Raw genomic sequence first — 72,089 nt, 5'->3', positions numbered from 1 at the left:
ACACATCTTGAAAATATCAAGCTGGCTGACCCAGCGTTTAACGTATCTGGACCCATTGATTTACTGTTGGGGGCAGATATTTATTCTAACGTCATTCTAGAGGGAATACTGAAGCCTAGCAACGGGTCACCGATAGCCCAGCAGACGAAGTTGGGCTGGATTCTTTGTGGAGTTACAAAACAATTTAACTGCCTTGTTACTCTAACGGAGCTAGACAGTATAACGAAATTTTGGGAGACAGAAGAAGTTACATCTGCACCCGAATCAACACAGGAAGACGAGTACTGTGAACAATATTACACCGAAACAACGACCCGATTGAGTAATGGAAGATATGTGGTAAAGATGCCAATGAAAGCTCATTATGAAGAAAAGCTTGGTAACTCGAAACCGGCTGCCGTAGCGCAATTTTTACAGTTGGAGAAGAAAATGTCACGCCAAGAACACTTCGCTAAATTGTATAAACAATTTATACAAGAGTACATCGATTTAGGTCACATGAAACCTGTAACAACATCCATGACTCACGTACAAGCCTATTTGCCACACCATGGAGTATTAAGAGCAAGTTCGACTACAACAAAACTACGAGCTGTTTTTAATGCATCTATGAAAACAGATTCCGGTTATAGCCTAAACGACTTAATGGAAAAAGGTCCTAATCTCCAGAAGGACATACTATCCTTGATAGTCAAATGGCGTAGTTACAAATATGTTATGACGGCGGATATTGAAAAAATGTACCGTCAAATTCTTATCCACCAAGATCAGCAAGGCCTTCAAAAAATAATTTGGAGAAACTCTACAAAAGAGTCCATGAGAGAGATGCAGTTGTGCACATTAACTTACGGTACCAAGGCTGCACCGTTCATAGCCATGCGAACCCTCCAACAACTGGCTATTGACGAAGGCAACGCTTTCCCATTGGCCCAAAAAGCACTACAAAATGAATTTTACATGGATGACCTCGTAACGGGACACCATTCAATAGAATCCGCACGTAAATTACAAAAGGAACTTTTAGGGCTACTACATAAGGGTGGCTTTATATTACGAAAATGGGCCACGAACGAGCCGACCATTCTTAGCGAATTAGAAAGGAAAGACAAAAGTCATACCAACGACTTCAGCTTCAAGCAAGAAGAATTTAGTAAGACACTAGGTCTCGTATGGAATGACACAAACGACACGTTCCATTTTACTAATGAAGCGCCGTGCAACGACGAAAGTAGTACCTACACAAAACGCAGATTATTATCTGAAATAAGCAAGATATACGATCCCCTCGGTTGGTTGGCTCCACTGACGATCCAAGCAAAACTAATTTTCCAAAAATTATGGAGTGACGCCTATAATCACATAGGCTGGGATAACAAGGTACCAGAGGCCATAGAAAGGGAATGGGTAAAGATTAGAAATGATTTACAAAGCATAAATAAAATCACTCTACCAAGATGGATAAGAAACGAATACAACAACGCTATCGAATTGCATGCCTTCTGTGACGCAAGCGAACACGCCTACGCATGCGTCATATACAGCCGTACTACGTCATCAAGTGGCGCATATAATATAACATTACTCGCCGCGAAAACCAAAGTAGCACCTCTTAAAACGAGAAACACTATTCCTAGACTGGAATTATGCGCCGCAGTTCTACTAGTGAACCTCCTAAAGAAGATTGTGTATGTCCTTACGGGTCACACTCTAAGGATATCATGCTGGACCGATTCCAAAGTAGTCTTAGCATGGATTCAAGGCGATAAAATAAAATACGACAAATATATAACAAACCGAACAAAGCAAATAACAAATATCGTACCTGCGACAAACTGGGGTTACGTAAGAAGTAAGGAAAATCCCGCGGACTGTGCGACAAGAGGACTTCTGCCATCAAAATTAGTAAACTTTTTTTTGTGGTGGGAAGGCCCTCAATGGCTTAAAGACAAGGGAATACAAGAACTTATCTCGAACGAGACCTATACAACTAATGAGAATATACAAACCAATTGTTACAATACAAAAAGTACGGAACCCGGGTCAATTTCAAATGAATTAATTCATTCATTACTCGAGCGACATAGCAACATCGATCGTATTACAAGAATACTTGCCTGGGTGATGCGTTTTGCTGATGTTTCACAAAAGAAGAGGTCAAGCGAGCGCAATGAACTGCACTTGTTAGAAGTAAACAAGGCATTTTATGTAATTACTAGCTGACCCGCGCAACTTCGCTTGCGTCACATAAGAGAGAATGGGTCAAAATTGTCCCCGTTTTTGTAACATTTTTCATCCGTACTCTGCTCCTATTGGTAGTAGCGTGATGATATATAGCCTATAACCTTCCTCGATAAATGGACTATCTAACACTGAAAGAATTTTTCAAATCGGACCAGTAGTTCCTGAGATTAGCGCGTTCAAACAAACAAACAAACAAACAAACAAACAAACTCTTCAGCTTTATAATATTAGTATAGATACGATCAGTACAAGAAAGTTATTTCGAAGATGAAATTAATTCAATAAAGAAAAATGAGAATCTTTGCAATAAGAGCTCAATATTGAAACTCAACCCATTTTTGGACAAGGACGGGATTCTACGCGTTGGTGGACGATTAAGCTATTCGAACTTGCCAGAAGAAACCAAGCATCCAATACTACTTCCAGGTGAAGGAAAGCTAACCCAGTTAATCATTGAAAGGGCGCATCAACATACATTACATGGTGGAGCTAGATTAACGCTAGCTTACACTAGAAATCAGTACTGGATCATAAGCGGAAATCGAACCGTCAAGAAAATACTACGTCAGTGCATACGGTGCCGTCGTTACACTACCACTCGAAATAACCAACTAATGGGTAATCTTCCCGAAGCAAGGATCACTCCGTCAAGATCATTCTCACACTGCGGGATTGATTTCACCGGTCATGTGAACATAAAACTTAATAAAGGCCGTGGAGTCAAAACGTGTAAAGGTTACATAGCCATATTTGTGTGTATGTGTACAAAAGCCGTACACATCGAACTTGTGTCGGATTTATCGACGCAAACTTTTCTCGCAGCATTAAAAAGAATGTGTGCGAGACGAGGTACTCCCGGTCACATATATTCGGACAATGGAACAAACTTCGTTGGAGCTGCAAGGGTACTAAGGGAAGAGTTCCAAACATATAAAACGATGCTGTCTTCAGAGTTCTTCAATGAGATTAACAAAATGCAAATAAAATGGCATTTTAACGCACCTTCCTGGCCATCTGCAGGAGGGTTATGGGAAGCCGCTGTACGCTCCATGAAGGCTCACCTGAAACGGGTAATTGGAGAACAGAATCTGACCTATGAACAGTTTGTAACGCTGCTCTCTCAAATTGAAGCGTGCATGAATAGTAGACCACTAAGTCCATTATCTGAGGATGTAGAAGATTTGGACTACCTCACACCCGGGCATTTTCTCACGGGGAGCCCGACACTCTCCTTACCAGTTGTTGAACCTGAGGAAATGAAGTCTATCGACATAAGAAACAACTGGAAACTCATCGAACTCATGCGTCGACATTACTGGGATCGATGGTCGAAGGAATACCTGCATTTATTGCAAACTAGAAATAAATGGCAACAAACAAAACAAAACATGGAAAAAGGACAACTTGTACTCGTAAAAGAAGATAATTTACCACCCGGAAGATGGGCTATGGGTCGCGTAGCCGAATTGCACCCCGGCAGCGACAACTTAGTACGAGTGGTCACACTAAAGACACAAAATGGATTGCTAAAAAGACCCATTACCAAACTCGTCCCGTTAACTGAACCCAACCAACAAACCCAAACAAGTGTACAAGAAAAGGAACCGAGAAAACCCCGGAAAAAAGGTTATAGCGTGAATAGCTTACTTTTCGTGTTGTTAGTAATGTTTACGACATTCACAACCGCACTAGCTACACCGCGAGAACATTTTAAAATAACACCACTGTCGGACGAGCAGCTAGTTTACTTTGATCCCATCGGAAATATTCAACTTATTCACGACGAATGGAAACTTCTAGTCTACTATAACCTGACTACTTTCTGGCAGAGTACCAATAAGGTGGAACGATTCGTTAACAGTTTAGCTCAACTATGTGAGACGATGCCTAACGAGCCTTGTTACTCTACGATACAGCAACTTAAATTCGAAATGAATCAGGTGAACGAGTACAACACATTGTTATTGTCCGAACATAAACAAAGAGAGCGACGCGGCTACATTGACGGCGTAGGAAACCTAGCGAAAACCCTCTTTGGTGTCCTGGACAGCGAATTCGCTGAAAAATACGCTCAAGACATTAACCGCGTCAGAACTAACGAACAGTATCTATTACAGCTTATCAAAAATCAAACGCTGATTATAGAGACCGAGAACAATATTATTAAGAAAAATGAACACTTTGTTAAGTCGCAATTAGAGGTACTTCAAGAATTCATAAACGAAACCGAATACAAAACAACAGCATTAGAAAACAGGTTTCAAATTATGAAGACAATGAACGATTTTAACGCCGGAGCGTTAACCGCCAGCTCCCTTATTTCTATATTGCGAAGAAATCAACAAATTCTCTTAGATGCATTGGCTGACATCTATAGAGGACATTTGGACAGGCAATTGTTCACCCCGAGACAATTAGCAGAACAGCTCAACAATATTGCCAGTTTGATTTCAAAGAGATTAACGCTACCTATTGAAAACTGTAACGAAGAAAACATACAGAGCATTTACAAACTTATATATGTGAAAGCGCGGCTCACTGAACAATACTTATTGTTTGAACTACATATCCCATTACTCAGTGATGATGAATATTCGTTATTCCGCAATATACCTATACTTAGAAAGCACACCGCCGATCAATGTCAAGCCATATCGATAACAACCAAGTTTATAGGAGTGAACTTTGCAAAGAACACATACATACAATTGGAAGAGGCCGATATACAGCAATGCACAACTATGACCATGGATAACTATATCTGCCACGCCTTCACGCTGATAAGAAACTTGCACGGAGCCACAGCCTCGTGCGAAGCAAAAATGCTTAGTCAAGCAGAAAAAAGTATCACATGCGATTGGATAGTACAACCATGCTCTGACCAATGGATAAAATTGCAGAGACCAAATATATGGTTATATAATTGTGTCAACGAATGTGCGTCCCGTATAGTATGCGAGAATCGTATTACAACAACGGTCATAACAAAGGCGGGGCTTCTTGCCCTAGGTCAGGATTGTATTTTGCAACACAAAGACAATTCGATATACTCATACAACGTATTCAGTAGCAAGACAAATATCGCGATGACCGTGGATGTACCAACTATTGATACCCCTAATGATGTGTGGCATACACACAGGAATACAAAGATTGTTCTAGCTGATCTATCGGCTGATCATAGCTTGCTGGAAAGGCAGATAACTACGCAAAAGGAACGAGAGAGTCTGCCTACTGACATAAAGTATCCATGACGTCACCAACTACTCGATAAGCGCCTTCCTGGTGGGAGGAAGCGTCATCGCTATTGTGATATGGAGATTAAAGACATGCTATGTAACCCGTAAACACACAAATACTACGAGGGGAAAGGTCTCAAAGCCCCAAGAAAGAACCGAAAACATAGAAATGAAAGAGATACCTACGTACGCTGAGATAGAAGATAGACATGCCAAGCAGAATCCTCGGCAACAGGCTGCGATGGAAACAAGATTTGAACTTTAACAATTATTTTTATGTTTTATTCTTACTATATTTAAATTTTTTACACTTTTATTTTTATACATTTTTTGATATTCTATAAGTAACATGAATTGTAACTTTTAGAAACATTAACTTGGATTGTGAGTTTGAGTATCTGAGTACGTACTTTTTATAATCTTCCCTCGGGAGCATGTACGAGCCAATATTGCTCGTACAGCACATTTATACTAACGCTTACGCAATTAAACAATTATTATAATTTAGTCGTAACGAAACCTCCGCGACGCGCTAATGTGTAGTGTCAACAATAACATAATTACGTAAAGTGCGACTCAGACACCTGAACATAGCCGTAGATAGGAATTTTAGAAATAAACTTTAAACTCATAACTGTGAAGTGCATTATTTCCGGAACACCTACAACAACACAACACGTCAACAACTAGGAGTCCGTCAACGACGTGATATCCCAAACAAATATGTTATTTGTGTATCATTTATATACAGGGTGTAAACGACGGTTAACCGAAAACTTCAGTGTTAATTTTGTGGCACTAAATGCGCGAATTTTACTTCAACCATTTTTCTCGGAAATGATTGGTTCCCGAGTTAGTAATTTTTGAGCGCTCAATGTATCATGAACAACGCGATGTATCCTCGCGCACGCCTATGAAATTGCTCATTGTATTGTAGTTGCACAGTAGGCAGTTAGTTCTCACCGGCGGCGCCGCGCGGCGCGCCGAGCGTCGACATGCCGCGTCATGTCGTAGGTACACGTACGTACGCATACAAACGCGTCTATGCGCTCACTTGTATGCAACGCTATCATTAGATAACAGTCTTACGTATCGTTTATTGTATTGTAGGCAGGCCCATATGTTACAAAAGCTGTAACGTGAAATCAAGCAATACTGCAAAAAGTAACCAATAACAAGAAAGTGCTAAAAAAATTGTTATCAATATCAATAAACATGCGATTATCTGGTGTATGGCGAGAGTTTAAGTACCTTTGGATTCTGAACGTTCAGATGCAGAGTACGCCGTGCACTTCCACGAGCTTCACCATAACACATCAACAATTATTCGTATTCACTAACACAACTGCACTTCGAGAATAAGAGTAACAAAACTAATATTGATAAAAACACTAACGATACAAAACCGAAACAATAACAAGTAATAATAAACAACAGTTCACACACGACACGACGAACACGACATAACTAAACCGGTGAAGAGCTTCCATCTTCCGCGAGCGAACTGCTCGAACTATCAAAGAGAGCCGCCGGCGCGGCGCATCCGCATACGCGCCGCCCATTTGTAAAAATTCGTAAATTCATAAAATAATAAATAAAAAACCCTGCGTGCCTAGGTACTTAGAAGTACGCGAAATTGAAAAATAATTCCCAAATGAATAAATAAATAACATCAGGTGCTGATAATAGCAAATTTTTATGAACACTCGCTTACCTCAATTACGTACGATTACTTCTTATGAGATGAGGTTCAAAGTGTCCGCCACCAACACGCTCGCAGAGTTGAGAGCGCCTCAAGGTCTCTGCATGTAGCCGCGGCATCAGCGACGCATCCTCGATACACTCCGCACGCAGTTTAGTAAATGCATCCTCGATTCTACGGCGCATTTCTTCACTAGAATAGCACTCACTCGCGAACACTTTTTCTTTTATGTAACCCCATAGAAAAAAGTCTAGTGGGGTTAAATCCGGAGAACGCGGTGGCCAGTGATGAGGACCAAACCGGCCGATCCACCGGTCACTAAAAGTTGTGTCGAGCCACTGTCGCACGTTGAGCGCCACATGCGGGGGTGCGCCGTCGTGTTGGTACCATACGTTAGGGAGTTGGGCCAGTGGAATCTCGTCCAAAATTTCCTCCATCCTAGTTTGTAGGAACTCGTGGTACCGCGCACCATTCATCCTTTCTGGAAGAAACACTGGTCCCAAAATTAAATCGTTATAAACGCCGGCCCACACATTTACCGACCAACGCGTTTGATGCCCTGTTTCGCGCGTTGCGAACGGGTTTGAGTGTGCCCAAACGTGGCTGTTTCGACTCATCCGTCCATATGATGCGAGCGGCAAACGCAGGATCCCGGCTGTGTTGGTTTTGCAGCCATCGACAGTAAGTAATACGGCGAGTTCTATCTGCCGGTAATAAGGCTTGCACTTTGTGGACGTGATACGCTCGCTGCCGATCCCGGCGCAGAATTCGATGCACACTCGTGTGAGATATGCGTGACCCGTAGCGATGACGCACTACCCGGGCTGCGGTACGTGTACCTAAACGCGGATTCTGGTGCACGGCTTCCAAAACATCTTCCACCGCACGTGGACGCAACATTCTTCCGGCACCTTCCTGCTGCGGGACAATCGGCTGATTATCCAACACGCGTTGGTACGCCCGGGTAATCACGCGACTGTCCGTGGGATGGCGAGCGTTTGGGTGTCTCTGAACGTACAGGTTCAGAGCACGATGTGCGTTGCCACGTGCTTCACCGTAGCACATTAGCATTTCTGCGTACTCACGCGCACTGAACTGCATTTCACCACAAAATAACAAAAACAATAATAATAATAACAAACAAAATAACAATAAATAACAATAAAAACACTAACAACACAAAACTTAAATAATAACAATTAATAACTGACAACAGTTCACACACGACACGACTAACACGAAACCGAAATTTGGAGAGCATCCGTCTTCCGCGAACGAAAAGCACGAACTGCATCAATCATACAAATTTCAAATAAAGTCCGCGATCAAAGAGAGCCGACAAACCGCACCGCGCAGGCGCACGCGCCGCCTCGTGCCCTCGCCGCCGCCGCCCGCCGCCCCGCGCAGGCGCCCGCGCTACCGACTCGTTGACGAGTTAGGTACCCAGCGAGTGCGTTACAATTTACGTAGATTCAATAAAATGATATCACAAACTTTGACCTATGACTGCGACGAGTTACTAGTTTTACTTGTGACAGTTGTTACTCTTCGCATTGTAGTTTTATTCAAACACCGAATAACATTACTAAAATTATTGATGTATGTTTAAATTACTTTGAAGTAACTGTTTCACACAAAAATAACCTTTATTACGAATACTTTGATATTTAGTAGTTACCTACCTACATAAAACCAAATTAAAGCTAATAAAATAAACACGAAACATTTTTATAACTTGTTTGGGATATCACGTCGTTGACGGACTCCTAGTTGTTGACGTGTTGTGTTGTTGTAGGTGTTCCGGAAATAATGCACTTCACAGTTATGAGTTTAAAGTTTATTTCTAAAATTCCTATCTACGGCTATGTTCAGGTGTCTGAGTCGCACTTTACGTAATTATGTTATTGTTGACACTACACATTAGCGCGTCGCGGAGGTTTCGTTACGACTAAATTATAATAATTGTTTAATTGCGTAAGCGTTAGTATAAATGTGCTGTACGAGCAATATTGGCTCGTACATGCTCCCGAGGGAAGATTATAAAAAGTACGTACTCAGATACTCAAACTCACAATCCAAGTTAATGTTTCTAAAAGTTACAATTCATGTTACTTATAGAATATCAAAAAATGTATAAAAATAAAAGTGTAAAAAATTTAAATATAGTAAGAATAAAACATAAAAATAATTGTTAAAGTTCAAATCTTGTTTCCATCGCAGCCTGTTGCCGAGGATTCTGCTTGGCATGTCTATCTTCTATCTCAGCGTACGTAGGTATCTCTTTCATTTCTATGTTTTCGGTTCTTTCTTGGGGCTTTGAGACCTTTCCCCTCGTAGTATTTGTGTGTTTACGGGTTACATAGCATGTCTTTAATCTCCATATCACAATAGCGATGACGCTTCCTCCCACCAGGAAGGCGCTTATCGAGTAGTTGGTGACGTCATGGATACTTTATGTCAGTAGGCAGACTCTCTCGTTCCTTTTGCGTAGTTATCTGCCTTTCCAGCAAGCTATGATCAGCCGATAGATCAGCTAGAACAATCTTTGTATTCCTGTGTGTATGCCACACATCATTAGGGGTATCAATAGTTGGTACATCCACGGTCATCGCGATATTTGTCTTGCTACTGAATACGTTGTATGAGTATATCGAATTGTCTTTGTGTTGCAAAATACAATCCTGACCTAGGGCAAGAAGCCCCGCCTTTGTTATGACCGTTGTTGTAATACGATTCTCGCATACTATACGGGACGCACATTCGTTGACACAATTATATAACCATATATTTGGTCTCTGCAATTTTATCCATTGGTCAGAGCATGGTTGTACTATCCAATCGCATGTGATACTTTTTTCTGCTTGACTAAGCATTTTTGCTTCGCACGAGGCTGTGGCTCCGTGCAAGTTTCTTATCAGCGTGAAGGCGTGGCAGATATAGTTATCCATGGTCATAGTTGTGCATTGCTGTATATCGGCCTCTTCCAATTGTATGTATGTGTTCTTTGCAAAGTTCACTCCTATAAACTTGGTTGTTATCGATATGGCTTGACATTGATCGGCGGTGTGCTTTCTAAGTATAGGTATATTGCGGAATAACGAATATTCATCATCACTGAGTAATGGGATATGTAGTTCAAACAATAAGTATTGTTCAGTGAGCCGCGCTTTCACATATATAAGTTTGTAAATGCTCTGTATGTTTTCTTCGTTACAGTTTTCAATAGGTAGCGTTAATCTCTTTGAAATCAAACTGGCAATATTGTTGAGCTGTTCTGCTAATTGTCTCGGGGTGAACAATTGCCTGTCCAAATGTCCTCTATAGATGTCAGCCAATGCATCTAAGAGAATTTGTTGATTTCTTCGCAATATAGAAATAAGGGAGCTGGCGGTTAACGCTCCGGCGTTAAAATCGTTCATTGTCTTCATAATTTGAAACCTGTTTTCTAATGCTGTTGTTTTGTATTCGGTTTCGTTTATGAATTCTTGAAGTACCTCTAATTGCGACTTAACAAAGTGTTCATTTTTCTTAATAATATTGTTCTCGGTCTCTATAATCAGCGTTTGATTTTTGATAAGCTGTAATAGATACTGTTCGTTAGTTCTGACGCGGTTAATGTCTTGAGCGTATTTTTCAGCGAATTCGCTGTCCAGGACACCAAAGAGGGTTTTCGCTAGGTTTCCTACGCCGTCAATGTAGCCGCGTCGCTCTCTTTGTTTATGTTCGGACAATAACAATGTGTTGTACTCGTTCACCTGATTCATTTCGAATTTAAGTTGCTGTATCGTAGAGTAACAAGGCTCGTTAGGCATCGTCTCACATAGTTGAGCTAAACTGTTAACGAATCGTTCCACCTTATTGGTACTCTGCCAGAAAGTAGTCAGGTTATAGTAGACTAGAAGTTTCCATTCGTCGTGAATAAGTTGAATATTTCCGATGGGATCAAAGTAAACTAGCTGCTCGTCCGACAGTGGTGTTATTTTAAAATGTTCTCGCGGTGTAGCTAGTGCGGTTGTGAATGTCGTAAACATTACTAACAACACGAAAAGTAAGCTATTCACGCTATAACCTTTTTTCCGGGGTTTTCTCGGTTCCTTTTCTTGTACACTTGTTTGGGTTTGTTGGTTGGGTTCAGTTAACGGGACGAGTTTGGTAATGGGTCTTTTTAGCAATCCATTTTGTGTCTTTAGTGTGACCACTCGTACTAAGTTGTCGCTGCCGGGGTGCAATTCGGCTACGCGACCCATAGCCCATCTTCCGGGTGGTAAATTATCTTCTTTTACGAGTACAAGTTGTCCTTTTTCCATGTTTTGTTTTGTTTGTTGCCATTTATTTCTAGTTTGCAATAAATGCAGGTATTCCTTCGACCATCGATCCCAGTAATGTCGACGCATGAGTTCGATGAGTTTCCAGTTGTTTCTTATGTCGATAGACTTCATTTCCTCAGGTTCAACAACTGGTAAGGAGAGTGTCGGGCTCCCCGTGAGAAAATGCCCGGGTGTGAGGTAGTCCAAATCTTCTACATCCTCAGATAATGGACTTAGTGGTCTACTATTCATGCACGCTTCAATTTGAGAGAGCAGCGTTACAAACTGTTCATAGGTCAGATTCTGTTCTCCAATTACCCGTTTCAGGTGAGCCTTCATGGAGCGTACAGCGGCTTCCCATAACCCTCCTGCAGATGGCCAGGAAGGTGCGTTAAAATGCCATTTTATTTGCATTTTGTTAATCTCATTGAAGAACTCTGAAGACAGCATCGTTTTATATGTTTGGAACTCTTCCCTTAGTACCCTTGCAGCTCCAACGAAGTTTGTTCCATTGTCCGAATATATGTGACCGGGAGTACCTCGTCTCGCACACATTCTTTTTAATGCTGCGAGAAAAGTTTGCGTCGATAAATCCGACACAAGTTCGATGTGTACGGCTTTTGTACACATACACACAAATATGGCTATGTAACCTTTACACGTTTTGACTCCACGGCCTTTATTAAGTTTTATGTTCACATGACCGGTGAAATCAATCCCGCAGTGTGAGAATGATCTTGACGGAGTGATCCTTGCTTCGGGAAGATTACCCATTAGTTGGTTATTTCGAGTGGTAGTGTAACGACGGCACCGTATGCACTGACGTAGTATTTTCTTGACGGTTCGATTTCCGCTTATGATCCAGTACTGATTTCTAGTGTAAGCTAGCGTTAATCTAGCTCCACCATGTAATGTATGTTGATGCGCCCTTTCAATGATTAACTGGGTTAGCTTTCCTTCACCTGGAAGTAGTATTGGATGCTTGGTTTCTTCTGGCAAGTTCGAATAGCTTAATCGTCCACCAACGCGTAGAATCCCGTCCTTGTCCAAAAATGGGTTGAGTTTCAATATTGAGCTCTTATTGCAAAGATTCTCATTTTTCTTTATTGAATTAATTTCATCTTCGAAATAACTTTCTTGTACTGATCGTATCTATACTAATATTATAAAGCTGAAGAGTTTGTTTGTTTGTTTGTTTGTTTGTTTGTTTGAACGCGCTAATCTCAGGAACTACTGGTCCGATTTGAAAAATTCTTTCAGTGTTAGATAGTCCATTTATCGAGGAAGGTTATAGGCTATATATCATCACGCTACTACCAATAGGAGCAGAGTACGGATGAAAAATGTTACAAAAACGGGGACAATTTTGACCCATTCTCTCTTATGTGACGCAAGCGAAGTTGCGCGGGTCAGCTAGTAATTACATAAAATGCCTTGTTTACTTCTAACAAGTGCAGTTCATTGCGCTCGCTTGACCTCTTCTTTTGTGAAACATCAGCAAAACGCATCACCCAGGCAAGTATTCTTGTAATACGATCGATGTTGCTATGTCGCTCGAGTAATGAATGAATTAATTCATTTGAAATTGACCCGGGTTCCGTACTTTTTGTATTGTAACAATTGGTTTGTATATTCTCATTAGTTGTATAGGTCTCGTTCGAGATAAGTTCTTGTATTCCCTTGTCTTTAAGCCATTGAGGGCCTTCCCACCACAAAAAAAAGTTTACTAATTTTGATGGCAGAAGTCCTCTTGTCGCACAGTCCGCGGGATTTTCCTTACTTCTTACGTAACCCCAGTTTGTCGCAGGTACGATATTTGTTATTTGCTTTGTTCGGTTTGTTATATATTTGTCGTATTTTATTTTATCGCCTTGAATCCATGCTAAGACTACTTTGGAATCGGTCCAGCATGATATCCTTAGAGTGTGACCCGTAAGGACATACACAATCTTCTTTAGGAGGTTCACTAGTAGAACTGCGGCGCATAATTCCAGTCTAGGAATAGTGTTTCTCGTTTTAAGAGGTGCTACTTTGGTTTTCGCGGCGAGTAATGTTATATTATATGCGCCACTTGATGACGTAGTACGGCTGTATATGACGCATGCGTAGGCGTGTTCGCTTGCGTCACAGAAGGCATGCAATTCGATAGCGTTGTTGTATTCGTTTCTTATCCATCTTGGTAGAGTGATTTTATTTATGCTTTGTAAATCATTTCTAATCTTTACCCATTCCCTTTCTATGGCCTCTGGTACCTTGTTATCCCAGCCTATGTGATTATAGGCGTCACTCCATAATTTTTGGAAAATTAGTTTTGCTTGGATCGTCAGTGGAGCCAACCAACCGAGGGGATCGTATATCTTGCTTATTTCAGATAATAATCTGCGTTTTGTGTAGGTACTACTTTCGTCGTTGCACGGCGCTTCATTAGTAAAATGGAACGTGTCGTTTGTGTCATTCCATACGAGACCTAGTGTCTTACTAAATTCTTCTTGCTTGAAGCTGAAGTCGTTGGTATGACTTTTGTCTTTCCTTTCTAATTCGCTAAGAATGGTCGGCTCGTTCGTGGCCCATTTTCGTAATATAAAGCCACCCTTATGTAGTAGCCCTAAAAGTTCCTTTTGTAATTTACGTGCGGATTCTATTGAATGGTGTCCCGTTACGAGGTCATCCATGTAAAATTCATTTTGTAGTGCTTTTTGGGCCAATGGGAAAGCGTTGCCTTCGTCAATAGCCAGTTGTTGGAGGGTTCGCATGGCTATGAACGGTGCAGCCTTGGTACCGTAAGTTAATGTGCACAACTGCATCTCTCTCATGGACTCTTTTGTAGAGTTTCTCCAAATTATTTTTTGAAGGCCTTGCTGATCTTGGTGGATAAGAATTTGACGGTACATTTTTTCAATATCCGCCGTCATAACATATTTGTAACTACGCCATTTGACTATCAAGGATAGTATGTCCTTCTGGAGATTAGGACCTTTTTCCATTAAGTCGTTTAGGCTATAACCGGAATCTGTTTTCATAGATGCATTAAAAACAGCTCGTAGTTTTGTTGTAGTCGAACTTGCTCTTAATACTCCATGGTGTGGCAAATAGGCTTGTACGTGAGTCATGGATGTTGTTACAGGTTTCATGTGACCTAAATCGATGTACTCTTGTATAAATTGTTTATACAATTTAGCGAAGTGTTCTTGGCGTGACATTTTCTTCTCCAACTGTAAAAATTGCGCTACGGCAGCCGGTTTCGAGTTACCAAGCTTTTCTTCATAATGAGCTTTCATTGGCATCTTTACCACATATCTTCCATTACTCAATCGGGTCGTTGTTTCGGTGTAATATTGTTCACAGTACTCGTCTTCCTGTGTTGATTCGGGTGCAGATGTAACTTCTTCTGTCTCCCAAAATTTCGTTATACTGTCTAGCTCCGTTAGAGTAACAAGGCAGTTAAATTGTTTTGTAACTCCACAAAGAATCCAGCCCAACTTCGTCTGCTGGGCTATCGGTGACCCGTTGCTAGGCTTCAGTATTCCCTCTAGAATGACGTTAGAATAAATATCTGCCCCCAACAGTAAATCAATGGGTCCAGATACGTTAAACGCTGGGTCAGCCAGCTTGATATTTTCAAGATGTGTCCAATTCTTTGTGTCAATCGTTGAGTTAGGAAGGTTGTTTATAAGCTTGCTCATTACTAAAGCCTCAGTTCGGAATGTATAATCCGAGTGTAAGGATTTACATTCTAATTGTATAAGTCCTCTGCTTTTGCCCATTATAGTACCGACGCCAGTTATCGCCGCGTTTAGTTTGCTTCGCGGTAAGTTCAAACGTTGAGCGGCGTTTTCCGTAATCAAAGTCACTTGCGAACCTTGATCTAATAATGCCCGAAGGACGACATACTCCCCTTCTTTATTTATTTTTAACCTTGAGTTGCAGTGTCGTTAAGAGTATCTCTTGATCGCCATTTATATGATTCGAGCTTCGCTCCGTCGCGGTTGACGAGGATGGCTTGTTGTGTTGACCTCTTAAATTGTCATCATGAAGGAGGGAATGATGTTTTAGGTTACAGGTATGACATCTTTTCGTTGATGTACATTTATTAGCGCCGTGGCTAAATAAACAGTTTCTACATAAATTCAAGTTATTTGTTGTTTGATTTCGCAATGTAACATTCATGTCCAAAAATGTAGGGCACTGTCTCAATGCGTGATCGTTTTTGCATAGCGGGCATTTACGTAGCGTTGCATGATAGGTTTTTGTCGCCTTTTCTGAGTCTTTAAAGTTCATTGACTTTGAATTGTTATAATTATTGTAATTACTTTTATATTGGCTGTTCTTTTTCGTTCTAGATGTTTCCAAAGTCATAAACTTCAATTCTAGGAATTCCATAAACTCGTTGAGGTCCGGAAGCTCCCTTGAATGTTTCATTTTTTGTATGTAATCACCGAAGGTGATATCATCGAGTTTCGAAGATAACAAATGCACAATAAGAGGGCCCCAAACAGGAATATCAATATCGATGTTCTCCAACGCATTCAAACATTCTTTGGAGGTATCATGCAACTTTTTCAGGTTCACCGAATTGGGTTTATCAATCGATGCCTGATTGAGCAGTGTATCGATGTACGACGTAAAAAGCAATCGTTTATTGTTGTAACGATGCTGGATGATTTCCAAGCTTGAGTCATAATTTTCCGCACTCACAGGAAGGTGCTTAATTAATTTCTCAGCTTCACCTTTCAATTTCGATTTCAAAAATTTCATTTTTTGTGTCTTGTTCAAGGTTGGGTTGTTATGGATCATCTCAAAAAACAAGTCCCTAAATGAAATCCAGTTGTTATAAGCTCCGTTGAATTCCGGTAATTCCATACGTGGTGTAGTTTTCTCGTAATGAGAAGATTCAAATATTTTTCCATTCAAATCTTCCTTGAGCTTATCGTACACTTGCTCCCAATAGTCGAATTTTGTTTCGTATTCTTCGTCATTTCCTTGCAACAAGTAACTTATCTCCCAATGGATCTTATCAATAGCTTCCCATTTGGATTGTAAGATGTTAAGTTTATCCTGAAGCTGCCACTTTTCTTTTATTTCTTGAAGGTTTGTTTTGTTAACTGCTCGTTGCAAGGCGTTGAAATTGCACATTTGATTACGCAACAGTGTCGATAAGTGATTATCGGATTTATCCACTGTGGTATCAAACTGCTTCTCGGCGAATATTACCGGCGACTTCGGGTTCGAAATCCCTGAAAAACTTGGTTCGTTTAATAACTCGTTTTTTAACTGAGTCATCGATTGTATTGTCTTGTCGTACATGCCCTTAGTGACATCAAATACCATCTCTTTAAAGTATTCATGATGTTTATATGTAGACTCATACTTCTTAATGATCTCGTTATTCGTCCGAAATTCATCCCAGAGTGATTGTAACTCTGCGATGCGTTTGTTAAGGTATTCTACAGACTTTCTACTCATAGAATCCTTTTTGTAGTTTGTTTGGAGAGCTTTGATTTTCTCATAGCTGCCCTGTTGTTTGTTAATGAATTCGACGAACTCAGTGTGCCCTTCGTTCGCCATTGCTTTTACTTGTGATAAACTCTGAGGGCTCACAAAATTGGATGCACAGGTAGATGTCGACGTAAACAGTAGACGTTATCTCTGCTCCGTCGGTTGATAGTTACGGCTTCGCAAAGGGCGTTATCCCGCTGCTAAAACCAAATTTCGTTGGGGTTTTTTGAGTCGTAAACTCTTTTACACTGTTAACGTAGTTATTCTTCGAAGATAAGCAGCAGTAGATGTTACCCACGCTGGTTGTTCACTAGCTGGTACTCAATGGTAACTTTCCCTCCGTCACGTTATGTGCAACGTCTCAATGCCGCTGGTGAGACTCGCTTGTGAGAGGCCAACAGCACCGATTTGCTAACGTGATTGGGAAACGCTTTTCACTTAAGTACTCAGCCGCTACACCAAGGACCAAAAATATCCTTTGTTGTTCGCTCGAAGGACCAAATTATGTTTGGGATATCACGTCGTTGACGGACTCCTAGTTGTTGACGTGTTGTGTTGTTGTAGGTGTTCCGGAAATAATGCACTTCACAGTTATGAGTTTAAAGTTTATTTCTAAAATTCCTATCTACGGCTATGTTCAGGTGTCTGAGTCGCACTTTACGTAATTATGTTATTGTTGACACTACACATTAGCGCGTCGCGGAGGTTTCGTTACGACTAAATTATAATAATTGTTTAATTGCGTAAGCGTTAGTATAAATGTGCTGTACGAGCAATATTGGCTCGTACATAACTTATCCATGAAAAAAAATGTACATAGTGATAACAATCAATATCCATCAATATTCTTATCAGAGAAACTAGCTCATCATAATTCATAACTATCATAATCCACGGAAAAAAGTATGAAGCATCCGATCCATATTGGCCTATCCCATCTTTGTTACGTACAGCCTTATCCAAAAGTATTAGGCACCCTGTAAATTACTGCATATTTCGAGATTACAGAGAAATAAAACTAATTGTAATGCAATGAAAATTAAAGAACTTTATTTCCATTAGAATAGTATAAAAACATCAATATTTTGCTGGGCCACCCTTTGGTTTTATCACAGCAGCAACTTTGTCGGCGTATTACGTACAAGTTCCTTAAATTACTCTGGAGAAAATGCATTTCATTCTTGCACTTACGCGTTTTTAAAGCAGTTTTTGATGTTATCGCGATATTTGATGTTATCACAAAACCACAAATGTTCTAGCTTTACGGTAAGACTTTAAAATGCAGAATGACAAAACATTAAAAACAAAGATTTAAGAAATTATAATATTTGATATTGTTGCATCAGATATAACGTAGGTATGCCACTAAAATGTACCGCTCATTGTTTTGAATAGTGATTTAAGACACTAGGATCACTTTTCAACAGACGATGTATTAATTGTTCAAATAGCACAAGTGTGTAGTAACTTTATTGGGGGTGCCTAATACTTTTGGCCAAGGCTGTAGGTAAGCGCGCGCGGCGTCAGTACGGTCGTGTTGTGCGATACTTCAATACTTCAGCATACATGTTAAATTGTTTATTTGAGATTTTTTACGTATTTGTACGTGTTATAATTAGATATCACACACACATTTTAAATCTTATGAATGTAGGATATGTAGGTAGGTATAATTATGTTATTTTCATTTTTAACAGAACAAATACTATCTATGTAAAAAATAAGTAAATAGGTTCCTAACTATTTTATGTAAATACTTATTTGGCGAATTATATCCATAGTATTGATTCAAGTATTTGCTTCATTGAGAATTAAATTCAAATTCGAAAGACTGCCTTGTTTTGAATAGTATCAATTAAAATGTTATTATAAATTAATAAATAATTAAAGACAAAACCTAAAATGTGCCTACGCCACGCCCGCCACCACAACGATGCACACTAGTGAGTGCGACGCTGTGTGCGTAATCGTGTCTGTGTAGCGCGCGTAGGTACTTGCGGCGTGACGTCGACCGTCGCGACCGGCCGCCCGTGCGGTGTCGTTGGCCGCGCGCGAGAACAGCTGATAGCGAATTTATACGTCGTTTTATTCCATTGCTGTTTTTTGTGAAAAACAGTAATTTGAAGGTTTTTTTTTCATATTCATGTTGCATTGTGTAGTATTAACGAAATAATACCAAAAAAAATAAAAAAAAACGCCTAAAAAATCGGAAAAATCAAGAAAAAAGCGATGAAAATTTTCAACGCCATAAGCACCAGAATCATGTCTAGAATCATTTTTTTTTTCATTTTTGGTAGTCTGTCTGTTACACCCTGTATATTATGTATTTTAAATATATTATTTGTGTATCATTTATATATATGTATGTTTATATTCCCCTATTATAGGTATATGTATATGTCAATATTTATATATCCACTATCTACACTAATTTGTACTGCCCTCCTTCATTCAACTGCTTTTATATCTCTCCATCCAATGGTTGCCTGCAAGAGATTGCCACTGTGCGATAAGGCCGCCAATTGTACTTTGATTGTAAGTTAATTTTAAGTTTTTTGTGTTTCCTTTATGTACAATAAAGAGTTTTCATTCATTCATTCATTCAAATACTAAGTAACGCTGCATACTAGTGAGTGTGAGGCTGACGGCTGTGTGCGTAATCGTGTCTGTGTGGCGCGCGTAGGTACGCGGCGTGACGTCGACCGTCGCGTCGCGGCCGGCCGCCGCCGGCGCGGTGTCGTTGGCCGCGCGCGAACAGCTGATACCGAATTTATACGTTGTTTTAATCTATTGCTGTTTTTTGTGAAAAACAGTAATATGACGGATTTTTTTTCATATTCATGTTGCATTGTTTAGTATTAACGAAATAATACCCAAAAAAAATAAAAAAAACGCATAAAAATCGGAAAAATCAAGAAAAAGCGATGAAAATTTTCAACGCCATAAGCACCAGAATCATGTCTAAAATCATTTTTTTTCGTTTTCGGTAGACCGTCTGTTTCACCCTGTATAATTAAAAAACGAAAACGATACGACAAAGACCTACTATCTAAAGCACATAAAAATCCTAAAAAGACGTGGGACACTATAAATAACATCACATAGCGAAAACCTATAAAAACAAATAGTTCAGAATTACTGGAATTGACCACAACACCACAGACGTCTGTTAACAAGATAAATGAATACTTCTCTACCATAGACAAGCTGCTCGCCGATGTTGTTACGGCTTCATCCTCGGGTGGTAGCGATATCGGATCTAGCGTATCGGACAATCCTCCAATTTCATCATTTGTACTACTTGACACAGATCGTCGTGAAGTTTATTCTGTTTTAATGAGCTTAAAATCGGATAGTGCACCGGGTTGGGATAAAATTCCCGTTAAATTTTTAAAATCCGCGCACGAACAAATTGTACCAGTCGTAACTTACTTGGCAAATTTGTGTTTGGAACAGGAGCTTTACCCTCACGCATTAAAAATAGCACTATTAACCCCTGTGCATAAGAGTGTGGACAAGACCGACCCGTCAAATTACAGGCCCATCTCCGTCCTACCTTCCATCTCAAAGATTTTGGAAAGACTTATAAAAACACGTCTAATTAAGTATCTGGATAAATATAAAATAATATCACCATCTCAGTTTGGGTTTAGACAGGGAATGTCAACTGAGGACGCTATCTTGTCGCTAACGTCTACTTTAGTAGATAAAGTAGACAGAGGTAGCAAATGGCGTGCGGACGTTGTACAGAGTGGACGCGTGTCGGTCATTCCAAGCTACTTATAACTCTAAATTCTGTGATTGGTTACAATTAGTGAGATCTGATTCCTTGTCACTCCTTAAGTGTTTATACCTGCCACTAACACCCACTGGGCGGTCCTAGAAAGAGATGCAATTAGTTTCAACATCGTGACCTCAAATTGCGTTCCAAAAACAGTCGGTGATTCGTGAGATTCGAACCCACGACATTGCGGTAGTGGGAGTCGAGTCCGCCCTCTAAGCCACCGAGCCACCGTGCAAGTACCAGCGATCGTCGAAACAACTATCTGCTACGAGCGGCTGACGTCACCGCACCGACGCGTCAACAGTCTGCGCTACAGAACTACGAAGCGCTACGAGTTTAGCATCGGCTACGCCGCAACACTTGGAGCGGGCTCACAAACGTAACGGTTTTGAACTATTTTATTGAAATAGATTGTATACTAAATATATAGAAGTTGTAATATAAAAACAATGGACCGCAAAAAAAGTACTCCGGCCAAGACCCCAAAGACTCTTCCGCCTGGATTAAGCCACACTCAAGCCCATTCTGAGCCCGACATTAGTTCAGCAGTTATGGCGACTGACTACGTAAACATGAACAGAAAAAAACGTTTCCGCCTTGAAAATTCACCGCATGAGGGAGATATCTCTTCTGTTGATAATCGCGAATCCTCCATCTCCGAGACTTTGGCGGAACAATCCGCCGCACTGGCCAAACTACTATGCGATATAGCTGAAGTCAAGACACAAAATACCCAAATCCAGGCGTCTAACGCGAAAATTCGGAAATCAAACGAAGAGATTGTTCAATCAATGTCGTTCATGAATAATCAATTTGAAATCTCAAAACGGAAGTCGAGAAACTAAGAAAAGAACGATTGGAACAGCAGCGATACATCGAAACACTGGAGAAAAAAATAGCGGACTTACAGCATAAATCACGATCATCGGGCATTGAAATTCGTAACATTCCACAGGAAACTGTAGAAACTTACTCCAGTCTAAAGCAGACCATGAACAGTATTTCCAACATTATTGGCGTGCCTGGGACAGAAACACGGGACATATACCGCTTGCCGGGAAAGCCATCCAAAACGAATGCGCCCCGGCCTATTATCGTTGAATTTACTACAGTTCACGCAAAACAGCAAATTCTTTCATCTATACGGTCTTTCAACAGTGGAAAAAGTAAGGAAGACAAAATCAATACAGCTCTTATCGAAATCCCAGGTAAACCACAACCTGTCTACATAACTGAGCAACTTCCAAGTAGTACTAAAAGACTGTTCTACCAAGCTCGAGAGTTTGCTAAAACTGAGGGTTACCAATTTTGTTGGCTTTCAAATGGAAATATATTTCTAAGAAAACGAGAAGGAGACAAACAGATATTAGTTAACTCTGAAAAATGCCTAAAAGATATAGAAACCCGTAGTATGTGACTATTAATACTGTTTTTCTCCTTCGTTTTTGTATTATGTAAATTCATTCTATTGTTCTTTAATCCTATAATAATACTAATTTGTCCACAACATACTCCACTATACAAACCGAACATAAAAAATAACTCTATATACACATCACGGAACAAAACCACAACACTTATACCAAACACACATACATACCACTACTCCTACAATATTATGATATTACATATAAAATCACAAAACCAACAATCCAATAGAACTCATACGCAGCTCCTTTACTTCTCACTCATTATTTGCTGTCATATATTTGCATTTAAATTAACTATAAATGGCTATAAATAGTATTAACAACGAACTAGACATCGATAACTTTGAAAATACTTTTATGTGCTCACTAGAGAACTGCATAAATTTCTTAGACACGTCTAGCGCTAATATAAATTTACTTCATTTAAATATTCGGAGTATAAATAAAAACTTTAACCAGCTACAAGTTTTACTAAACCTAATAAAAATTGACATTGACGTCATAATCTTGACCGAATGTTGGCTTAGCAAAGTCGGTCAATTACCAACGCTAGATGGATTTGAGAGTCATTCGACAGGCACCAACTTAAACCAAAATGACGGTGTTATAATGTATACAAAGTCGGGACTGCCAATAACCGTGTGGGAACCAAACTTTAATGGTGGTAATTGCTTGATGTGTCAAATAAACAATAACATATCCATTATCGCCGTTTACCGTTCCCCATCTCTCAACTCTAAAGAAAACTTTGAAAGTTTTGTCACTAGTCTGAATAGTGTATATGATAGTATATCGCTTTACCCTAATATCGTTCTAGTAGGCGACCTAAATATCGATATATCACCGAATAATAGGACCGATCGAAGTTTTGAGTATCTCACTTTAAATGCCTCTCATGGACTCATACCTACCCACTTATTCCCCACGCGGCTTGAACACTGTATAGACCACATACTTTTAAAGTCAAAGCTCTCAACAACCACAATTGTCCTAGACTCATACATTACGGACCATAAACCAATTTTACTTGCCATTGCTAACGTAAGCTCTGTTAATAAAAATTATAAAATCTCACTTCGACAGAATCATGAAGCAATTAAACGAGAATTAGAACAAGTAGACTTTTCTGTAATTTATAATATTCAAGACATCAATGAATCCACAAATAAATTTATTAGCTTAATAAAATCAGCCATATCGAAACATACCCAGTTAATCAGAATTCCTAGACAAAAAAGAACTATTAAACCGTGGATTACCCCAGGTCTCCTAAAATGTATAAAAAATCGCGACAATATGCACATGAAAACGAAAAAGGAACCAAACAATTTAATTCTTCGGACTACCTATTCAAGGTACCGCAACTTTTGCAATAGCCTACTTCGGAAGCTTAAAATAGCGCACGAAACGAGTGAACTCGAAAAGTCCAAAAATAATCCCCGGGCTCTATGGAAAACAATTACTGAAATCACTAACACTCGAAAACAGCGTGCAAGCCCCTCCAATCTACTCAATATCCGTGAAAGTCCCAAATGCTCTCTGAATGAAATATGCCACTACTTTAGCAATGTAGGAAAAAATCTGGCCTCAAACATTACCAAGGAGCCCGCCCTGTCTGGATTGACCTGTAGTCCACCCACCTTTGACGAAAGCGATCCCCATAATTCTCCGCCTAATTCCCTGGCTATACTTAAAGTTGATGAAGCAGAAGTAGAGTCACACATCCATCAACTAAGAAGCGACTCTGCCGTTGGTTGGGACGGCATATCGTCCCTACTCTTAAAAACTTGTCGTCGCACACTCGTCCCTCCAATAACTTACCTTTGCAATCGATGTTTAGAAAGGGGACGATTCCCGGATGCTTTTAAAAAAGTTATTGTACATCCTATCTATAAGAGCGGGGATAGAAATTGTATCGTCAACTACAGACCTATATCGGTTCTGCCAGCGATCTCAAAGATCCTTGAGAAAATTCTTAATAAATATCTAAAGAGCTTCTTAGATAAACACAAACTGATCGCTGACAACCAATATGGATTTAGATCGGGGTTGTCGACTGAAGATGCTGTTCTTGACCTGACACAATCGATCGCCACCAGTTTGGATAAAAAAGAAAAATGTTTGGGCATATTTTTGGACCTCTCCAAGGCGTTTGATACTGTCTCAGTTCCCAAACTCATTTCCAAGCTAGAACACATAGGCATACGTGGCATTCCGCTCAAAATATTCGAGGACTATCTCGTCAATAGAAATCAGTGTGTTAAAGTTGATTCTTATATCAGCGACGACGAACCTATCACCTACGGCGTCCCACAGGGCAGTATTCTTTCGCCGACGCTCTTCCAAATTTATGTCAACGACCTTTGTCAGATGAACCTACCCAACTGCAAAGTTTATGCCTATGCTGACGACACAGCCATTCTCGTCAATGGCAAGACTTGGGATGAAGTAAAAACCAAAGCTGAAGCAGCGTTGACCAAAGTGATGAAATGGCTTAATCTAAATTTGCTCACATTAAACCTGAAAAAAACCACTTACATTCCTTTTTCAATCAGACGAAATACCGCTCCATCCCACGATTATTCCATAGCCGCTCACTCGTGCTCATCATTAACAGCTCCTTGTAACTGTCCGACTCTCTCTAGAACTGACAGCGTAAAATATCTCGGAGTGCAAATTGATGATGGCCTCAGATGGGACAAACATATAGACGCACTTACGAGTAAAACTCTACGATTAATACACATCTTCAAGTCGCTAAGAGATTCAGCAAATCAGAACACTTTAAAAATGGTATACTGCGCTTTATGCCAATCAATTATGGGATACTGCATCACAGTTTGGGGCGGCGCAGCAAAAACTATTCTTCTAAGAGTAGAAAGAGCACAGAGAGCAATATTAAAAGTAATGACTAAAAAACAATACAGATATCCGACAGCTGACCTATACGCGAACTGCAAGGTCCTTACCGTTCGCCAGCTCTTTGTGCTCAGAACGATTTTAAGAAGGCACAAAGACCTGCCACGGCCAGACCCCAATAAACGCACATACATTCTTCCACACTCTCAACACAAAACTACCTTTGCAACTCATCAGTACACCACACTAAGCACACACATATATAAAAAAATCAACAAACTTTTGCATATAATTCATATGAATACATATACTGTAAAAACACAGGTAATAGACTGGTTATTAAACCAAGACTACGCCTCTACAGAGTCCTTACTTACTTACCTCGCCTAATAATACAAACATACATAACGTTACACATATACTCCCGTTATATATCTCAAACGCTCCCGCACATATATGCACGCACACAACACGCGCGCACTCACACACACACACACACACACACACACATACACATACACACACACACACAAACACACTCACACTCATTATTATATATACTAAATTAAACTAACATAACTTCTACTTGTTAATAACAGATCGATTCCGTCCATTTATTGTATTTTTATAGATTGTTAAATAAATATATAGCCGAACACTGCCTCTCAAGATACAGGATAGCTCCTAGTTTGAGAGGCAGGGTCATAATAACTATGTAAAATTATAATATACAATTAAATGTAACTTGTCATGTAACTTTTGAACTTTTGAAGTAAATAAATATTATTATTATTATTATTATTAAATGTCTGGCTATATTCCTTGACCTCAAAAAAGCCTTTGACACGGTCTCTGTCCCCATTCTACTGCACAGGCTTGAATGCATCGGCTTTAGAGGCCCTCCCCTCGAGTTGTTAAAATCATACCTGAATTTACGGAAGCAAATGGTCAAGATAGATATTGTCAGCTCTGCGGAAACTGTCACGTGCGGTGTGGGGCAGGGTAGTGTCCTTGGTCCGTAATTATGCCTTGTCTAAATAATAGGGGATAGATGGCGCTAGATAAAGATAAACTATGACATTGAGTAATTTAAATGTTTACTATCAAAATGTGCGTGGACTGAGATCTAAATCAACTACCTTTTATCGTAATTTGTGCACTAGTTCTTATGATATCATAATGTTAACGGAGACATGGTTACTGCCCAGTGTAAGTGAATCCGAGCTCTTTGATAAACGGTATATAGTGTGGCGTCGCGACAGGGACTATGATATGACTGCACAAACTCGAGGTGGCGGGGTTCTGATCGCCGTTCGAAAGGATCTGTGCGCCATGCCACAGCCATACTTCGTAAGTACCGCTGAGGATTATTGGTTAACAGTACCCATTAACAACACAAGTACGTCATGTCGATCGACATTTACAATTAATTTGAATATATGTGTAATTTATCTGTGTAAGCAAAACCAGGGATATTCATTTTCGGAACAACTCAATAATTTTCTTTCAAAGATGGATGACATCATTCTCAGTAAACCTAATGACAAATACTTAATAGTGGGTGATTTTAACATGAGTGGAATAGTATGGTCGCCACAGGACGGGGAACTATTTTTATCACCCGGTAAAATTACAAGCTTCGATGAAAATGTATTTATCGACTCGTTATACACTCATAACTTTAATCAATACAACGGTACAGTCAATCACTACGGCAGAACACTGGACCTTGTGTTGTCAAATGACTCAGTAACTGTGCGGAACTGTGATGAACCCTTGGTACCACTGGACCCACATCATAATGCGCTCTTAATTGAATTAAAATTTTGTCAGGTTACCTTACTTAAACCAGCAGCGCGTACAAAATTCTTATTTAACAAAGGTGACTATATTAAAATGAACCAGGCAATTAGAGATGTAAATTGGGCAAAAGAATTTTGCGACAAAAGTATTGAAACTGCCATCGACTATTTTTATTAATTTGTCAACAATTTAATTATTAAATTTATTCCGTCCAAATTATGTAACAGTGATAATTATCCTGAATGGTACTCCCCGGCACTAAAGAAAATGATCAAAGAAAAATTCAAATTATTTAATAAATTTAAAAAGTATCAAAATTTATCGGACAAGATTAGTTACCAAATATTAAGAGAAAGGGTTAAGAAACTAGAAAATGAGTGTTATCAGAAGTATATCGAATCCATTGAAAGTTCCATAAAAAACAATCCACAACACTTTTGGAAATTTGTTAAGTCTAAGTTAAACTCTTTTAGTATACCCAATACATTAACATACGACAATAAAGTGGCAAATAGTGGTGAAACGATTGCTAATATGTTTTCGGATTACTTCTTTTCCACATATTCACCCCATTGTCAACAACCAGCCCAATTAAATATTTCACTTTCTCACAAATATGTATCGGACATTTGCTATATAAACATCACTAAGTATGAGGTAGAAAATCTCTTAAAATCGCTAGATCCAAATAAATCGGCGGGACCAGACAATTTACCAGCTCGCTTCATAATTAATTGTGCGGAGTCTTTGTCACTGCCGGTTAGTCTCTTATTTAAACAATCATTGCACGAGTGTGTCGTGCCCTCGTTGTGGAAGGCGGCGCTTATATCCCCTATACATAAAAAGGGTTCTAAAACACAAGCCGAGAATTATAGACCAATCTCGAAACTATGTTTGCTCGCTAAAGTATTTGAAAAGATCGTCCATAAGCAGGTTTATGCTGCACTCGAGACTTCTCTCGATGACTCTCAGCACGGCTTCGTAAAAGGAAAATCGACAGTGTCTAATCTTATACTTCTTCACGATTACATCACTGATAGTATGAGCCAGGGTAAGCAGGTTGATGTCGTTTACACAGATTACGCCAAATGTTTCGATAAAATCGACCACTCCATACTTATACAGAAATTAAACTCACTAGGAATAAGGGGAGATCTGCTTAGATGGTTCACATCTTATATTACAAATAGGTCACAAGCCGTCGTGGTTAACAACTACATATCTAGTTGGGTATCTGTGCCTAGTGGGGTCCCCCAGGGCTCGCTTTTGGGGCCCTTGCTTTTCGTGATCTTTGTAAACGACATTGTGGAGTACGTGAAATCATCAAAATTACTTTGCTTCGCTGATGACATGAAAATATTTACATCGATTTCTTCTGATGCAGACGTTCAATTACTCCAAGCAGATTTGACACGTTTAGAACACTATTGCGTAAAACATAGGTTAGACTTAAATCCGTCAAAATGCTCTGTTGTTATTTTTACTAGGAGAAAGCATATTATTCCCTCCGATTACTACCTAAAAGGACAAAAGCTAATCAGATGTAATAGGATTCGAGATCTTGGTATTATCTACGACACTAAGCTAGTGTTCGATGAACACGTTGAGAGCATTGTAAAAAAAGCGTCTCGAGCCCTGGGTTTTGTCATGAGAACATCTTCTTGTTTTCAAGATGCAAAAACTTTCAAGATTCTCTACTGTTCATTCGTTTGAAGTATACTAGAATACGGATCGCAAGTGTGGAACCCTAGATATGACAAATACATTCATAGAATTGAGAACATACAAATGAAATTTATAAAATATTTATGCTATCGTATTAATTATAATTACAACTCCAATATCTACCTGAGCTTATGCTCCAAATTTCATCTTCTTCCCTTGTTCAAGAAACGCGAGATTGCTGACATTATTTACGTGCAAAAAATTCTTGCCAACATTATTAACAGTCCTGAGCTCCTTTCCAAATTCGGCGTTAATATACCAGTAAAATTTACTAGGCACTACATTCCGCTTAATTTACCTGTGGTTTCATCCAATTATAGGCAGAATAGCTTTATCTGGCGGGCTAGCAGGAGTGTAAATATTGCACTGAGAACACACGACTTTGACTTGTTTAACACGAATCCGGCGACGACAAGACGAATGCTAAGCCAAGACTTCTTTGAGGACAATTGATTAATATAATGTCTATCTAAACGGCAATGGACTTGTATAAAATGTCTATTTAAACGGCAATGGACTTTATATGTTTAAACTGAATTTCTTGTAGTTTATTTGTCACTCACGGTTAGATCTACTGTATTGTTGCTTAATAGCGAGGACCTGTAATTGGCCATCTGTTTTTAAGGTATATTGTTTATTATATTTAGTAGCTGTTGGTCTTCCAATTAATAAATAAATAAATAAATAAAAATAAATAGATGTCATGTAAACATTGGCTTCCCGCGGTCGCGTTTAAATAATTAAAATAAAATAGTTCCAATAAGTTTTAACAGTTATAAAAGTGATATTATGGTTACTATATATATGTTACTATCGTTGGTGAAAGTGTATGAACAGTAGAAATAAAACTAAGTGTAAATCTACATATACCTATCAATAGCAAGTGCAGTGTCTGTGTGTGTGTGTCTGTGTGTCTGTGTGTGTGTCTGTGTGTGCGTGCGTGCGTGTGTGTCTGTGTGTCTGTGTGTGTGTCTGTGTGTGCGTGCGTGCGTGCGTGCGTGCGTGCGTGCGTGCGTGCGTGCGTGCGTGCGTGCGTGCGTGCGTGCGTGCGTGCGTGCGTGCGTGCGTGCGTGCGTGCGTGCGTGCGTGCGTGCGTGCGTGCGTGCGTGCGTGCGTGCGTGCGTGCGTGCGTGCGTGCGTGCGTGCGTGCGTGCGTGCGTGCGTGCGTGCGTGCGTGCGTGCGTGCGTGCGTGCGTGCGTGCGTGCGTGCGTGCGTGCGTGCGTGCGTGCGTGCGTGCGTGCGTGCGTGCGTGCGTGCGTGCGTGCGTGCGTGCGTGCGTGCGTGCGTGCGTGCGTGCGTGCGTGCGTGCGTGCGTGCGTGCGTGCGTGCGTGCGTGCGTGCGTGCGTGCGTGCGTGCGTGCGTGCGTGCGTGCGTGCGTGCGTGCGTGCGTGCGTGCGTGCGTGCGTGCGTGCGTGCGTGCGTGCGTGCGTGCGTGCGTGCGTGCGTGCGTGCGTGCGTGCGTGCGTGCGTGCGTGCGTGCGTGCGTGCGTGCGTGCGTGCGTGCGTGCGTGCGTGCGTGCGTGCGTGCGTGCGTGCGTGCGTGCGTGCGTGCGTGCGTGCGTGCGTGCGTGCGTGCGTGCGTGCGTGTACACTCGCAATATTGTTTGGAATATATATTTAATTCTTTATTTATTTTGTTGTACAATTGTGCTGAACGTTTATTAAATTGGTTACATGCGAATATGGTATTTGTTATTGGTATTTCTGCAATGATGTACTTCCTCCGTTTCTGGTTACGGTTCGCTTTAAACGGTAGAGCTTTGTGTTTATTTAATATAATTTGCAAAATGTATAACTTTCTGACTGACAGTACGTTACTTATTTGGTACAAGTTAAGAGTAGGGAATCTAATTTTTTGAAAGTGCATTATCTTTAACATTGCCCGCTGCGCACGTTCTAGCTGTATAAATTTAGATTTGGCTGCTCCTCCCCATATTGGAATACAGTATGTTAGAACAGACTGTACTAGAGCGATATATATTTGGTTTAATATATTTTTAGTGGTGTTTAAGTCGTTGTGTTTAGGTTTAGGTACAACATGTCTCAAGTTTTGAATATCCAATTTAGCTTTCGGATTCTCGAGGTAACTTGTTCTAGATGAGAATACCAGGACATTCTTTGGTCAACTATCACTCCTAAATATTTTGTCTCAGTTACCCTAGTAATACTTTTACAGCCGCAGTTATACCTCTCTACCTCGTCGCATGTATGTATTATTATATTAAAATCGTCTACAGGTTGAGTGCGATTACAAATACTGAAAGTAATATAGTTAGTTTTGGATACATTTAGTGTGAGCAGATTATGTTTTAGCCACCTAGCTATAGACAACATGCCCGTCTCCGCACTTTGCTTAGCACTAGTCCAGGAATCGCCGTAAAAGACAACAGCTGTATCATCGGCGTACGAGAAAACTTTAGCATAAGCGATTTTCATATTGCAGAGGTCGTTAATGTATATTGAGAACAATGTAGGGCCTAATACACTGCCTTGCGGAATTCCGTAAGTCATGACGGCGCATTCGCTGGTATATACTTAGGTCACTACTTATATTTTGAGCCTTGACGAATCTGATTGTTTTAGACCCCATTTGGCGTTTTCATCGTAAAGTTTGACCTTTTTGACTACTACATTCCTAAGAAAGTTTTAAAATCTGCGTTGAAAATATTTTCAATATCGTCGATCGAAAATTGTAAGTGGGCGGGAAAATGGCATTAGGATGTTAACATTTTCGTGCAAATATTTTTTACAACTTTCGACGTGACTTATAGAAACAGTCGTGTCTATATCGACTTATTTATTATTTTGGTGATAAAGTCTGATCCTTTTTAAATTTAAAACGCCAATAAATAGAGTTCTATCATTATTATTTTTCCATCACCAATGAAATTCCTGAAGGCCGTCCAAGGTCACCAGTTGTCTCTGGAAAAAATGATGCTGTGCAAAATTTAATTATGCATTTTAGTTTCCTGATACAAGAAAAGAATGACACAATCCTAAACATTATTTCCACTCTTAGATATAAAATATTAGGGAACAACCTTTCCGATTAGAAGATTTTTTCTAAATGAACCAATTTTTTTTTTACTTCAGTTCGATAAGGTCCTCGCGCCGATTAGTGCAAACAAATGCTTGAAAAGTCCATCGTTTGGCTTCAAAATACGTGTATCAAATTGTGATAAAACAGGGATCTAGGATATAATGCGCATGAGCCCAAAAATAAACACCAGTCGACTTTATGGAAACTTTAAGATGAACCAAATCCAGAAAAAAATATTCGCGCTTGAAGCACTTCGGAACAAGTAGTCCCTTGATTTTTTATAAAAACTGTGTTACGGTGAAAAGTGCCTTAAGAAAAATGCAGAATGGTTAATTCTTATTGATTTATAACCAAAAATTTACCTAACCTACTGGTTTAAAATATGGAAAAATCACAAAATCCTACAGGTCGAGCTAAATAATAACAATGCCGGCCGTAACGCATCTCGCTAAACAACCGGCTGTTATGTGCACGAAAATAATCGAATAAATTAATTTCTCGCCATACACTACAGTTTGACATCAAATGACTTTATTGAGTTCCAAAACGTCAAGAATAAATAGCATTAACCTTGATTTTTCATCGGCACAAGAAACAGGTTATGCTTTTAAACACCCTGTTTTTGAGGGGTCTTCGGGAAAGAAAAAAAAATATTAAAAAAATATTTTGATCAGATAAAAATCTATCTAGATTATGCATTAGAATACCCGAGAACACGATAAAGTAGTTTTCACTCACATATTTACCGTTTTTCATAGTTAGGCTCAAAATATAAGTAGTGGCCCACGTATCATCAATCTCATCGCTTCTGAATCTAGTAGATAAGTCCATCATACTCGTTGCGCTTCTGATAGTAGTTTCAAGCGATGCCGTAGATATTTCAGTGAGTGATTGGGCTACTCGGCGTTTTTCACTGTTGTATTCCATATTATTATTATGTTTAACAGTCTCATATGATTATGGTCAGATGTGAGGGAGTAGGCTTAAGGTTACGCTTAACCTTAACTGGAATGCTTTTACCAAAACAAATATATGCACAAAATGACAATATTTTTCCTGGAACGCGCTCACTTCTTGTATATTGGCAAGAGTGAACAAAGGTTGGTAGCACTGAATTGAATGAGCTTGTTGATTTAAATTTTGAATTTTATGTAATAACGTATGTGACTTGAACACTGTTTAAAGTTTAAATAGTTATTATATTGATGGCACTTTTTACATATTGTCACTGTTTTAGCGGGGTTTATGTAAATACCTACTGTTCATAACACACATGCACTTCACAGTAAAGTTTAAGGTTATACAGGCCTTTGCTGTGTTCATTGTTCAACACTGTTTATGTGAAATCTATACTATATAATATTATAAAGCTGAAGAGTTTGTTTGTTTGATTGTTTGTTTGTTTGTTTGTTTGAACGCGCTAATCTCAGAATTTACTGGTCCGATTTAAAAAAATATTTTAGTGTTAGATAGTCCATTTATCGAGGAAGGCTATAGGCTATATATCATCACGCTACGACCAATAGGAGCAGAGTACCAGTAAAAAATGTTACAAAAACGGGGAAAATTTGGACCCATTCTCTCTTATGTCACGCAAGCGAAGTTGCGCGGGTCAGCTAGTAATAGATATTACTGCTTGCAAACGTTATCACACAATAGTTTAGACCTTAGGAACTTAATGTTATACTTTTTATCGTATGATACCCAGTTAAACTAATTGTAATTAATTTTAAATACGAGGCGCGATGCGTACCATTCCTGGATTGCCAGGAAAAAAACTTGTTACGGGTTTATTTAGTTAGGACTATCATTATGTTGTTGTCTGCCTCTGGGGTCGGTAGTGTATGCAAACTGATTAAGAGGACTTAGTTAAATTCCCAGGTCGGGCAAAGTGCTATTGGACTTTAGTAGTCATCCGAATATCGAGCCGGTTATGGCAGAACATCGTAAGCGATATTAGAGAAATTTTACAGTACTGATATTTTATTGATTTATGTTTAATATTTTATGTTTTAAACATATATGCTGAGGCATAGATGCCTCAGTTTAGGATATACGCAATTATAAACACACCACACCCTACATAAAATCTTCAAATTTTTTTTTTGAAAAGCATTTTAATAATGTGTATTTCGTATTGCATTGTGTAATAACTTATACTTTGTCATTTTCAATATTTTTTCACCCTATTTAATACTGCCAGTTATATAAATAAGGATCTAGCTGTTTTCGCATTAAGTTCTAAAACATTTTAGATGTGCATTTTGATATAAAAGTAACAAAATAACTTTTTTTGTCGCTTACTCAATATGTCTCAATTGTAGCCCAGAGTTAAGAAATGTGTATTAACATTGGTATTTCATACACCTTCTATGCATGTAGATAAGTTGTTAAGACTGCGATACTAATATGTATATTATCCTTGTCAATAGATGGCTGTGGCAAGCTGATGCGAGACGCTGAGTGATACGGGATGCTGATGCAGTGTGACACGTGTGTAAGCTGTTGCTGATGCCGAATTAAGCAGGTAAGATCATATTATTATGCTAAAAGCTCTTACAGGATATTCTGTTTGTATTTGTGCCTTGTAGACTGCAGTCCAACTGTCAAGGTTCAGGCTTATATATTTGTATGATATTCACTATACATAGTGGGGTTTTTGCGGATTCCGATTTTTAGAATCCCGTGGATGCTATACGGTTTTTATTTGAAACATCGGCGGATACGAATGTCTGAATTAATACTGATGTTTTACGCGTTTGAGGCTGTAAATGTCCGTAACAACTATTGGTGCACATTTCGAGGTTTTGAGTATACTAGTTGTCTAAACAATATAGGTATCTAGTCCAGACTACTGCCGACACATTCATACCATTTAACTTAGATAAGTAATGTTTGAGGGATATACTTTTGTGTACCAAACAGGGCGGACTATTATTTAGTAGTAGATTTTTCTATATTCACCCAAAGTTCTGTAGTACCTAAGACACGTCTCATAAGAGAGTTGTAACTGTTTTTAGGAAAGTTAATGACAATAATGTTAATCATCCTCTTTTATAGGTTAAACTCATTTCTATAAAAGTGTTCTGCGTTTTTCCGTAATGTTTTTGGTATTTTATTGTTGATAAATACATTCTAAATTGCTAGTATAATATGTTATTAAACAACCAGTCCGAGACAATCATCTATCATTCGAAATACGTTATCTAAATATTTGCTTTTGTGTTACCTACGTGTTACCACTGAAGTCAGGGTAACTAAACACAAAACAAGCATGATTAGGTAGCATGGTAAGTACTTACCTATGTATTATTAAACTGTAGAGAGAGAAATAAGAGACTGTAGTTGAATGTAGATAATACTCTTTTATTGTTATTATGCAGTAATACGCTATTTTTACGTCGGCATTCTTACGTTGTACATATATTATGTAGGTACTATAGGTACCTAACAATGACTTATAGCTCCGGCTTGCCTTATATAAATATTGACCCTTCGCCACTGCTGTCCTCTATAAACGAAATTAGTGAACGATGAATATCTATTTAGTTCAATGCTATAATTATGTTTTCTTTTGACTGAACGATTGGTGAGCAAAGCGGCTTGACAATGGACACAATTTATTTTATTTAAAACTTTATTGACTACATAACCTGCTATATAATATAAAATATTGTTTTTATATTCGGTTAATGTTGCTGCGTCCACAAGCTTGCCAAAATATTCAATGTCTGTTTCATCCTCAGTTTCGGCTGGTGTATGAATAGGGCTATACAGACTTGATCTTTGTGAATTTCGGAATTCTAAAATAGGCGAAGTTTCATAATCATTAGATATACAATTTGCGTTAATACTTGGTGTTACACTGTTTTTGAATAGCAATTTTTGTAATGCGTATCTGTCTTGTAATGCACTAGGATTGTCGTTATAGTCCGTAAGCCAGTGACAGATTTTCACGACCAATTTCCTCTCAGTCGATAATTCGTAAAATGCCTCAGAGAGTCGCATTATGACGCGTTGTAAACGTCAGCTGCGGCTCCGAGGGTGGGTTGAGCAGTGGCAGCCGCCCAAACACGTAAAAAAAAAAATATTTTTAGTCATTTCCTCCCGATTAAAAACTTGATCAAATTAAAGTTAAACCAATATTTCGAAGAAATAAAATCATCAGCTGGTTATACAGTGGTGGATTATACGTCAGCTGGTCACGCAAAGATGAAAAAAAAAAGTTTAGTGATTTCCTCTCAAAAGAAAATTTTTCAGATGATAGTTTATGTATTGTTTTTAATAAATAAATTAGTCAGCTCGCTGTATGTAGGTGGAATGTTTGTCAGCTGATGACCTTAAGGTGTAACGTAGGAGCAAAGTAAATGTATCAGCTGACGTGTTTACCTAGCCTTGGGTGAGGATAGATATGCCCGAACTGGTACAACTAGAATAATATACGAGTTACCACCGTAAGGGGCGATGGAGGGATATTTGGGGACAGACAATGAATCTAAAAGATACGAGAGAAGTGTGACCACATTGTGGGATATTTTTACCCCACTTTTTGACACACTCTCATCTAAGTACACTAAAAACGGCAAAGTGGAGGGAAAAATATCCCACGATCTGGCCACACTGCATGCGAGTAACATGGGCTAAAGCGAGAACGAAAAATATGAATTAACGAAATAAAATTTGAGGATTTATCCATAACTTCACATATAGCATACAGTTCAACACATTTGTTTTTTTTTTAAAGTCCTTAGTGAGTGGCTGCATTATTTTATGATCTGACGATCTTAAAATATTTTTTTTGTTAATGCTTATTTGTTTGATTGTGTTATTTACTTAAAGTTTCCGTTTACGCCATGAGTAAGACTAAGATAAGTATCACTTACTTACGAGAGAGAGAAAATAAAAACAATATCAGATACAATATACACGTCTAAACGCAGCTTAATAACTTAATATTCAATCGAAACATTGCCAGAAAATCTTAAATTTTAGTTTGCACAATAAATATAATGTTGAATAACTTTAAGTACGTCATTTCTTCCCGAAAAAAAATAGTTGTACTTATTGTTGACATGATCCTGTAAGTAATAAAAACAATCAGCTGGCAGTATGTTGGGGGAAAACACGTCAGCTGATACATTTACTTTGCTCCTACGTTACACCTCAGCTGATAAACATTCCACCTACATACAGCCAGCTGACTTATTTATTTATTAAAAACAATACATAAACTATCATCTGATAAATTTTCTTTTGAGAGGAAATCACTAAACTTTTTTTTTTTTTCATCTTTGCGTGACCAGCTGACGTATAATCCACCACTGTATAACCAGCTGACGATTTTATTTCTTCGAAATATTGGTTTAACTTTAATTTGATTAAGTTTTTAATCGGGAGGAAATGACTAAAAATATTTTTTTTTACGTGTTTGGGCGGCTGCCACTGCTCAACCCACCCTCGGAGCCGAAGCTGACGTTTACAACGCGTCATAATGCGACTCTCTGAGGCATTTTACGAATTATCGACTGAGAGGAAATAACTGACAAAAATTAGCGCCTGGCTTACGGACTATTATGTCCACCAGCTGCCCGCAACCAAGAAAAAAACATTTCCAAGTGGTCTTACGATAGGTTAAAAAGTATGCTACTACGCCATTTTGCAATAAATCATATGCTAAATTGGAAACACTTATTGTGTCTATAATGAAACCAAGAGCAGGTGTTCGACGCCTGTGATGTAAAATATTTTCCTCCCCTATTCTAAGTTTAGAAATATATTCTCTGGTTTCGCTTAGAATGCTACCCCACACTTCCTTATTTTTCAACCGCATTGGAGACTTAAAACCTATACCAAAAGGATTTTTACATTTAAGTATATCAAAAACTCGATCTACTATTCTAATGAACTCTACTGTCGCTTCACTCCTTTCGAACATTTTATTGCCGCTCTGTCTCAAAAAATCTATAGCATCAGCTACAGATGAGCTTAATAATTGTGATGCCAATCTAACATCCATTTTCTTATTGAGAAAGTTAACGTGATTAGATAGCTTGTTCGCTAATTTTAAGCCCTCTTGCGTTTGTAGTTTATGCAGTTGTTTAATATAATTAAAATCAATTTTTCCTGTTTCCGATACCAAAGAAGTCTCTGCAAAAACATTTCTAAAAAGTTTTAGCATGTGAGGAGGATCCATTAAACAGTGGATTTCACTTTGTTTTTTCGGATGTCTGAAAGAAGTCTTAAAATTATTAGGAAAAGAAAAATTACAGCCTAATAATTCAAGCGATTTTAAATTTGTTATAGTCCCGTCGCATGTCAAGATCTCACAATAATATTAATCTCCTAAAAAATCGTATTGCTGTCAATATTAGTCGAGATTGAACATCAGCAGTTAATTTTTATATATACAGGGTGTAAATGACAGCTAACCGAAAACTTTACTGGTAAGTTTGTGACACTGTATGCGCGAAATTTACTCCAACGATATTTCTCGGAAATGATTGGTTCCCGAGTTAGTCATTTTTGAGCGTTCAATGTATAGTGAACAACGCGATGTATCTCCGCGCATGCCTACGAGACTTCTGGCGGCGGCGGCGCGCTGAGCGACGACATGTCGCGACGCGTCGTAGGTACGTACGCGTACCACCACGTCTATGCGCTCACTAGTATGCAACCCTATCATTAGATAACAATCTTATGTATCGTTTATGGTATCGTAAGTAGGCCCGTATGTTACAATAGCTCATAGTAAAATTGAAAGTAGGTAGGTACCTACTTGGCTTACGTGAAATCAAACAATAATAGCAAAATGTAACCAATAATAAGAAAGTGCTAAAACAAATTGTTATCAATGTCTATCAACACGCAAATACCTCGTGTATGGCGAGAGTTTGAGTACCTTTGGATCCGGACGTACAGGTGCAGAGCACGCCGTGCACTTCCACGTGCTTCACCATACATAACACATCAACATTTCTTCATATTTACGAACACAACTGCACTTCGAAAACAATAACAACAAAAATAATAACAATAAAAACACTAACAACTCAAAACCGAAACAATAACAAGTAATAATAAACAACAGTTCACACACGACACGACGAATAGGACATAACGAACGACACCGGTGAAGAGCTTCCGTCTTCCGCGAGCGAATTGCTCGAACTATCATTCAATTCAAAGAGAGCCGCCGGCGCTCTCCGCTCACTCGCGCCGCCCCTCGCCCGCGCCACCCGCTCCCTCCGCGCCGTCCGCGCGCGCGCCGCCGATTTGGTGACGAGCGACGAGTTAGGTAGGATCCCAGCGAGAGATTAGATTCAATAAAATATTGATGTGGCATTACTATTTTTACTTGTCACAGTTGTTACTGGTTGCATTGTAGTTTTATTCAAATACCAAATAACATTACAAACATTATTGATGTAAGTTTAAAATACTTTGATATTTATAACATAAAATCAGCTTAAAGTAAATAAAATAAACACGAAACGTTTATTTAATTAAACCATAAAAAATGTAGGTACATAACAATGATAACAATCAATATCCATTAATATTCTTATCAGAGAAACTAACTTATCATAATTCATAATCCCCGGAGAATTACTTAGCATCCATTTTGTCGCATCCCATCTATGTAACATCCACGCGCGGTCGCGGCGTCACGCATCACTACGGCCATCTTCTTTTCGAGTCGCACCGCGCTTGTATGAAGTATGAATGAGCGTGTAAATATCGAATAGAAATTTGCAAGAACAAATGGAACAAAGCGACAATACATGTTAAATTGTTTATTAGAGATTTTTATAGCGCTAAAGAATATCAATAGGATTTTTTGTCGTTCTGTATGTATTTGTACGTGTAATAATAAGATATCACACATTTTAAATCTTGTGAATTTACCTTTTATCGGAGAGCGGGATAATTATGTAATTTTCATTTTTAACATAGAACAAATACTAAGTAACGCTGCATACTAGTGAGTGTGAGGCTGACAGCTGTGTGCGTAATCGTGTCTGTGTGGCGCGCGTAGGTACGCGGCGTGACGTCGACCGTCGCGGCCGGCCGCCGCCGGCGCGGTGTCGTTGGCCGCGCACAGCTGATAGCGAATTTATACGTTGTTTTAATCCATTGCTGTTTTGTGTGAACAGTAATATGACGGATTTTTTTTCGTATTCATGTTGCATTGTGTAGTATTAACGAAATAATACCAAAAAAAAATAAAAAAAACGCATAAAAAATCGGAAAAATCAAGAAAAAACCGATGAAAATTTTCAACGCCATAAGCACCAGAATCGTGTCTAAAGTCATTTTTTTTCGTTTTCGGTAGGCTGTCATTTACACCCTGTATAATTCTTCTGTAAGTGTGCATGTCACTGAACTTCTCTTAAACGACTGGACCGATTTTGATGAAATTTTTTGTGTGTTCAAGGGGATCTGAGAATGGTTTAGATTCACAATTTTGTCCGCTGGACAATGTTTTTTTATTTAATTTTTATGGCCAAACAACGTTTGCCGGGTCAGCTAGTTTGTTTATAAAAAAGTATGCAATAGGACATTTAAATTTCGCTGAGTAGGATACTATTTGAAAAATTAAAACTTCGGTTGCCAATGTTTCAGTATCGTTAGACATTATGCCACCATAATCCACATAACCCCAATATTTGTCCGTTTTAACGTCATAACGTAATTCTGCTCAAATAGACATAGCGTCGAAAATCAATGCGACGTTCTTTAAATTACTGTTTTCGGTTACTTCATTTTTCAAGTAGTTTAACACTTCTGTCATAAAACCAACGATGCAATTATGAGTTGACAGTAACCTTCGCAATGTTGAAGGGTGCGGTAAGCACAAGTAATTTCTAAGAAATCTATAGGCTTTCGGTGAATAGAAATAAACTGTTAGAGCGAATGATTTAACATTGTCAGTAAATCTTGCGCCATTATTTGATTTCTTTTTTCTTAATTGTCCAACAATGTTTGTAAAATTATGGGTTATTACATTTTCAAAGTCTGTGTAATTATAGCATTTTCTTTTCAATAACTTTAAGAGCGATTTTAAATTTTCTATTTTCAGATTTCTTCTTTTAACCTTTTGTCTTAAAACTTAGATGTGTCGGCGTAACTTATTTTTTCTGGGCGTACCAGCTACTGTTTGTGTTTGTGTTTCGGTTTCCAGCTTAATTTTTTGGGGGGTGGATCCAGCCACGGTCCAGGGGTAGAGCGTTTAGGGGCGACCAGTTGAATGGAACTTATTACAGTAATCTTTTTTTCCTCAGTAACTTTCTGGAAGGATAAAAAAAAACATTTTAATCAGTACTTACATTGAATTTGTTGTAAGGGAAATTCCCTTACTTATTAAGCTAATCTGAAGGCGGTTAATTGAATAGTGTTTTGTCTCTCTCGATCAACAGGGTAATTGACCAACCAGGCATAATCCCTCGCTCATTACGGGAGGAGACCTTTGCCCAGCAGTGGGATAATAATGGGTTAAATTTATTATTATTATGTTTAAATTACTTTGCAGTAACCGTTTCACACAAAAATAACCTTTATTACGAATACTTTGATATACATCATACTGTGATATCAATCAATATCAGATAAACTAGCTCATCATAATTCATAACTATCATAATCCAAGGAAAAAAATACGAAGAATCCATATTGGCCTATCCCATCTTTGTTACATAGAGCCTTGGCCAAAAGTATTATAAGTTATTATTAAAACGTTAAAAAATATATTGTTGCATCAGATGTAACGTATGCCACTAAAATGTACCGCTCATTGTTTTGAATAGTGATTTAAGACACCAGAATCACTTTTCAACAGACGATTTATTCATTGTTCAAATAGCACAGGTGTGTAATAACTTTATTGGGGGTGCCTAATACTTTTGGCCAAGGCTGTAGGTACGCGCGCGCGCGGCGTCAGTACGGCCGTGTTGTGCGATACTTCATTTTACTTCAATATTTCAGCATACATGTTAAATTGTTTATTGAGATTTTTTACTGCGCTAAAGAATATCAATAGGATTTATTGTCGTTCTGTACGTATATTTTGTACTTGTTATAATTAGACATCACACATTTAAAATTTTATGAATGTACTTTTTATCGGAAAGCGAGATAATTATGTCATTTTCATTTTTAACAGAACAAATACTAAGTAAAACATAAGTAAATAGGTACCTATTTGAGTAAATACTTATTTGGCGAATTATATCCGTAGTGTTGAGTCAAGTATTTACTTCATTGAGTCCGGAGTTCGCAATTTTGAAAGACTGCCTTGTTTTGAATAGTATCAATTAAAATGTAAGTATAACCTAATAAATAATTAAAGACAAAACCTAAAATGCGCCTACGCCACGCCCGCCACCACAACGACGCACACTAGTGAGTGCGACGCTGTGTGCGTAATCGTGGCTGTGTAGCGCGCGTACGAGGGTCAAACTGAAAGTTCTTAGAAAATCAAAAACTTATTACATTAGCCAGTTATTAGTTTTACTATATCTTTTCAAAATATTGTCCATTCACGTCAATACACCGCTGCATGCGATGGAACCACTGGGAAAAGCACTTTGTCCACTCGTCCTTAGGGGTCTCTTCAATGGCATCGCGATAAGCAGCCACCGCTTCTTCAGCATTCATAAACCGCTTTCCTTTAAGTTTTTCTTTAATTTTTGGAAATAAATAAAAATCACAAGGCGCGAGGTGGGGGCTATACGGCGGGTGACCCAGTAATTCAACGTTTGATGTCGCCAAATAGTCGATCGTTCGCTTGGCGGTGTGCGACGAGGCGTTGTCGTGGTGAAGGAGGATCCTACTGCGAGGTCGTTTCTCTCGAACTTTTTCCAAGATAAGTGGCAAACAATTGGTAGTGTACCATTCTGCAGAAACTGTTTTTTGCGAAATGACCTATCCTTTCAAAGAACGAGGCCACCATTTTTTTTCCCGCACTTCGATCTCTCTTCACTTTAGTTGGCAACTCCTCGAAAGGAAACACCCACTGAGCAGATTGTCTTTTGGTTTCAGGATCATAACAGTAAATCCAGCTTTCGTCACCTGTTAGTAAATCTTTCAATCATTTTACGGCGCCAATCCACACGATGGAGTTTTTGAGCCTCAGTCAAATTATGAGGTATCCACCGGGCGCAAAGCTTCCTGACCGCTAAATTTTCGTGGACGATTTTGTGCACTTGACTCATACCGATGCCTAAGCTTGTCCGAATCTGCTGATAGGTCACTCTTCTGTCAGTCTCTATCATACGCCGCACAACATAGATGTTACCTTCAGTCGTCGCCGTAGAAGGCCGTCCCTCACGTAAATCATCAGTGAGATTAGTGTGACCACGTTTAAACTCATTAAACCAGTTGTAAACAGTCGCACGAGATGGGGCTTCATCGTGAAAGGCCAATCGCAGTCTATCATAACTTTCTTGTTGACTTAAATGACATCGAAAGTCATAAAAAATCATTGCACGAAAATTTTCTCGTGTTAAATTCACATTACATCACATTAGACAGTGGGAGGGTCCATCGTAGGCCCATTGACTAGTTAACGCCCGCTTCAAGCTGGGCAGCCCCCGGCCAATAAGTTACTAGTCCGTCTCGGTGCTGTCTTGTACCCTTTGGGTGAAGGGTGCACTAGGATAACAACTAGATAGATGGTGTCGTTATCATATTCACCTGCTCCTATGAATGCTAATAAGAATAAAAATAACAAAACAATTACTACCATGCGACTAGGAACATGGAATGTCCGAACTATGAGGACAGGCTTCCCGGACACCAGCGGAAGTTCTAACTGCGACGCTCAACTACGCAAAACGGCTGTTATTGATAACGAGCTACTCAAATTAAATGTTATGATCGCTGCCCTTCAAGAAACCAGGCTAGCGGATGAAGGTTCCCTACGCGAAAACAATTTTACTTTTTTTTGGAGGGGAAAAAGTTCCAATGATCACCGTGAACATGGAGTGGGGTTCGCCGTCCGGAACGAACTGCTTAGTTCTATTGAGACCCTTCGAGGTATTTCAGAACGCATAATCGTGCTACGCATGCTAACAACCTCAGGGTTTGTCACTCTAGTGTCTGCGTATGCGCCCACATTTACGTCAACACCTGAATCCAAAGACCTCTTTTACGGCCAACTAAGCGAAACCATCAAAACAGTTCGCGACCGCCTTATCATTCTGGGTGACTTCAACTCGCGTGTTGGGAAGGATACAGTGGCCTGGCCAGACTGCATAGGTAACCATGGTATAGGTAAATTAAATGAAAACGGTCAACGTCTCTTAGAGTTTTGTTCTCAAAATCTACTATGCGTTACAAATACTTACTTCAAAGGGATAGAGTTACGTAAAGTATCCTGGAAACATCCTCGGTCCGGTCACTGGCACCAACTCGATCTCACACTCACAAAAAAGAAAGACCTCAAAGACATCTGCCACACTAGGTCATTCCACAGCGCGGATTGCGACACAGACCATTCCCTCGTTTTATCCACCGTTTGTTTCAAGGCAAAGAAAATTCATTCCTCTCGTCCCGCAGGGATTAGAAGGATTGATGTCTCCAAAACATGTAACGAAGAACTTGCAGAAACTTTTAAAACCATCGTTTGTAACAGGATGAATGCCTGGGATCCAAACATACCTGCCAGCGAGGAATGGTCTAATGTCAAGATATTACTAAACGAAGTGGCTGCTGAAGTTTTTGGATACAAGAAACCATCTTGCAAAGATTGGTTCAATGACAATCTTGTAACCTTAAAACCTTTACTGGATTCAAAACGTGACGCTGCTCTAAGTTACCGCCTCAGCCCATCTACACAAACCCGTACCCAACTTTCTTTGGCCAAGGCAGCCCTCCAACGGCGTACTCGATACCTTGATAATGCTTACTGGGAAGAACTCTGCCGTAGTATACAGGACTGTGCAGCTATCGGCCATTTCAGTGGGTTGTACCAGGGAATAAAGCGTGCACTTGGTCCACTTCCAAAAAAGTCTGCACCTCTCAAGGATGCCGATGGTGAAACTATTGTCGACGAAGAGCGTAAAATGTTGCGTTGGGTGGAACACTACACAAATCTCTATTCCGAACCTGTTGACATAGAACCTGAAGCGTTAATCACAATCCCTGCATTTCCAACATGGGTAGAGCTAGACAAAGAGCCTTCTATCGAAGAGTTCCACCTTGCTGTCAAACAACTCAAATGCGGTAAGAGCCCCGGTGCTGACGGAATACAGACTGAAATCATCAAGTTGGATTGCACTCTACCCTTATTACACAACTTAATAATTAAATGTTGGCGCGAAGGGTATGTACCCCAAGACATGCGAGACGCCAACATCATAACCCTATATAAGGGAAAAGGAGATCGCGGAGACTGCAATGCGTATCATGGTATCTCCCTACTAAGTATAGTAGGCAAACTTTTTGCTCGGCTTGTCTTGGGCAAACTACAAAAACTTGCAAACCGCATTTATCCTGAATCTCAATGTGGGTTTCGCGCAGGGCGCTCTACAACAGATATGATTTTCAGTCTCAGACAAATTCAGGAAAAGTGCAGGGAGCAGAAAACACCTTTGTTCGTTGCGTTTGTGGATCTCAATAAGGCCTTTGATACTGTGAGCAGAGAAGGTCTTTATAAAGCATTACAGAGAATAGGTTGTCCTCCAAAACTACTTACTCTAATAAAGCTATTTCATGACGATATGAAGGGCACAGCAGTTATTAATGGTAAAGCATCCGAACCTTTCGAAATGAGACGAGGTGTACGTCAAGGCTGTGTATTAGCTCCCACGCTGTTTGGTATATTCTTTTCATTGCTTTTGAAGGTCGCGTTTGATGATGCCCAACAAGGAGTACACTTACATACGAGATCTGACGGCAAGCTCTACAGCATTGCTCTTCTAAAGTCAAAGCGTCATCGAGAAGACTTATTTGTTGACACTCTTCTATTTGCTGACGATGCAGCCCTCGTTTCTACAACTCCAGAAGAACTACAGCTTATCTTAGACAAATTTGCCAATGCTTGCAGTCTGTTCTCCATGTCTATCAATGTTAAAAAAACAGTAGTCATGGCACAGGGTGTTTCAATAAAACCGACCATCTTCTTGAACGGTACACCTCTGGAGGTCGTGGATAAATTCTGCTACCTAGGCTCTAATGTCTCTCTCGACGATGAAGTAAACATCCGTATAGGCAAAGCTTCCACCATGTTTGGAAAATTAAGTACGAGAGTGTGGAATAACAAACACCTCACAAACCGCACTAAAATGTTGGTCTATCAAACGTGCGTCCTGAGCATATTATTATACGGAGCCGAAACGTGGACATCGTATGCCAAACAAGAACGAAAGCTGAATAACTTCCACATGCGATGTCTGCGTAAAATATTGGGCATTACGTGGGAAGACAAAATTACAAATGGCGAAGTACTAACTACTGCCAAACTGCCCAGTATCATGGCAACTCTAAAGCAAAGGTGTAGCGGCTCGCTACATACAGCGACATCTACTGGGACCAGCGCGCAACCAACCACCACGCGCAGTGTGACTGACGTCACAAGTCCTAGATCGCGCTATCGAAGTTTGCACTGCAACTGACTATATATACAAGTTCCCGACTACAACAGTTGGGCAGCCTAGGCCCACCAGGCACGATCACCTCGCCTGGTCGGAGGATCCTCCCTTTGTGTTGGAGGAACATGATCACCTCGTTCCTCCACAGTGGTGACCCCGATGTGATTGGAAGCAGCCTTCACGAAGAGCAGACCAGCAGCAGCAAACCTTCACACCCTCATCACTCCTCACTCCTACAGCCTCGTTCCTCCACAAAGGCGCCTACGTTGGCTGGGACATGTGCACCGGATGGACGTTTCTCGCTTACCCAAAAAAATATATCTCTCGGGGAAATTGCTGATGCTAAAACACCTGTCGGCCGTCCGGTATTGCGTTTCAAGGATAGCACCAAGCGTGACATGGCATCATTTGCAATTGATCGCTCGACCTGGGAGAGTCAGGCTAAGGATCGTGAAAGATGGAAAAAGGCTCTAGCTGATGGCGAACCACTTAGCACATAAACGAGAGCAGCGACATTTACGCGCTTCAAATCCCCCATCGACCCCAGGCTCTATCATCTGCCAAAACTGCGGTCGCGGCTGTCACTCCCGCATAGGTCTTTTAAGCCATGAACGAAGATGTTACTTTGTAACAAATATTCCTCTATCTGACGCCACCTGAATCATCGGCAATAGATGGACACAGGCCAATGATAAATTCATGTTGACGTGACACAGACAATTTTCAATTTGCCGCCAAATCGTAAAACAAATGACAAATGAATGAAATATATACTCAGTAATATTGGAAAAGAGTTCTATTTTCAAATTTTAGATTTTTTTTTTATTATATTGTTTATAAGTGGCCGGTTCTAAAAACTTTCAGTTTGACCCTCGTAGGTACATGCGACGTGACGTCGACCGTCGCGGCCGGCCGCCGCCGCACGTTGGAATGAAATCAAGCTCTAGTGGACTTAGGGATACATGAAAATTGATGAGTGATTTTATGAAAACTAATTACGTTTTTGGAATCTACCACTAAATACAAGACATTTCTACTCTTTGCGTTTTTTGCATAAACTTAATATTTTAAAAGTTATGACGTCTTGAATTTATTTACTACTAGCTGACCCGTGCGGCTCTGCTCGCGTGAATTTCTTACTGTTGCTTATTCGTTTGAGCACGCGAATTGCAAAGCACTCGATACACCTACACATAAAAATGCTAACAACTCTTTTGTAATCTAATGGTTATTTACGAAAGGGACCCGAAGGGCACACAATGTGACACAGGCTCAGGCAGGCCTGATTTCCTGTAGTTACCTTCTCCGCTCTCGTCTGTATCCGTACTAGTTTACAGTGTAAAATATAATACCTTATTATGACTGACCGTTGCTTACCCGTCTGGATTCAGAATATTATTATAGATACAGACAGACCTATCTGCGCCGGAGCTCTTCACACGCGTAATAATGTAGGTATACTTGCGATGATACGTCCGAAACCGCGTAACCCGTAATTATTTTTAATATATCATCCGTTGTTTATTTTTTAAAACTTACCACATAGTCTGTTTCATAGCTATCCAATTTATTTCCTTAATGCAACCAATTAATTTGGTTACGTGTTACGAACTACAACGCCATCTGTTAGTTGCGGCGAACAACGACGACAAACGAAATTACTCAGTTTGCCATCTAGGATATCCCGACCGCACCGCAACCACGTAAACCAACATTTTTGTGTAATATATGATAGCCGAGTGGTATAAGTTGACACCTCCCATGCCAGTGGTCGCAGGTTCGAATCCGAGGCAACACACCAATGACTTTTCGAAGTTATGTGTGTATTAGAAATAATTATCACATGCTCTAACGGTGAAGGAAAACATCGTGAGGAAACCTTGCATGCCTAAAATTTGTTTAATACATTTATTGAGGGCATGCAAAGTCCCCAACCCGCACTTGGCCAGCGTGGTGGACTCAAGGCCTAACCCTTCCCTCATTACGGGAGGAGACCCTTGCCCAGCAGTGGGACAGTAATGGGTTAAATTTTTTATTTATGTTTGATAATCTTATAAATGTAAAGCCTGTTTCATAGGTATTTTTCTTACAATAAGGCAATCAAAATAAATTAATTAGGAAAAACATGCTATGTTGCGGACTATAACGCCATCTATTGGTTAGTGCAAACAACAGGTATCGATACGGCAGACGCCGCGTTAACTATGCGAATGCTGTGAAATGGATTGCAACGCCATCTATGGTCTCTATAGGGAAACGCAGGTTCAAACGATTTCTACGTATTTTTTCAATTTTCTAAAAATCTATGAAATTTTATGCGATAAAAAGTATTCTAAAAGTTGCTCCACTACTTATTCTATGCATATACCAAATTTTAGTGCATTCTATCCCGTAGTTTTTACGTGATAGCGACACATACAGACGGAGGACAGACAGACAGACAGACAGACAGAAAAGAAAATTATAAATTGCAGATTCGGTATCAGTATCCGTTACTAAACATCCCCATTGGTTTTTTTTTTTAATATATTAAATGTACAGAATTGACCTCTCTACAGATTTATTATAAGTATAGACTAGAGGCCGCCCGCGACTTCGTCCGCGTGGAACCCCTTCCCGTGTAAATCCCGATCCCTCGGGAACTCCGGGATAAAAAAGTAGCCTATGTTATGTTATTCTGGGTCTACAGCTACCTGTATACCAAAGGAGAATGCTCAAAAAAAACCCAGGCTGTACACAAAAGTTATGTAACTCAAAAAATTAGTTATACTGTGTAATTGAATTCCCAATGTTTACCTCTATCAAATTCGATGGCTGAACATACTATTTTGCTATAACTTTTCAGTAGGGGTTTTCAATATATTTTTATATTTTTTAAATAAGTTACCTATATAAATGTTTAATCTTTTTTGAGTCACACATTTTTAATATAGGTATGTAACTGAGTTACACATTAAAAATATCAAAAAATATATTTTTGAAAAATGAGTCATCATTACCAGGTCATATATGTCCCCACCGAGGGGCACGAGCCTCCCCTCTTCAGGGGGATCAGGGGGATCGGGGGATCAGGCCTTAGTCCACCACACTGGTCTAATGCGGGTTGGCAGACAATTGGAGGGCTATTATAAGGTAGAAAAGTGTTGTCATGGTGGTAGATTGCTAGCCTATAGCCTATGAAGCACCAAACCCTTCCATCCCTCTACTGACTTTTGCAGTATGCACGGGAAGAAATGTAGCTGGCACCTTCTATGTTTTTTTTTCGCTCTCAATCCAGCATGGGAGCAATGGGAGAAATGAGTGATACTGTGTAATTTTTTATTCCAGATATTTACCTCTATCAAATTCAATGGCTAAACATATTATATTGCTATTACTTTTACTTTGTTTTGTACTATGTAGTGATAGAATATAATTATTTTATTGTTAATTATTTTTTTTAAATCACAGTTCCATTAAAATTAATTATTTATTAGTATTAGATATTTACTTATAAAATTATATTATTCAAAAAATAATCATTGAGATGAATGTTTGAAAAATATTTATTTTTTAAATTCACCTTTTAAATAGTAGATAATAGCAAAAAATAGTATTTAGCCATCGAATTTGATAGAGGCGAATATCTGGAATTGAATCACTCAGTATCACTAAAATTCTGAGTTACACACCGTTTGTGTACGGCCTGGGTTTTTTTCCCATACATATTGAGCATTCTCCTTTCATCGTAATCGGTTTGGTAGTATTTGCGTGAAAGAGTAACAATCCGCCATACATACATACCGACGGTCCCTACGTACATTCCCTCAAGTGGTACTTACGGGATTTGCCTTTTTTGTTTCCGTGACCTTCCGGTTGTCATACATTTTCGATTGATTAAAGAAAAATTGGTAAAAATGCTTTAATTCTACCCTAAATCAACACTCGACAAACCCCAGAACTACAACACTTCCAATGTAAAATGTCACTAGTGAGAGTTAAGTCATTTTACATTGGCAAGTCGACAACACCCCTGCGCGCCTTCCCCGTAACTCCCACATGCGGGCTTGTTGCGCTTGCGCAAAAAAGAAAATGAAAAATGTAAAAGATAAAGGTAAAACCATCAAAATATCATCAGTTATGCTGAATTTGACGTTTTATTTTATTGTACCTTCTTCAACTTTAATTATTAATCAGTAAAAAGTTTATTTTTAATTACATTATCAACTTAAATTACTTTTTTGGGTAATCTAAACAAGCTTTATTCAATTCCGACGTAATGAGTCGCTTTTGGTAGTTACGTTATTTTACTTGGGAATGTTTTGAATCAAAAAGGTCTTAAGTTTTACATAAGTGTTTTTACGTGGGAGAACATATACTACTGTTTTAAGTAACTGCCACTTAAGTTATTTTACATCGGGAATATTAAATTAAAAATGTAAGTAATTACCATTTCTGTTATTTTACGTTGTTTTTTGTTATTTTTTTCGGGTCCATTTTCGCTAGCATCCAAAGATGAACACTAAGATATGGCTCAAATCCATGCAAAAATGAGTCCTACGCCACCCTCGGCTCCATTAGTTTCAAATTTGCTCGGTGATAAAATACTGTCAGATTCAAGTATAGTAGAAATATTGGAATCGCCACAACCGACGTCTTCTCTTTGGCTCCAGGGAGTTTCTCAATCACCTATCAAACATCGTGTTCCTTCATGGACTCCAACTCCCGCTTCATCGCTGCTATCCACTCATGGCTATCAGGTCTTCGAAGGACTTCTTTGTACGAACGTGGTTCTTCCTCTAACTTGCATGTACTGTTGTAGCAATATAGTCCACTTTGTGCGCTACGAAGCCTATCCCTCAGAGATTATTAGCCTATTTCTCGATATTCACACCTACTGTTCTGACTCTTGTATCACAATGTTCAGCATCAGATTCATTTGGATTCACAGGCTCCACAGATTCAACACAAGGATCTGTATCCACATCTGCTGAGTCTGAGTTCTCCTCCGCATTTTCAATACTGTCTGGGTCTGTCAGACGTGTTTCGTTCTCCACATGCCTCACGAAGTCTTTGAAAAAGTTCAAAGCTTGAGATTTCTCCCTGAGAAAGAAATTTACTAGTGAAATCGTCTACTATTACGAACATGTAACGAGCTCCACCATAAGAACGTTCCGACATGGGACCACACAAATCAGCATGTAATAAACTGAGTTTGTCTTTCGCTCGCCTTGCTTCACCGTTTGGAAAAGGTATTCTATGTGCTTTACATCTTATACAAGCAGCACAAGTATCCATTACACTTTTACCTCCAACCTTGATGTTAGGCAACTTCTGTAAATCATTCAAGATAACATGCCCTAATCTACGGTGCCAAAGTGCCAACGAGTCTTCAACTTGAACCGTAGCCAAAGCACCACCTACAATAGGAAAGCAATCATCCAACTTATAGATACCTGAGACTTCACTAGCAGTAACCACAAGTTAACTCGTTATCTCGCTTATCGATTGGTGAAACATCCTACAGCCATCAGAATCAGAAATAACTCTCCATCCATTCTGTACCAACTTAGATACCGACAAAAAATTAACTTTCAAGCCCGGCACAAAGGAACAATCTTTTACAAAACTCCTTTCACATTAACTCCTTTAACATTATAATATCACCTTTGCCTTCACTTGACATTCTATCATCATTTGCACACGTCACAACATTCTTATCAGTAACCTTAAAGTCTCTAAACCACTGCTTCTGAAAACTCATGTGTCGAGGCTCCACTATCGAGATAAAACGTCGAGGGGCTGAAGGAGTTGTGCACCGACAGTGAACACTTGAACAGCATAACGCAACTTTCTTGGACTTCGAGAAAACCGTTGGTAAGCGTGCACCATCCACATTCTTCTTCAGAATGTCCAGCATCGGGCAATCGGACTTCTTATGACCTTTCTTTCCAAATTAAAAGCACTTTAGCCTTAATACTGACTGTTGTTTCTTCACTACTAAAGCCGAGTTCGACGAGGAATCATTTGAAGAGCTCTGAGCGCTATCTTCTTGTAGAAGCTTTTGCCGAACATTTTGAGAAGTAATCTTCATTGCTGAATGCTCTAGTGCCATCCGTAATGGTCGGTAAACATCAGGCATACCTCGCAAAAGTACCACGGCAACCAAATCGTCATCGAAACTTTGATTGATTTCTTTACGCTTTTGAGCGTGACTCATGACAGCAGATCGGTGGTTTTCCAGCTTCTCATCCAAGAGACAATTCATCAGAGTTATGCGCCTATTTATTCCCTTGTCTTCAAAAATTATTGTCAATGCATCCCACACTTCTTTTGCGTAAGTAAGATTTTGAACATACGGATACAGATGAGATTCTAAGTGAAGGCATATTAACGAGTATGCTTTTTGATCCTTCTCGATCTCCGCTTCATCATCCTTCTTTGGAAGTGTTGATGTATACTTGAAACATTTTTCTCGAGCAACCATATTCAACAAGTACCTAATTATGATTGCTCAATATTATTACTATGTAATATTTTATATCTTTATGACGAAGAAAAGGGTTGTCTATTGTGAATTTAATAAAAAAAGTTTTTAAAATATTTCTTTTTATTTTATTATCAGCCCTTACCTCATGGCTCCCAGTATGAAAACACCGTAAGTCAATATTATACTCAACGTAAAATTTAGTAAAAGGCAGTTACAATTATGATCGTTGTTCAATCCCCCAAGTAAAGATCAGTAAGTACCACTTAGGTAAATGCTAGTCAGAATGTTACCGATCTAAAACGACGGTTGTGACCAATGGAACATAAAATGAATATATTTTAACGTTTTTATTTTATTTTCTCATAAAAGACAACAAATAAAGACTTTGTGCAAAATTTCATAGCTCTGCGATTGATAGAACTTGAGATACAAGTGTTTGAAACTTCAAACCGCTCTCCTGTAAAATTTGCGTTTTGCAATTAGGTTATTGTACGTAGGGACCGTCGATACATTCTCACAAACTTTCGCATTTATAATATTAGTAGAATAAACGTAAGAGAAAACAAATATAATCAGGAATCTCCGAACTGCTAAACTATTGGGAGTTACACGTGTTATTGTGAGTCAACCGTAAAAGATAGACATATGCTGTCTAGGATATTTTTTATATAATTTTATGTATGTCGGGGCACGGTGTGTGTAGTGGGGTTTGTATCCTGACATTTCACTTCTGATATCGAAGGCATATGGGGTACCTCGCTATCAGATTGGTCAGTCATGGCGAATAGTCCAAAATAATACGCACTAGACTTAGTTCACTAGTGTATTTGTCCATTACAATGATCACATTACAAAAATAGACTAGGATTTAACCAATCTAGCCGGATGCAGACAGAAACTAGGTGAGTTCGGTACAACGTGGCAACGACCGTTTTCCCTTGAGTTCGAATGATGAATAATCTAACCACACTAACGTTTCAACCATCATACCTCTGAATGACAGCTGTCGTTTGTCACATGCTAACCGTCATCTGCCTGTGTTGCCAACATTGTACCGACCACACTCAAATGTAAACACTTGACGTTTCCGTTACATTAAATTATTTCCTAACAATCAAATCAAGCTAATTTTAATTAGATTGTTCGAAGATATAGCGCCTCGATGCTGGCGCTCCGACACGCCCATCTTGACATGTCACACGTCCCTGTGTGATGCTCCTGAAAAAGTAAAGTCATTTGCAGTACCATCTCCATTCGGCCTATCCTGATTAACTCACTTGGGTACGTGTCTTCACGCAAAACAAATCTTACAGGGCGAATCTTTATTCTCACATGATTAATCTTACATCACAATAAACTATCACTTAACAATACACAGACCATTGACCAGCATTCACACACCATACATAACCAAACTTGAAAACCAATTACTCTATACACTAAAATCAACTCTACCACCGCCTATCATCAATTCACGGGCCTCAGTCGTTACTATCACCTTAAACGAGTGAAAGTAACTCATGCCACTCTATTGAGTAGTAATAGTAATATAGTAATAGTAATAGTCGTTTATTTGCTAAACATAGGTCCGGTGAACTGTATCGAGAGTGGACTTGTGTCAGATTTAGCTATTTTGTATTTTAATATTTTCTCTAAATCTACTTTTAACTCGGTGCCTCTCGTACTATCTTGCGGAGATTGCCGTATACGGTCGGTGCCATATTGGAATTTGTATTGCGCCATCCTGCTCGTCGTTGCTGGTGACCATCTACAAATATTGTTTGAAGAAATCTTGAAAAAGTAGTTGCGGCGGTGAGGATTTGAACCCGCGCCTCCTCGTGGAACAGCTACTGGAGGCGACGCCTTATACCGCGGGACCAACGATTGGTGAGTGGCGCGGCGCGAAATACTTGACCCGTATCGGCACATGTTGTTACTGTCATTGATCACGAACACCACTACATATACCTATAGTTACGTGTGTCGGGACTATTTGTGATTTTGTGTAATAATTTGACTTATAAACTATGCAGCGTTCTCCACCTTCTTCGTCGCATTCCAGTCCGAATTTAACAATACACTCAAGAGATGAATACAAGGCTTAAAGAGTTAAAACGCTATTTTGATGGCGTGATGTCAAATTTGTCAGATAATTTATCTACTATTAAAACGGACCTAGCCGCCGTAACTCAGACAACAACGGAAATTAAAAACGACCTGATCTTTTTGCGCTTGGAGCACGTGAAATTAGAAAAATACGTTTCAGCTTTGGATGCCAAACAAAACACCCTGATGGAAGATGTTGAGTCCCTGCAGAAATCTATCCAGTATACATTAGATCGTCAAGACGACTTACATAAACGGGTTGATACTATTTCTAATGATGTTAAATGTGCAAATGCGTGCGATGCTAAGATTTTGGATTTGGAGTCGCAAATAGACACACTCGAGCAACAAGCACGCCAATGCAATATAGAAATATGTAATGTTCCAGAAAAACGTTCCGAAAATTTAATAACGCTCATGGAGACTATAGGCTCTAAAATTAATTACTCATTCCATCAAAGAGACATCGTTGCCATTCATCGTGTCCCTCACGGACTTAACTCTGACAAAAAATCTAAGAATATAGTCGTGAAATTCGGGTCCCGTGTGCTGCGTGATAATATATTAAGTGCTTATCGTTTATCCAAGGGCCTGAAAACCGACCAACTGGGTATATCAGGTACAGTGCAACCAGTATTTCTGAACGAACATCTGACTTTGAAGAAAAAACAGTTATTTCGAGAAGCCCGTGATTCGGCCAGGAAGAACAATTTCAAGTATGTATGGGTCAAGCATGCCACTATTCTCGTGCGAGAGTGTGACGGCGCTCCGGCCATGGCTATCCGGTCAGCAAAGGACATCGGTAAAATCAAAACAAGTACCCGAACCACATAACATACTATATAACTTCAACAACATCGTATATTATAGAATACGCTTTCATGTAATACACTATATATACCCTCTTCTAATTTGCGTAATATGTATATGTATGATTAGTTTTAATTCCAGTTTATTATCGTCTTTGTGTAACTTCCGTATTTCAAAATTTGTAGTATATATTTTGCATTTTTGTAGATTTAATATCGCAATATCTGACCTATTTAATTATGTTTTTGCCTATTCTGACCCAGTCAGTATCATGGTATCGTTCGGTTATTTATTTATTTATTTATTTCAAACTTTATATACAGGGCTGTATAAAGGCGGACTTAATGCCAGGGGCATTTTCTGCCAGTCTACCTTGGGGTGATGCAGAGATTTTTATGAAGGTGTTAAAAAGAGGAAGGAGAGTGAGTTGAGAAAGGGTGTACAAATAAATAATAATAGGTGTAGACAATATGAGGTGTAAATAAATAATAATATAAAGTATATGCACACAAAATAAAAAATACAAATATATATACATACATATTAACTACATAAATTTAAATAAATATAAGATAAATATACTAAATCAATATACATAAATATAAGAATATATATATATATATAAACTAAGATGATTGTGACGATTCTGCAACTTTGTTCAATAAAAGATCTCGTACTTTGCTCTTGAACGCAAGACGGTTAGTGGACATCCTGGTTTCAAGAGGGAGCGCATTCCATAACAAGACTGCTTGGACAGGGAACGAAGAATTGACAAACCCAGAAGTGTGGGATGGACAGAGAAGAATAAGATTGCTTGAAGAGCGGAGATTACGATTGTGGTTATCACACAAGTATTGAAAGTAGGGAGTTAGGTAGGCTGGGGGAGTAGGGGAAGTAAGAAAAGAGAAGAGTGTGGTGAGAGCTCGTAAATTACGGCGCTCACGAATTGGTAGCCACCTAAGTTGAGAGCGATAAGTAGATACATGATCATACTTACGGAGGTTGAAGATGAATCGAATGCAGTTGTTGAGAAGGCGGTCAAGTTTGTTGAGGATATCTGCATTCAGGTCGAAGTAACACACATCACCATAGTCGATCAGAGGGAATATTAAGGTCTGCACAAGCATGGCTTTGGTCCTAGATGTCAGAAAGTTCTTGAGGCGATATAAAGCTCGCAGTGTGCTAGTCACTCTGCGACAAACATTGGCTATTTGGACTTTCCAGCTCAACGTAGAATCAATGTTAAGACCTAAATCTCTCACTGAAGACGTCATTTCAATGGTTGAGCCATTAAAGACTATGGTTATGCTTTTCTCTGCCAAAACTTTTATTATAAGTTTTATCTAATACAATCTCAATGCTTTGATGAACACTCTGCTAATAATTATCTATATTTTTATGGATAAATTAGGCATATATTACCAAAACTGTAGGCGCATTCGTACTAAGCTCAATTTATTATATATGAATGTATTATCCAATCATTACGATAAATTATCTTGACTGAAACGTGGTTAACTGAACAAATTTCTGACAGCGAATTTATAGACAATCGCTACGTAATTTATAGATGTGACCGTAATCGTGTTGCTACTAATAAAAAGGAAGGCGGTGGTGTGCTAGTGGCTATACTAAAACATCTACGCTCTTCTCTTGTTCTCGTGGATATACCCACCACTTCGTACATTGAGCACATTCTTGTTCAGCTTTCAAACATAAATAATAGGGAAATATTAATTAGTGCTTCATATATTCCCCCCAAATCAAATCAAGAAATCTATGTTGGGCATTTTGAACACCTACAATACGCAATAGAAAAACATAATCCAGAAACATTATGTTTGCTTGGCGACTACAATGTGCCTGATGCTGACTGGCTGCCGTACAATAACGACAATCAAACAGCACTAATTTGTTCTGGTAACTCTTTATTACTTGAACATTTAAGCAACTTTATGGCTTTACTAAATGCCTTTCAATACAATTATCTTGTTAATCACAATGGTCGCATCCTCGATCTATTGATAAGCAATAACGATTGCATCATAAATAGCCCGTCTTCTATTTTATTACCCATTGATGTCAATCATCCGCCTTTCTATGCTACCCTTACTCTGAAAAGCCAAATTAAAATGGTCGCTCAGGAAAAAATAAATAAGATAAATAAACTTCTACAAAGCGGATTACGAACAAATTAATTTAGAGCTTTCTCAAATTAATTGGACGAACACATTACATTACTTATCAGCCGAAGAAAGCGTAAGCAATTTTTATGACACTTTATATGTAACAATCAAGAAAAATGAACCCCTATCTCGTTTGAAGTCTGCGAAATTCCCAGTGTGGTTCCCTAAATCACTAATACGCATGTTTAAAAACAAACGTAAAGCCTGGATCAAATGGAAAACATATGGCAACTGGACGGAATATGAGAAATTTTCGTACCTCCGAAGGAGTTTCCAGATAGAATGTAAAAATCATTATCTTAATTATATAACTAGCGTAGAAGACAATATAAAAAAAAATGTTAATAGTTTATGGCGCTACATATCCAATAAAGAAAAGGATAGTGGCATACCAGCAAATATGTTTTATAAAACTGATAACTCTAGTGATCCAGAAGTAATTTGTAATTTATTTTCAGCTTTCTTTAAGTCAGTGTATGAAAAATCTACATTTAACTATAATGAATGGGAACCTTCTGAGGCTTACGCAGATAACTGCGATACTATTAACCGTGTCACTTTTACCTCAGACCAAGTCCTGAGAGCTTTGATGGAATTAGATGTAACCAAGGGCCCTGGTCCTGATGGGTTACCACCTTACTTCTTGCGCAGAATAGCTGACAATATTTGTGCTCCGTTAAATATAATTTATAATAAATGTATATCTGAAGCTACCTTTCCCAGTGTTTGGAAGATAGCCAATATAACGCCGATTCACAAAGCTGGTTCTAAGCACGACATTCAGAACTATCGGCCAATTTCAATTTTGTCCACTTTGTCGAAGCTTTTCGAGAGACTAGTACACAATGCAGTTTATCCCACCCTTCACCACGTAATATTGAACCAACAACATGGATTTGTCCAAAGAAGGTCTACGGTTACCAACTTATTGACTTTTACAGATTACGTATTTAATAATATGGATCAGCGGATACAGATAGATGCTCTTTATACGGACTTTCGAAAAGCTTTTGACAAGGTGGATCATGAGCTCCTTCTTCACAAACTCGCATATAACGGTATTCGTGGCGATCTCCTGCGCTGGTTTGCATCGTATGTGGCAAACAGATCACAAAGGGTTGTTGTAAGAGGACACCAATCTGATTCGGTAATAGTTACGTCTGGTGTACCTCAAGGGTCAATTTTGGGGCCTCTGCTATTTATAATTTTCATAAATGATATTGCAAACTGCTTCGTTAATTCCAAATTTTTGCTATACGCGGATGACCTAAAAATTTATCGAACAATTCGCAGACAATCAGATTGTAACTTACTACAAGCTGATTTGGATCGTTTTGGTGAATACTGCTCAAGTAACAAAATTTATCTCAACACATCAAAAGTGTGTCGATTACTTTCACTAAAAACAAGAATAAATTAGTCCATATCTACAATTTAGCCCAAACAGCCCTTACCAAAGTATCGTCTGTAAGAGATCTAGGAGTATTGCTTGATGAAAAGTTCCACCTTGATGAACATATAGATAAAATTGTCAGCAATGCCTACCGTATGTATGGTTTTGTTATGCGATCCAGCAAAGAATTTAGAAGAACTGATACCTATATACATTTATATAAATCACTCATCAGGTCCCAATTAGAATATGCCGTTATTATATGGAACCCTTGTACAAGAAATATATAGATAACTTGGAAGGGATTCAGCGTAAGTTCATCAAAGCAATGCAATACCGTTGCCGTCATAACTTAATCAATGGCGTAAACAGTACTATCAAATTACATGATTTAAGAGCCAGACACCTTTTTCTTGAGACAATGTTCTTATATGATTTATGCAATAACCGATACGATTGCTTAGATTTAGCTGGCAATTTGTGCTATATCATCCCCAGAACTGTAGTGAGACGCGAAGTGCGCGGACATACTCTTTTTGCTATTCGATCTTCTCGCACAAATGCTGGAGTCCGCGCACCGCTAACTCGTATTGCCAAAAATTACAATGATCACTTTACAGATCTGGATTTATTCGTCTTGTCAGCTGATCAGTTCAGGTATAAAATAAGCCATCAAAAACATACATACCAAGTCGATTAATCTATTTAGTCTCTACTTAAATAGATTATCTATTTAGTCTCTACTCAAATAGATTATTCGACTTGTTGGTATTATATAGATCTCACAACTTTTTACGGCGAGACTTGAGGTTTTTACAGAATGTTTTTGATGGCACCTCACTTCTTTATGTAGAGCGAACATATGTATGGAATGCATATGCATACATATGTATGGAAAGATGTTTTTTTTTCATAATTCAACATATTTTCCTATGGAAATGTTGTTCAGTTTCATGGGCTAAACACCCTTACCCACCCTATACCCCCTCGAGTTATGTCTCATATAGTAGGTACCTATTTACACCTATTTATTTTATTTTCTACAGTAATAATAATTAATTAACTGCAAATGTAATCTTGTAATCTTATACATTTATATGGGATTACAAAGTTATTGTTGCAGTTGGTGTATTTAGAAAACTGGACAGAAATTAGAAAATATTTAATTTTTCCTATGATTAAGACACTAAACCCTATTTGTGTTCTAAATTTTAAGCTTCTAAGTCTGCTAGAAGTACCTTAGACTTTTGATGATCGGTGAGTCAGTGAGTCAGTGAGTCAGTGAGTCAGTGAATCAGTGAATCAGTGAATCAGTGAATCAGTGAATCCGTGAATCAGTGAGTGACAAAATTCAAAATTTTAACAAGTTGTCATTCTTAAACTACTGATTCAAATTGACTGAAATTTTAAATAATATACCGTGTTTATACAATGACTGTTTAGTTGCTGAAAATCCAGGCTTCTTGTTTTATCCACAACGAAATTATAGGGGTGTGAAAAATAGCCCGATTTGCTTCGAGAAAAGAATGTTACGGCCGTGCCGCTTTTTTTTGCTCGACTTGCGGGGGGCACTTCCGTGCCCCCAGATTGAAAAGCTTGATGGTTTACAGTTTGTGTAATTTTAACTTTGGTCTTCTATATTGTGATATTATTATATGTTCATTTATTTGCATATCATTTCCTATTCTTTATATAATTTACTAGCCGACCCGCGCAACTTCGCTTGCGTTACATAAGCGTTAAAATTTTTCCCCGTTTTTGTAACATTTTTCACTGGTACTCTGCTCCTATTGGTAGTAGCGTGATGATATATAGCCTATAACCTTCCTCGATAAATGGACTATCTAACACTGAAAGAATTTTTCAAATCGGACCAGTAGTTCCTGAGATTAGCGCGTTCAAACAAACAAACAAACAAACAAACAAACAAACTCTTCAGCTTTATAATATTAGTATAGATAACATTACTTAAATGTATTAATAATAAAGTCATTTCATGTCTCACTCGAGCACAGTTCTCATCAGAATAATTATGTATAATACGTGGAAAACGTTGTTGGTTTCACATATAAGAAGTACCTATTTGTATTACTTTATAACAATGTAAGTGTGTAACTGTTTGTTTTTCCCTAAATAAATAAATAAATAAATAAACATGTGTACAGGAGAGTTGTTACAGTTACAATGTAGTTTCAACATGTTTGGTCCATTAAATTTAGATATACAAATATTATAATAGTTAATACAAGATAGATGCAATTTACAATTCAATTGAGTGTTACAAATTAATAATTATATGATTATCTATATACCCATATATACACACATTATATTTTTATTTACTTTTCAAACAGATACAAGATACAATTAACATTTTAATTATTACAACTTATAGGTAATTGTATTACAAATCAATAGACATGTTTAATATGAAACTCACTGTCACTATCACCTAAATCGAGCGATAGTGACTCATGCCACTCTATTGAGCGACGATATCTAATAAAACTACAGAGTGCTCGGCACAGACTAAAAATATATTCATCAGTTTAAATTCACATAACGTTAATTCTACGTTCCATTCTTCCAAGTACTAATCTAGTTGCACTTAAGTAAACAATTATAATAGATGTCACTATAAATATGTGATAGGACAAGTAATATTATTTTGATACAAATTTAACACGCTCCCATATCAAAATAATTGGCACACAGAAATTAAAAAAATAGAAGAAATGTTAATGAAACAAATTTACATGGAAGTTACACCTAACTGTTCAACAAAATCATTATGCTTTTGACAACTCAAACTTTTTGTAAATATATCTGCAGGCATAGAATTAGTATTTAAGTATTCTATTTTAATACAATTATTTTCAACTGCTGTTCTAACAAAATGAAATCTAATGTCTATATGCTTGCTTCGTTTATGGAATACAGAGTGTTTAGTTAACAATTGTGCACTCTGGTTGTCATTATATAACAATACAGGCAAATCATTTCTACATTTCAATTCAAATAACAAGTTCTTTAAGTAAATGGCTTCCTTACTTGCTTCACATATGGCCATATACTCAGCTTCTGTGCTTGACAGAGCTATTGTTAACTGCTTTTTGCATTCAAATGAGATTACACTTCCAGACATTTTAAACATGAAACCTGTATAAGATTTGCGGTCAACACAATCTGATGCCCAATCTGCATCTGCATAACCTATCAGATCTAAATCATCTTTTACATATTTCAAACCAAAATGTTTAGTTTTTTGCAGGTACTTTAAAATACGCTTTACATGCTTCCAATGAGTTTCATTATAGTTGTTATTAAACTGACTAAGGTAGCAAACAGGAAAAAATATATCAGGTCGGGTTAACATTGACAAATAGAGTAAACTTCCTATTAACTGCTGGTAGGGGTATTGTTTAGAACAATTATTATCACCCTTTTCAAGCTTTAAGTTTACTTCCATAGGTGTACTGACTGGATTACAATTTTTCATATTGAACTTATTCAACAAATGATCAACAAATTGTTCCTGGTCTACAAAGATCTCATTATTTTCCCTTCTAACCCTCATACCTAAACATTGTCTAATCCTTCCCAAGTCTTTCAACTTAAATTTACATTTCAAATAATCTTTAAGATATTCAGTTTCCTTTGGACTGTCAGAAAAAACAAAAAAATCATCGACAAACAAAGCTACATATGTTCTAGCATTATTATTAAGTTTCATGAACAAACAGGGTTCATATTCTGACTTTTTATAACCTAAATCATGCAGACAATCTTCTACACGTTTATACCATGCCCTAGCTGACTGTTTTAGCCCATAGATAGCACGTTTCAATTTTAACACTTTGTTTTCTCTATTACTACATTCAAAGTTCTGAGGTAAGCTCATATACACATTTTCATTTAAATGACCATTTAAAAATGCTGTGGTAACATCTAAGTGAGTAATATCTAGGTTATATTTGGCACTTAATGCAAACAATAATCTTATTGTGGAATGACGGACAACTGGAGAGAATGTTTCTGTATAGTCAATACCTGCCTTTTGGGAGAATCCCTTGGCGACTAAACGAGCACGATATCTCACATTATTATCACAGTCCACTTTTTTCTTAAACACCCACTTACACTTGTTTGTTTGTCGTATGGTTAGTGGTCAACCTAGTGTCAAAGTTGTTCAAGCCGCCCGGGAGGCCTTTGACGTGGCTTAACGACTGTTATCTTATTAGACAACAACCGGGACCGACTTTTAACGTGCTCTCCGAACCACGGAGACGCCCAGTTCAAATACCACTATGCGGTCACCCATCTATGGAATGACCGCGCCAATGGTTGCTTAACCCACAGATCGTTTACCGACCGGTGAGCGCAACTGGCTATGGGCGCCTCAATTACTTACACTTAACCACTGTAGCTTGCTCTGGCCTGTTCACCACAACCCAAGCTTCATTTTCTTCGAATGATTTTAGTTCCTCCTGCATAGCTTTACACCATTCCTCTGATTCCGGTCCATTTACAGCCTCCTCATATGTTATCATCTGGTCTGCACATAGATTTAAGTCTGTTTCAACACACACATTACTGTAGCCATATCTATCAGGTTTTTTCCTTTCTCTAACAGCTTTATCTAGTTTTTCACAGTCTATTAAATTTTTCACCTCCTTTGCTGGTATACTGTCAAAAAATTCATCTGAACTACTGTGCGAGTTTGATTCTTCTATGTAAGTACTATCATTATTGTGACTTTTCACTGTACCAGTTGACACTTCGGAGTCCGAGCCATCTGAATCATGATGCTGACCAAGATTGTCAGGTGAAGACACATTGTTTTCATTTATTGTTGCTTGCACTATTTCTGAATTATCCTGCTCCATGACAGTGACATCCCTGCATGTTATCACTTTATTGGTATTAGGATTGTACAGCCTGTACCCCTTTACATTATCAGCATACCCAACTAAGTAATGCTTTTCTGCCTTTTTATCCCATTTCAGTCTTTTCTGTTTAGGAATGTGAGCCATAACTGTGCTTCCAAACAACCTTAGATGACTGACATTTGGCTTGCAGCCAGTCCAAAGTTCATAGGGAGTTTTTTTGTTCAACCCAGAAGCAACTGTTCTATTTTTTAAATACACAGCTGTGTGAACTGCTTCTGCCCAAAATTTCTTCTCAAACTTTGCATCATAAAGTAAGCATCTGGCTCTCTCCACAATAGTGCGGTTAAATCTTTCACACATTCCATTCTGTTCTGGGGTATATGGGTTGGTGCGCTGATGTATTATACCATGTTGTTTTAAATAGTTCTCCATTTCATTTGAGCAAAATTCTGTGCCATTATCTGTTCTTAGAACTTTTATATTGCAATTCGTCTGTTTTTCAACCATAATCTTGAATTCTTTAAAACAGGAGTAGACTTCACTTTTATTCCGCAAAAAATAGACAAATGACATTCTGCTATAATCATCCACTAATAGCAAGAAATATCTGGATGAGCCGATTGATTTGGTTTCCATTGGCCCACACACATCTGCATGAATCAAATCAAGGACATGTTTACTTCTATTACTGCTATGTGGAAATGGAAATCTGGTTTGTTTCGCTTCACAGCATACTGTGCAATTGAACTTGCTGATCTCAGCTTTCTTATCAAATTCTAAGCCTTCAACAGCATCCTCTCTCATGTCGTTCATGTCTTTGCTGTTTATATGTCCAAGTCTTCTGTGCCAAATTACATTTGAAGTCGTTGTTGCTGAAGCCGCAAACAAACATGCTGACCAGGTGTTTAACTTGTAGACCCCGTTTAATAACTGTGCTATACCAATCAGTTCATTCTGCTGATTTCTGATGTAACAACATTCCTGATGAAAACTGACTTTGTTACCATGCTTTATCAGCTGACTGACAGACAATAAGTTGGTGGTGAGTGTGGGAATACATAACACATTTTTGACAACAATATCGAATTCCTTGTTGTTCACAACAGTTGTGATTTGTGTATCTCCAGAGCACAATACAGGCATAGTTGTTCTGTTTGCAACTATAATCTCCTTTGTAGTTAGGTTATGTGACGCATTTTTCATGTTGTTTTGGCTGATCATCATATGACTACTGGCACCAGAGTCAATGTACCCTTCATGCTTATCAAAACTGCCACTCAAAAATACTGCACTGAACGCATTTACTTGTTTCCCCTTTGTTTGCGGACATTGGTTTTTATAGTGTCCGGTTTGTTTACATTTATAGCATTTAATCACTTTAACAGGTTGGTGTGTGGTCGGTTCAACAGTTTTGTCACTTTTTGCAGATTTCAATGACGCCATTTTTGACTTTGTATCAGTGTTGCTATATTTTTTATTCTGCCAACCTTTCGACAAAAAAGCTTTGTTCTTTCCATGATGTTGGCTGTCATTTTCCGAACTCATGTCTAACAACTTTGACTTGATACTATCTGTACTGATAACGATACCGGAGTGCTCTATGGCCATTATCATAGGAGCGAATCTTTCAGTCAGCCCCGCCAATAACAATGATCCGATGCACTCATCAGTCATCTGGAAACCGGTACCTTTCAATTTTTGTGCGGTATCCACCATTTGCGTAACGTAGGTACCCATCGATTCGCAATCTTCCAATCGAATTGAAATTAACTGACGAAGTAGACTGATGCGACGCGTAAAGCCTGAGTCATCGTAGAGAGACTTTAAGCGATTCCAAACACCTCGAACTGTTTGCTCGTTTTTTATGTGAACATAGATGGAGGAGTCTATTGTCATAATGAGTTTTGCCTTCGCCTTCTTTTCATCGATAGAACTTCCATCGGTCGGTTCTTCTTTTAGAATATCCACTCCGTCTAACATCATAAAGTTTTCAGCAGCAAACGCCCACTCGTCATAGTTTTCTCTGCCTTTTAGCTTCGGCACGTTGACAATGTAGCTACCGGCCATTTTGCACGCGCGCGAGGTATTCAACGGTCACTTGGAAATACACGATTGAGAAAAGCGATTTCCACCGTTATTTCACTTATCACGTATAACGGCCAGTCTATCACGTATATCAGTCCACGAAAAATAAATAACCCGAAATATATCTTGACTTTAACGCAAGTTATTGGTCCTGGGCCCATAACCTAATAAAACTACAGAGTGCTCGGCACAGACTAAAAATATATTCATCAGTTTAAATTCACATAACGTTAATTCTACGTTCCATTCTTCCAAGTACTAATCTAGTTGCACTTAAGTAAACAATTATAATAGATGTCACTATAAATATGTAATAGGACAAGTAATATTATTTTGATACAAATTTAACAATATCTCACAACTAGGCGTCACTATCACCTAAATCGAGCGATAGTGACTCATGCCACTCTATTGAGCAACGATATCTCAACACAGTTATCACGTAAAGTTTTCATTTAAATTGGTTGAATAGTGGTCCATGGGTACATAAGTTACTCTACATACATCGCGTTTAATAGGAACACCATTAGTAGAGGAACTCTTAAAAGTTATCAAGATATCCACCAACAAACCTTTACTCGCCAACGGCACGTCAGTATCAACAGCATCAAAGTCGATCCCCTCGCCAGAGCGAATCTCACACGACTGGACATCGCAAGCATTCACAATAACTAAATTATCAGCAGACATTAAGAAAGCTTCGCCTCCTATCCAATATTACACTTCAAGACAGCCCAACTGGCGTCTGGTGGTGTAAACGATTACCAAGGGAGATTAATGCTCTATAGTCAATACCTAAAATACCTTTACTTGTCACAGTCACAGTTGTCACAGTCAGTATCGTCGATTTCAAACACTGTCGGGCATTCTCCTCAAACTGTCGTGATCGTATTTGTACATATGTGCGATTTTAGATTAAGGCTTTCAAAACATACCAGTCTCCTTTTAAGACTTCTGCGACTTTCAACGGACCTTTGTATTTGGGGTCAAGTTTGGTCTGATTACGTTCTTCGTTTTGCAAAAGAACGTAATCTCGAACAGAGAAAGGCTTCAAACTAGCTTTAGTCCTATTGAAACAAACCTTGTCGAACTCTGCAGTTGTTCTGAATGGCGTCTGCCCTCACCTGATAAATGTCAACCTCAGGTTCAGCATCACCAGCCAACATAATGTCTAATGGTCTCGCAACCTTACCAATTAAGAGCTCCATTGGGCTGGCTCTTGTCTCTCGGTTCTGAGTGCAGTTAAGCGCAAGCTGCACATCAGGTAGAGCATCCTGTCATGAACGGTTACCTGTTTCAGCAGCCGTAAGTAGATTTTAATTGTACTCATCGTGCGCTCGACCTGACCGTTAGCTCTCGAGCTACCAGTCGCAATCAAGTGGAGCTTTATATTTACTGACTCACAGCAATCTTTGAAGTCTCGACACTAGCAAAACATCGTCCCTGGTCTGCGATAGCCCTCGTTAGTGCGCCGAATAGCGAAATACTGTCTTTCAGACGTATCTGCTTCGGATCCGTACCAGCATGAGACATAAGCTTACCTCTACGATGAATAATAACAAAGTCGAAGCTCTGAAAAAGGCTCACCGTCTGTGGACACGTGGTGTCAGATCCAGCTTCTTGCGTGTCATCTGTAGGGAACTGCGGTTACCACCAATAACTTGCGACTATGAAAATAATGTCTGAAGTGCTTGACTGCGTTGGCAACCGCTAGGGTCTTCAACTCGTAGTAGTGGTTTCTAGACTCCACAGCTGTTATACGCTTGCTAAAGTAAGCGATAGCTTGTAACTTACCTTCTGACTTTTGCATTAGAACGACACCATACCCAATGGCATTTGCATCTGTGTGTAGCTCTGCTTCCAAGTCCGGATCGTATATCATTAGTACCGGTTCACTCGTCAGCACTGAAATAATCTGCTTTCTGACGTCTTCGTGTTCACGCTTTCAATTTAACTTACCGTTACTCGTCGACAGAGCATAGAGTGCACAGAAGTTTGACCTATTCTTATCAAAGCTACATTGTTATCAAATCTTTTACCACAAAGCTTGGAAGCTAATGACTCCTTTACTTAAGAACATTCTATATCAGAACGAACGAACTGTAACTGTACGAATTGAAAGCTGCTCACCGTTATAGCGTAGGATTCCAGTAGGTGTATCAATAATGCACAGGTCAACCAGTTTCTCCTTGGCTGCACTGGCACCAATGCTTCCGTTGCTTCTTCTCTCTTGACTGCGTAGTTGCGGGCAATTAGATGCGTAGTGGCTTGCCCTTGACAGCGGAAGCAGGTGACAGCTGGCTTTGCTCAGGGTGTTGACATCTTCTTGCTGTGGTTTCCTTAGTATAAACAGCTCCTTAAAGTCACTACACGTCATTTCAGAAAAAGACATCGTCGACAGCCAAGTGGAGGTTTGTGCCTTTAAATTTCGGCTCAAAGCAACCATCAGCTTTGCACCATGATCATGTTCATCGTTGATACACAGGGTCGCGGTAGAAAACCATGATCGTGCAACCACATCGGATTTATCGGGATCAAAATGGGGTAGTCGTAGCTCAGCCGATAAAGATGTCTGATGTCTTCATAGCACGCACAAGCATTCCGATTTTGTAGCTCCAGTAGCTGCTGCCATTTTTCATCACTACTGTCATGTTTCAGAGCACGTGGTGCGGTAACGTTCGAAGCACGTGGTTCGTTGATGTCCATAGCACGTTCGTTGATGTCCATAGCACACGGTTCGTGAATGTCCATAGCACGTGGTACGTGTCCAACTAGCACACAAGCTGCTTATACAGTCGTTATACAGCCTGATAGTTACATAAGAGTCGTTCAAATGCTGTACAATTTTCTATAAGTTGTATGCTAGCTATTTAAAAAACCCTTTAACAGCTAGGCGGGACAGTAGCCGTTTAGTAGGAAACTAATGACTTATAGTGATATATGAGCATGTAATTGTATCGCTAGACAGCCTAGGGAAGTATAATTGAGTTAATGGAATCTTCTATAACACCGTTAAATGTATAAGGGGACTTTAGAAGATAAAGGAGTTTAAACGGAGTTATGCGTTGCGTTTATAGCGCTCAAGAGCGTAACTAAGCTTTTTGAAATGCCTTAGGTTTTATAACAGATTTTTTAGGGCTAGTGTATTACTCATCTATAAAAGAGTTGCGTAGGTCTTTAATAGCGCCTTGAGCGTTATATCAGATACTAGCTGACCCGCGCAACTTCGCTTGCGTGACGCAAGCGAAGTTGCGCGGGTATAAGAGACAATGGGTAAAATTTTTTCACGTTTTTGTAATATTTTTTACTGGTACTCTGCTCCTATTGGTCGTAGCGTGATGATATATAACCTATAGCCTTGCTCGATAAATGGACTATCTAACACTGAAATAATTTTTAAAATCGGACCAGTAGTTCCTGAGATTAGCGCGTTCAAACAAACAAACAAACAATCAAACAAACAAACTCTTCAGCTTTATAATATTAGTGTAGAAGTGTAGATTTATATGGCTTCTGTACCGCAAATAAATGTATAAGGTATGAATATCATTCGAAACATTTTTACAGCCATGGGGATTACAGAATTATGTTAAAGCACCTAAAGCGCTTGAATAGCATGAACTAACGCTTTTATAACTATACATCTATAACCGAGTAATATACCTTTATACTAAAGCTTAAAATTATTATCATAATAATATTTACATAGGTGCAGTGGTGGTTCAGTCTGTCAACTGTTTTCAAAGAACATACTGTAAATTGACTTTCAAACTATTTTAATATTCAACGACTGACCCCTAAAAGTACGAGTAAAATGCTGGTGTGCGACCAAAACAATTATATTGAAGCACTCCTATGCCACAACTGCAAAACCTTGAAGTCTACAACAGCAAACACTAGAGCCTTTGTACAGCTTAAGGCGCTAGAGCAGATGTAACCAACTCTGAGAGCTGCTTGATCGAGACGCCATTACAGCATTTGGTGAACATATTTTTTGAGGTTATTACGATCTTTTGAAGATCATATAAATCTATAGCCAGGTAACGTTAACATAATTAAAATAATTTTTTGTTACCTATAACCCTAATTAAACTATCTGTAACCCTCAAAGTCTTATTTATGTTCAAAATACAATTTCCAAATCCACATATCTACATAATTTTTGCATTTAAAACTGAATATTTTGAGGGCGCATGAAAATATTGACGATAATATACATATATATTGACAGCAAACTGGAACTCGCACTTTCATATCACGTACACGAAGAAATAAAAGCGATAGACTACTTGTTATTTTAATAATCCAATCCGTAAAAATAAATGTCTCCTCATTTGTCACTGATGATTCATTTAAAAAAAATATATTTAGTTTACACCATAATAAACCGACCATATTGCTAATTTAAAGCGTTAGCATTTAATATCGTTACACAGGAGCGCTAAAATAAGATGAAGGTGGTATAATCGCGCTACGAGAGCTTTTTCGAAGTCTCGTGGCGCTAACCACCTCTGTACAGCCACTGTTATAAGTCCTATTTACGACCACTGTAGATCCATTGTAGATCCAATGTCGAGCTATAAGCTGGACAGTATGGGCCTATTTGACGCTACAAGAGATCTGTAGCCGCTTATAGAAACACTATACTTCTTACTAAAGGAGCCAAAGCCGTTATAAAAATCCTTTAACCGGCCATTGTGCAGCTTGTTATAGCGCTTGTGTGCTAGTTGTGTGGTCTTCACATCCCATAGTACGTGGTGCATTAAAGTTCGAACGAAGCACGTGGTGCATGGTCTTCTCATCCCAGTTCTGATGTCGGGGCACGGTGTGTGTAGTGGGGTTTGTATCCTGACATTTCACTTCTGATATCGAAGGCATATGGGGTACCTCGCTATCAGATTGGTCAGTCATGGCGAATAGTCCAAAATAATACGCATTAGACTTAGTTCACTAGTGTATTTGTCCATTACAATGATCACATTACAAAAAAGGAACTAGGATTTAACCGATCTAGCCGGATGCAGACAGAAACGCGGTGAGTTCGGTACAACGTGGCAACGACCGTTTTCCCTTGAGTTCGAATGATGAATAATCTAACCACACTAACGTTCCAACCATCATACCTCTGAATGACAGCTGTCGATTGTCACATGCCAGCCGTCATCTGCCTGTGTTGCCGACATTCTACCGACCACACCCAAATGTAAACACTTGACGTTTCCGTTACATTAAATTATTTCTTAACAATCAAATCGAGCTAATTTTATTAGATTGTTCGAAGATATAGCGCCTCGATGCTGGCGCTCCGACATGAAGAATATTTACGTTATACATGATTTCTATGTAGCTTTAACCATTAAAGCTGCATACGCGACGAAAGCTTAAAAATCAGGTAACTACGTTTTCCCAACATTTCCTTTCACTGCTCTGCTTCTATTGATTGTAGCGTAATGAAAAGTATACTATAACCTGCTCAGGATTATGAAGAATAACTGTACCAAGTTTCGTTAAAATCCGTCAAGTAGTTTTTGTTTCTATAAAGAACATACAGACAGACAGACAGACAAAAAATTTACTGATTGCATTTTTGGCATCAGTATCGATCACTCATCACCCCCTGATAGTTATTCTAATATATTATTTAATGTACAGAATTGACCTCTCTACATATTTATATAAGTATAGAAGGAGAAAATTGATTTTTCATGAATAACTCCTAATTCTCAAGATATCTCAAAAAACGGTTTTCGGTATTAAATTGTGCTATTTTTTAGGCAAATTATCCGATATACCACTTGCTTCGATTTTCTTAGATTTTGGAGATAGTTGATTTTTATTCCCTTTTCCACTACATCCATGAGGTAGAGAAGCTAAGAACGTTTTTTTTTATTAGTGGGGTCCCCTAGAGGCCTAATCCACCCATATTCACACACTC

Source organism: Anticarsia gemmatalis, chromosome W (genome assembly GCF_050436995.1).
Source record: "Anticarsia gemmatalis isolate Benzon Research Colony breed Stoneville strain chromosome W, ilAntGemm2 primary, whole genome shotgun sequence".
NCBI classification, from domain to species: domain Eukaryota; kingdom Metazoa; phylum Arthropoda; class Insecta; order Lepidoptera; family Erebidae; genus Anticarsia; species Anticarsia gemmatalis.
Note: the sequence above shows the minus strand (reverse complement) of the source record.